Source organism: Ipomoea nil, unplaced genomic scaffold (genome assembly GCF_001879475.1).
Source record: "Ipomoea nil cultivar Tokyo-kokei standard unplaced genomic scaffold, Asagao_1.1 scaffold2701, whole genome shotgun sequence".
Lineage (NCBI taxonomy): Eukaryota > Viridiplantae > Streptophyta > Magnoliopsida > Solanales > Convolvulaceae > Ipomoea > Ipomoea nil.
Genome location: NW_017619129.1, coordinates 1,434,565 through 1,497,779, shown reverse-complemented (window position 1 = coordinate 1,497,779; position 63,215 = coordinate 1,434,565). Strand labels below are relative to the sequence as shown.

The 63,215-nt window shown below is 32.7% G+C and overlaps 3 protein-coding genes across 6 annotated transcripts; 1 reads left to right on the top strand and 2 right to left on the bottom strand.

Annotated features, from left to right (window-relative positions):
• Positions 1-13,906: 13,906 nt before the first annotated feature.
• Positions 13,907-18,083, top strand: LOC109155388 (probable protein phosphatase 2C 5). Of its 2 annotated transcripts, XM_019303082.1 has the most exons (8): positions 13,907-14,136; positions 14,431-14,700; positions 14,807-14,978; positions 15,075-15,292; positions 15,389-15,496; positions 15,594-15,719; positions 15,800-16,023; positions 17,545-18,083. In XM_019303082.1, the coding sequence occupies exons 2-8, from the start codon at positions 14,476-14,478 to the stop codon at positions 17,762-17,764; spliced, it is 1,293 nt and encodes a 430-aa protein (XP_019158627.1). In that variant the 5' UTR covers positions 13,907-14,136; positions 14,431-14,475; the 3' UTR covers positions 17,765-18,083. The 2 variants fall into 2 exon arrangements, with proteins under 2 accessions (XP_019158627.1, XP_019158628.1); XM_019303083.1 differs by lacking the exon at positions 13,907-14,136 and having other exon boundaries at positions 14,147-14,700.
• A 9,173-nt stretch (positions 18,084-27,256) lies between these two features.
• On the bottom strand, positions 27,257-28,071 carry LOC109155390 (wall-associated receptor kinase-like 20). The gene has a single exon (XM_019303087.1). It carries the CDS (start codon positions 28,015-28,017, stop codon positions 27,400-27,402), a length of 618 nt encoding a protein of 205 aa, XP_019158632.1. The 5' UTR covers positions 28,018-28,071; the 3' UTR covers positions 27,257-27,399.
• Positions 28,072-28,576: 505 nt separating this feature from the next.
• Positions 28,577-34,619, bottom strand: LOC109155389 (single-stranded DNA-binding protein, mitochondrial). 3 transcript variants are annotated; one of them, XM_019303086.1, is made up of 7 exons: positions 34,437-34,619; positions 33,929-34,113; positions 33,132-33,340; positions 32,945-33,045; positions 30,990-31,049; positions 30,761-30,813; positions 28,577-28,897 (listed from the first exon to the last, which is right to left on the bottom strand). In XM_019303086.1, the coding sequence occupies exons 1-6, from the start codon at positions 34,507-34,509 to the stop codon at positions 30,797-30,799; spliced, it is 645 nt and encodes a 214-aa protein (XP_019158631.1). In that variant the 5' UTR covers positions 34,510-34,619; the 3' UTR covers positions 28,577-28,897; positions 30,761-30,796. The 3 variants fall into 3 exon arrangements, with proteins under 3 accessions (XP_019158631.1, XP_019158630.1, XP_019158629.1); XM_019303085.1 differs by lacking the exon at positions 28,577-28,897 and adding an exon at positions 30,233-30,605; XM_019303084.1 differs by lacking the exon at positions 28,577-28,897 and having other exon boundaries at positions 30,315-30,813.
• Positions 34,620-63,215: the final 28,596 nt, after the last annotated feature.

Genomic DNA, 63,215 nt, shown 5'->3' with positions numbered 1-63,215 from the left:
CTTTGGTTGAAACAAAATTAACCACAAAATCCCCTGTTGCCACTTTGTCGCGGACGAAGTGATAGTCGATCTCAACATGCTTCGTCCTAGCGTGGAAAACCGGATTAGCACAAAGGTATGTTGCTCCTAAATTATCACACCACAGATTGGACGGCTGACTCGTATGTAGGCCCAGTTCACGGAGAAGAGAGGCAACCCACGTAACCTCAGCTGCCACATCAGCTAAGGCTTTGTATTCTGCTTCAGTCGATGAGCGAGCCACAGTCCGTTGCTTCCGGGAAAGCCAGGAGATGAGATTGGACCCTAGAAAGACCGCGTACCCACTGGTGCTCTTCCTATCAACTGGACAGCCAGCCCAATCGGAGTCAGAATAGGCATGAATAGAAGTAGAGGAGGAAGCGGTCAGACGAAGTCCATATTCCATAGTACCCTTGATATACCGTAACACGCGTTTGACCATGCCCCAATGATCAGTGGTCGGTGAGTGCATGAATTGACATAAGCAGTTAACAGCATAAGATAAGTCCGGTCGAGTGATAGTGAATACTGTAGTGCACCAACTATGCGACTATACTCAGTGGGATTGTCGAAAGGCTCATCCGACGGGGTTACCGCTTGCGTGGTCGATGCTGGAGTTGCTAGAGGTTTGCAATCTACCATTCCAGTCCTGTTCAACAAGCCATTCATATAGCGCCGCTGGGACAGAACCATACCAGCACTTGTGTGCACCGTCTCAATGCCTAAAAAGAAGCTCGATTTGCCGAGGTCCCTGATTTTGAAAGCTGAAGCTAGACGTCCAAGTAATGTGTCAACCAAAGTAGCATTACTGCCCATCATGATGATGTCATCTACATAGACCAGGAGGTAGACCTGAGACCCATCCGCGATGTAGTAAAAAAGCGAGACATCTGTTTTTGATGCACAAAACCCTGTAGTGAGTAAAAAAGCGTGCAGTCATTTAAACCAAGCCCGCGGTGCCTGTTTCAAACCATACAAGGACCGTTGTAACAAGCAGACATGATCTGGGTGAGCTGGGTCTTCATACCCTGGTGGTTGCTTCATGTAGACTGTTTCAGCTAAGTGTCCATTTAGGAAGGCATTATGAACGTCCAGTTGCCGTAGAGTCCATTTATGGGTGATAGCCAACGAAAACAACATGCATACTGTGGTTGGCTTGACCACTGGGCTAAAAGTGTCGAAGAAGTCTTCGCCCGCTACCTGGTTGAAACCTTTCGCAACAAGGTGTGCCTTGTGTCGTTCTATTGTGCCATCGGCCGTGCGTTTAGTGCGAAACACCTACTTGCACCCGATTATATTCATGACTGGTTCAGGTGGAACAAGCCGCCATGTGTTGTTATGGAGTAGAGCGTTGAACTCCTGGTCCATAGCATCCCTCTAGTGCGGGTGGCCAACAGCCTGAGAGTAACACGTTGGGTCAGCAGTTACTGCTATTAAGGCTTGGAAGTCTTCATTAGTACCATGAGTCATGTGACGTAGCCGCATGCAGTGGTCCCTTTCTTGAGGTTGAATTCGACCTCGGCCACGACCTCGACCCCGACCCCGACCTCGCCCTCGAGTCGCTAGTGTAGCAGGCTCAATGGCTAATAAAGGGGTCTCCTGAGCTAACGGCATAAGGTCAGAGTTATGTGGTACAACAGTAGGAGTATGCACAGGTGAGATGGCGGGCACTGGTATTATAGGTCCAGAAGCCCATGGTACGGGTTGTGGCTCACGAACCCGGGGTGATGTACCTGCGACAAAAGGGAAAATTGACTCGTCAAATCGCACATGGCGACAGATATAAGTTTTCCCACTAGTTAGGTCCATGCACTTGTACCCTCGAAAGGACGGTGGGTAACCAAGGAAGACGCATGGAGTGGAACGAAACTCTATCTTATGCCGATTGTACGGCCTTAGATAGGGGTAACATAAGCACCCGAAGACGCGTAAAAATTGATAGGGTGGTAGCGTTTTGTGGAGGCGGAAGTACGGACTTTCAAATTTTAAAGCCGATGAGGGGAGATAATTGATTAAACATGTGGCTGTTTCGAATGCATGGTCCCAGTATTGTTGAGGGACCGACCCTTGGGCCAGAAGAGCCAGGCCCGTTTCGACAATATGCCTGTTACGGCGCTCGACTCTTCCGTTTTATTCGTGCGTGTAAGCACAGGATTGACGATGATTAATTCCAAGGGACTGGAAGGTGATATGGAGTTTTCGGTATTCACCCCCTAAGTATGATTGGATAGATTTGATAGAGCGCGAAAATTGCCGCTCTACCAACACACGAAACATATCAAATATTTTATAGATGTCTGATTTTACCCTTAATGGATAAAACCAGCAAAAACGCAAATAGTCATCAACAAATAAAAGAAAATAACGAAACCCACTAGACGAGATTACTGGAGCAGGTCCCCAGATATCTGTATACAATAAGTCTAGAACGTTTTGACTAGAATTGTGTACTCTATCTAATTTAAAACGAGAAGACTTTCCAAGGTGGCAAGCCGTACATGACCCGAAACTAGTGTTATTTTTGTTGATCGAACAATGTTGAAGGATTTTATTCTGGACCAAACTGTGAGGATGCCCGAGCCTACGATGCCAGGTTGACGGCGTAGCACGGGAACTGACGAACGCGAAATGACTTCGGGATACGGGAAGCTTGTACAATCCTCCGGAGGTGGGACCTTTAAGAAGTACCGCCTGAGTTTTGGAATCCTTCTCAAGAAAACGATTATCATGAAATTAAAAAAAAACACCATTTTCATTAGCGAATTTTTGAACAGAGAATAACGGAACGGTTAATTTAGGGACATGTAAGATATTAGTTAGAAACAACTGTTTAGATTTTGACGGGATCGATGCATGGCCAACTCGCGAGATAACTAAACCTATACCATTTCCAACCCTGAGTGTGTCCGGGCCAGTGTAATCTTCAGAGGAGGCCATCATGCCGGCATTAGCAGTGGCATGCACCGTAGCACCTGTGTCGGGGTATCACGCGTTAGTCGGCGGTACAGATGTTGTCGAGGACTCACCGGAAACCGCAACATGTGCCTGAGCAGGGCGTTGCGTGGTGTACCGTTTATAACAGTAAACCGCCGTGTGGCCTTGGGACCTGCAAATTTGACAATGTGGTGCACTACGATTACGACCGCCACGTTGATTTTGGCCACCACGGCCCCCACGCCGTCCGCCATCTCCGCCGGTGTGATTGCCGGAATTCCGGCCAGAATTGCCGCGACCTGCGTACAGTGCCGTGAGCGAATTGCTGCTGCCACCGTCACCCGGATAGTCGTCTGCCAATATGAAATCAGCAGCCTGGAGATGATCCGCCAGATGAGGAAGAGAGACAGGAGCATGCGCGGTCAGAGAAGCGACATACGCTCGATATTCTGGCCGAAGGTCTCTCAGGACATAAAGATTTTGCTCGGCCATCGACAGTGGCTGAACTGCCTGTGCCAGAGCTTCAACCAGCAATTCCGCATGGCCTAGGTAGTCTGATGGAGTCGCGCTGCGTTGCCAGAGGGCCTGAAACTGGCCTAGCAAGCTCAAACACCGCGCCTGAGTGTTGGAGCCCAAAGCGGTGGTGATCGACTGCCAGACGGCGACGGCGGTAGTCCGGCCGACCACGAGATGTAGGACCTCGTCCGACATCGAGGAAATCAGCAGCGACAGTATCGATTGGTCTTGAAGCACCCATGCCTTGTACGCCGGATTTGGGGTAGTCGTCGATGTCATGCCGCCAAAACCGGAGTCGCCGGAACCAGTGCTCAACGTTGCCGGCGGACAGGGGGTGGTGCCTTCGACGAAGCCAATCAAGTCTTGGCCTGTGAGAAAGGGAATCAGCTGGGTCTTCCAAAATAGAAAATTGCGAGATGTTAATTTCATAGAGATGAAGTGGTGGGCACCGGCTAACTGATTCGGAGTTGCCGGAGATGAGCCGCCGGTGGCGGAAGGTGTTCTCTCCGACGATCCGGCCGACATGGTTGGATAGGAAAATAAAATTTGAGGTGGGGAAGGTGAGAGAAATGATCGTTTAGGCTGATACCAGATGAGAGTTCAAAGTTTCAATTCAGTTACAACTGTAAAAGATTACACGAGTGTATATCTCAGTATACCTCTAAACTCTCCTAACTAATAGGATACTAACCAAAGACTTATTCTAATACCACACATTACAAACTATAGGTTACAGAATAATAATAATAATAATAATACTATCACTCACAATGTCGAGGTGTGTTGTATTGGTTTCTCTCCTTGTAGAATGACATGCTTTTATGGCTATTCAGAACGCAGCAAACGCAGGGAGTCATGTGAGCTTCTGAGGTCCTTGCATGGTCGATCCACATTGCCTTGGGTTACTATTGGTGATTTTAATGATTTGGTCTATCAGCATGAGAAACGTGGACGAAACCCTCATCCTGAGGGCTTGTTACGTGGTTTTGGGAAAGCTTTGGAGGGCTGTGGGTTGCATGTTCTACCCATGGTGGGGTACCCTTTTCACGTGGGAGCATGGAAGAGGCATGGAGGCCTAGGTAGAGGAAAGGTTGGTAGAGTGATGACTACCAATGGTTGGTGCCATAACATGAAGGCAGCTAGAGTGGAAAACATCCTTTCCCGTTCATCTGACCATTCTGCTCTCTTTCTTGATGTCAGGGGTGTGAGGAGTCAGCATGGTAGGGGAAGAATGTCCTTTTAGTTTGAGATGGCATGGTTGCTAGATGAGGGGTGTAGAGGGGTGGTGGAGGATGCTTGGCAGGAAGGGAGATGGTGTGGTTTGCAGGAATGTTTGCAGTTGTGTGATAGGAAATTGAGGGAGTGGGTGGGGACCATTTTCTTAAGTTTGGCAAACGAATTGCAGAGCTTCGTAAGGAATTACAGTGGTTGAGGGGCATTCTGACACAAGATCACTTGAGGAGTTTAGGCGGTTAGATGAAGAGTAGAGTTTGTTTGAGGCTCATGAGGATGTCTTTTGGAGGTAGCGTGCAAAGCAACATTGGTTGCGTGGTGCTGATGTAAACACCAAATTCTATAATAGGTATGCTTCTGCTCATAAGAAGAAGAATTCAATATCTAAGTTACGGGATGACATGGGTAACTGGTTGGAGGGAGATGCATTTTGCCCCATTGTTATTTCTTATTTTGATAGGGATTATCCCCTACTTAAACACGTGCAACAAACTAAAAGGGGGTAAGATATTATTTTCCACTGCGTACTCAAATCCATTCTAAGTTCAAGTTTACTTGAGATGAAGAATCTTTGAAAATGTTTTTAAAATTTATACAAGTATATTCACCCCCCCCCCCCCCCCCCCTTTCTAGAGTTGTACCCCTTATCCATCGGGACCAACACACCCTTGACATGGTCGTGTCAAGACCATGTCACTACCTGTGTCAAGTCTGGGAAAGTATAATTTAAGTTTGATTTGAGATCAGGACTTTTCGACTCAAGACTTGAAGAAACGTTCCAAGATACTTTTGAGGGTTTCAATCACTCGTGGGAATGCATCTTTATATCTTGGGGAAGCTTGGAATCAAGATTTCTTCATGGATTAAAGGGGTTTTCATATGTTCTTCATTTCTTTTATTATTTCTTTAATTTATTTCGTGTTTGCATCCATGATTAATAATTAAACATTGTAGTACTTGGATTTATTGTGAACCCTAGATTGAAACCATATTCTTAATTGTTTCTTGCTAATTTATAATTTTTTTTGAAAATAAAGAAGCTCATTCATTTAATCATAAGATGAAACGATTACAAATATGATCAGTGGAACGGTATACCATTCTTTACGGTCAGATATAGAAACAACTTCCCTAGCAATGATTCAAAGAACTTGAATTGCAAAGTGTTTCACAAATTTAAAGCTGAATTCATTAGATGAATTTACTGCTTCTGTAATATCATTGAAGAATTGGTCAAACGTAGTCAAGACTAACTTTGGTTAAAAAGTCTTGCACACCACCTGAGTATATGTTTTCCATATGTCGTTCATTGACAATATATCCATTGAGCTGAGATGCAGATGGTCTTTTACATTGTTATCTTTGTTTCACCCAGGATGAAGTCACATACGCCATGACCAACTTATATATTTCACACTTATGAAGAAAAGAACTCGCCAAAAGGAACGAGAGGAAAACAAACTCGCCAAAAGAAACAAGAGGAAAGCAAACTCGTCACACAACCGAGAGAAAAACATAGAAAAAAAAAAAAAAAAAAAAAAAGCAGAACACAAAAAAAAAAAAAAAAAAAAAAAGAGAGAGAAGCAGCAGTACACCTCTTGAACTTTATTTTACGGATCCACAAGAATCAAACCACTTCTTTATTCGATCCAGATCTGGCGGACTCCTTAAGCTTTAGATCTTTGGAACTACCGCAACTTCCTTGAAGGGTTGGTGGCTGAATCGGCACTGGACTTTATTGTGAAACTAAAAAGAAAAAAAAAACAAAAAACAAAAGAAAATAGGAGAGCGCCGTCCAAGAAACGAAGCTCCGTCAAAGGCTCAAAGCTTCGGCCAGAGGCTGGCGGCCACCCGATGAAAAAACACCCAAAAAAGAAGTAAGATTTCGTGAGACAGAAAGAGAGGTTTCGAGATAATTAGTGTTTCAAGAGAATTCTTGCTAATTTATAATTGTTTGTCCTTAGATTTAATTGTGTTTCTTTTTCTTTATTATTATTTTTTTTTTTTGAAAACAATTGTGTTTCTTTATTGTTCTTAAATCAATAATTGCATGCTTATTAGATTCTTGGTTGATGCATAAACTTTGTGTTAGAGATATCCTTAGTTATTGTAGATCTCGCACAATTTGAAGAAATGGAATGCAACCCTAGAGATAGGATGACATCAGTCCTCCATGTTGAGTCAAATCGTTCAATAGAAGTCACAAACCGTTAATGCAATCTTTAGGAAGGTTTTGATTTAAAAAGGATTCTAATTAATCAACCTAGGGTTAATTGTCAATATTCTTGAAAAAGATACTAGCAAGAAATAGGACTTCTCGCGATTTTTAGACATAGACAATTGTTATTAGCATTAATATTTTATGGTCAATGTGATATCTTAGGAGATCTATAAATCCAAATACTCTTTTTCTCATTGATTAATTTCATCATTTTGTTGTCTTTATTTATTTCTTTATTCGTTTATTTTCTTTTTCTCTCAACTCTCTTACACATTTTACTTAGACGTACTACATAATAAAACAACAAACAATACTAGTACTTGTAGTCCTTGTGAGATATGACACTCATTACTCACACCTCTATACTCATAAACGATAGGTGCACTTGCCTATTCAGATTTCTATAGTTGCAAATTGAGTATCAGATTCATACTAAAATATGGAGAAAAACCTGGGCAGAAATCAACACATCTAGAGACACGGTTGTGTCGCCTGGCGCGGCAGATTTTGACACCCTGGGTTGAGGGCATGTCAATGGTTGAGAACCTCTATTTAAGTGTCATTTTAATTTTTTTTTTAGGAGACTTTTGAATCCATGACTTCAAGGAAATGATCCAAGACACTTTTGGGGCTTCAATCACTCTTTAGAAAGAAACTTTACACTTTGAGAAAGTTTGGAATCAAGATTTCTTCACGGATTAATGGGGTTTTTCTATGTCCTTCAATTTCTTTGTCATTTATTTGATATCTTTTGTTTTAGCCTAAATTAAATGTTTATAAGCTAAACTTGTAGTACTTGAATTAATGATAAACCCTAGGATGAAAGCTTGTTTTTAATTGTTTTCTCGCCTTGCTACAATTGTTTATTCTTTGATTCAATGGTGTTATTTATCATTCTTGGATTAATAATTGCTAGCTTATTGAATTCATGTTTGATGCATATACTTGCAATAGAGATATCCTTTGTATCTGTAGATCCACATGATTGAAGGGGGTGAAATGCAACCCTAGAGATAAGATGACATCAATCATCTGTGTTCAAGTCAAATCGTTTAGTATAACTCATAAATTTGTAATACAATCTTTCAGGATTTTAATTATTTAAAAGAGATTTTAATTAATCAATCTAGTGATCAATTTTAATTTCAGATTTTAAACCTGCTTACTTGCATCCAAAAGTAAATAAAAAGTGAATATATGATTATATGACATATTATAATTAATACATAGATTTTTTTTTTTTTTTTTGAAAACCAACCTTAAAGACTTTTTTATTAAATCATAGAAACAATACGAACAGGTACGGAAGAAATCCAACTAATGAGATCAGTAAACGAACGAGACGCTCTAGCCAACGCATGAGCTGCCCTATTCACTGACCTGCTAACATACCAAATGGACACTACTTCAAAGTGTCGTTATTGGTTCTTTGTGTTTCAGTAGATTGAGAAAATATATGAACAGATACTACAATGTAATAGAGCCAGTAGCATTCCAAAAAAAAAAAAAAAAAACCCTATAAAATTAAATGCATTAAAGAAAGAACAATAATAAGAAAATCATACGGAGTAATATTTAAAATAAATAAATGAATTTGATAATCACCCATGTCAAGTTTATACATTACTCTAATATCATGCTCAATTAAATCAATCATTAAAATGATATTTTCTTTTTGTAACCGATGCAAACAAGAGCTTGTACAATTTTAGAAATTAATGAACTCGTATAAGTATCAAACACACCTCTACCAATGCTAAATGCATATTCAGATGCGACAATAGATATGGAAATGATGACTAATATATCATGAGTCATGCATGAAAAAATGAAAAATATATGAGCATTTTCTTTCCACCACCGTATTAAAGAAATACTATCAGAATACTCAAGGTAATCTAAAATTTTTGTTAAAGAAAAATGTAATCTAACATTTTATGAACTAAACGTTCCCTAAAATTAATACGAAGTATTATTTGATATGCGTTTATCTAATTAACACATTGATAAATGAACCAATTATTTTGGTATTAAATTTCGTACTATTTAATATTGTATCATCCCATTAACTTATGATGAATTGATCAATTCACAAGTAACTAATAAATACGAAATATTACTTTCTTTTCAAAAAAAAAAAATACGAAATATTATAACACTTACCATACATTATATAAATTACAGAGAGAAAAAAAAAAGTTAATTCAAATATCAATTTTTTTTAATAATATGTGTAATAATTCACAAATAAATAAGACAAAATTATTTTAAAAATAACATTGTCTCAAATTTTGTAAATTACTTCCCACACTTGTTGCATTAGATTAGCCCAAATAATAATTTGCTCATTGGATAAATATTTAATTTCTTTAAGGCATGACTCACACACAACTTGCACAAGAAACATTTCCTAAAAAAAAATTGATGGGAATTAAAGTCAGAAACTCAGAACAACCTTTGGACCAAGACAACATAGAAGTAATTAATAATGATAATAATAATATAATTAAATTAAAAGGCAAGCTTTCATTAAATTTTTAAAAAATAAAAATAAAAATAAAAAATTGGAATGTGCATTACAGTACATAATGTGTTGTTACAAATGATAACCCCTTCAAGCAATCCTTAGTGAGCTGTCCTTTCCGGCAAATTATGCTGTGCATCCGTATGCACCATGCATGGTGCATACGGATGCAAAAACGACGTCGTTTTAATAAAACGCACGTCTCCCCTTAAAAAAAAAAAATCAGGTTCGATTCCCAGCAACAACAGATGAACTATATTTCCATAATCGATAAACTATATTTCCATAATCGATGAACTATATTTCCATAATCGATGAACTATATTTCCATAATCTAATCTATGAACTAAAAATTTCAGAATGAATGAACTAAAATTCCATAATCTATAAACTAAAATTTCAGAATCGATGAACTACAATTCCATAATCGATGAACTATAATTCCATAATCAATGAACTATAATTCCATAATCTATGAACTAAAATTCCAGAATGAATGCACAATATAATGTTGTTGCTGGGAATCGAACCTGAATTTTTTTTAAAGGGGAGACGCGCGTTTTTTAATAAAACGACGTCGTTTTGGCATCCGTATGCACCATGCATGGTGCATACGGATGCACAGCATAACGATTGGTCCTTTCCTAATCCTTTTCTTTGGGTCCCCGTTACCAACACAATTTTATTAAATTTTCTCCGATAAAATTAATTCAATTTCTTATTCTTTTTTTATACGTATTTTTTTATTTGACTTTTTGGGGACCTAATGAGTTAAAATTTTTATTTTATTTTTGTGAAAAAGTGCACATCACGACAAGCAAGTAAGCTACTCCAGAATATATTAATTTACGCTATAGCCCACACATCTTCTGTAGGAAAATTATTGACAGTATTGTGTGAATCATAACAAAAGAAATACATTTTTAATATATTAAAAATATATTATTTATGTATTGAATGTATATTATAAAAATAAAATATTTTAAGTATTTAAATAATATATATTTTTTGAATACAATATACATTTTTAATATATTAAAATTACATTATTTGATAGTATAATCCACACCGCTGTGTGGAGCAATGATTGTCTTCTGTATAAAGTACTTCATCCCAAATTTGCTGATTTACTAATTACTACTTCAAAACTGCTAATTATTATTAAGCTACTCTAATCAAAGATATGCTATATTTTCAAAAAAAAAATCAAAGTTATGCCATTTTTTTCTTTTTATATTTTTTATTATATAAATAGTATTTTCTAATCGCGGTGTGCAAAAATAGATGCTCAATATTAGTAGCTGGTTAAAATTTGATAGTTGAAGGACTATGGGTGGTTAAATTGGATCACGGATGTTAACAATTTGAAAGTCGAAGGACCATGAATGATGAATGTGAAAGTGTAAGACTAAACGTGGCAAAACCACTATACTTGGAGGACCCTAGATGGTATTAACTCCTCATTTTAATTACTAAGCATTTAACTACAACTAGCATTTTACCCCTGCGATGCACGAAAAAGACTTATATAGTGGTAAGTAATTTTAACATTAACATGAATAATATTTTGTAAAAATATTGATTGTGGAAGTTTACATGTAAAGATAAAAGAATTTGTGATACTAAAAGAAAAAGTTGTTAGTTAGAAATCAATGTATCCTTATCTCCCAAAAAAATCAATGTATCTAAAAATAGTATCAAAAGTAAGGCATGTCAAAACTTAATTAAGATTGAATTGAAATTACAAATTATGGAAGACTTCATGGTAAATAACATTTGTACCCTTGAAGTACAACTCGTTTCACCTTCATTGCAAATAAAAAATTTTAAATTGTTAGGGTTGCTAACTCTAGACGCAGCAACGTACAATATAATTGACCATGTACAAACACCGGTAAGTACAACTCATTTCACCTTCATTGCAAATCAAAAATTTTAAACTGTTAGGGTTGCTAACTCTAAACGCAGCAACGTACAATTGACCATGTACAAATACGGGTAAGTACAACTTGTTCACCTTCATTGCAAATCAAAAATTTTAAACTGTTAGGGTTGCTAACTCTAGACGCAACAACGTACAATTGACCATGTACAAACACGGGTTTCTTCAAGAGCAGTCCTACATGAGATAGTGTTTGTCCTTGACTTTTTTATAGTGTTTGTCATTAACTTTTTTTTTTTGAATGCTACTGACTTTATTACATTGTAGTATTTGTTCAAACATACTTTCTCAACCTAATGAAGCACAAAGAGTCAACAACGCGTCTCATTACCTCTCATAAGGGAGAGGTCACTACATGCCATCTGAGCACAAGGTGCTTGACTCCTTGACTTTTGTTAATGGTCAAACACAAGTAATTCCATTACTTTATAAAGTAAAAAAATATAAGATCGAAATTTAATAACAATTATAATATTAAAATATGATAATATATCAATGTCAAATATTTACAAATTTTGAAAAACTTCCTTGTATAAAATGTTTGTTGTTGAAGTTGTTTTGTTGCTTTCACTGTCACAAATTAATATTTTCAACTTATTTGGAGTAGTGTAAACTTGTATGATTTTTCAAAATTAGAATGTAAGTAAAACACTATTGCTAGGGATGGGTCTCCTACGTGACAAGCAAAGATACTCACCACTATACTACAACAACTTACACAACACACTAAGGCAGTAACATATTGCTATGTCTAGTAGACCCAATCCAATGTGTGCGTGTAGCCGTCGATTTCAACTCAAACACGAGTAATTCCATTACTACTCTTGTAAATTTGTGTTATAAGGTAAAAATGATAAGAAATTCAATAACAATTATACTATTAAAAAAAACAATTATAATATCAAACACGAGTAATTCCATTACTACTCAAACATGCACGAGTACTTCTGTTTGTCCTTGACTTTTGTAAGCTTTTTTTTATTATATCGTGGATTACCTTTCAAACTGGTGAGTGATGATACATATGCCATGGAAACTGTTCGTCCTTATATTATTTCGCTACTATATCATGGTTGAATTTTAACATATTACAGTGCATGCTAGTTTTGTAGGTATAAAAGTTTGTAATGATAAAGAAATTCTTGACACAATAAACCTTTTGTTCTTTAAATCTGGTCATAAATTTGTTCTAAATATGATTTTGGTATAAGAGCATGGATAAGAGTGCCCTATAATGAAAATATAAGTATGCTTGTTAATTTCATATATGCAAAATGAAAAATGATGTTGTTGATGAACTTAAACGTATTAAATGCATATACCTCTATGTCATGGAAGACAACTTATATATTTTTGATTGCGCTTTTTGTTTTGAAGGTTGACAAATCACGTCCCAGAATGAATAGATCCATGATGGAATAGAAGATTGAATAGATCCATGATGGAATAGAAGACTGAATCTCACAATAAGCTACTGGGAGTGCGATTGTTTGTATTAAAATTTTATTATGTAATATATAGACTTTACTTGGTATCCACCGAAGAGTTGCTTCTGGATACGCTTCCCAAAAGCTTTGAATCGTTTCATTGTCTCGATAACTAAACGGAATAATTGCATCGCTTAATGTAAATATTAATCAAAATTGTAACCTTTCACATTTACACTGGCGTAAATAAACTTACACCTTCCGGATTCTCTTATTAATTTAGACGGTGAAATTAATATTTTTATAAACCCAATGTTTTAAAAACCTAGATTATAACATTTCGCATACCATGATCTAAACGGCGCCGTTTTATATAGGACAAAATTTTTAGCCAATTGAGCATTTACTGCTGCTTCCCTATTTTATATTAGAGGATTCAAATTATAATTTAATTTGAACCAAGCGTATCTATATTTGTGGCCAACTAAAATACAAACCAACAAGGTCGGGTCAAATTTGAGTTTTTTTTTTTTTTTTTTTTTTTTTTTTTTTTTTACTTGAATAATAAAAATACATCATATTTAAAATTTAATATATAATTATCAAATTTAGATATAAACCATGTTTGGTAACATAGTTAGCTTATCAATTAAATTTGATTTGTTTGAGCACTATTAGCTGTTTGACTTGGTTAAATGACTAATATGAGTGTTTGATTAATTAGCTTTTTGTAATAGCTTATTGCTCCAAAATGTTAGAATTCAAAAAGCTGCTCAAAACAGTTTTTTTATCAACTTTTTGAGAAAATTATTTTGCATGTAATCAATTATCGGCTAACTGTTAATTTATCAAACATCTTCCTACAATCAACTAATGTTGTCAACCATTCAAACTACTAACCCAATCAGCTAACAGTTATCAGTTAACAACTATTTATCAAACACCATAATGATTACAGGTTTAAAGAATTTATTTATTTTTTGAGTAATAAACATAGTTATTATTATTATCATTGCCAAATATAGAAGTGTGAATATATAATTGTGAGAATAGGGAAAAGCCGCATTTGTCTCCCCGCGTTGCACCCCACCCTTGTTTTTCTCTCTCTAGAAATTTCATTTCTTTTATTTTCATCCAATCAAACGACAGATATCTCTCTCCCAGTCTTTATCTCTCTAGGGTTTCACTGTCAACATTCCGATCCATTCCAGCTCACACCTGAACCAAATCCCCCCACTCTCCTATACATACACTCCTATATCTATATGCTTCCCTTCTGTACAATGCTTAGCTCCTCTTGATTCCTTTCCTTGTCTTCATTGTAAGTTTCTCTCTCTTCTCCTCTCTCTACTTGCACTTGCTCTTATACATGTATGCATATAGATGCACTGAATATCCATGTTGTGTTTGCTTGTCAATTTTGATTTGAGTGAAAATGGAGCCTTCAGAGCTTGTTTTTGGGAATTCTTGTGTACATTGTGGTTATAATTCTTGATAGTTCTGTATTGTGCGGGGAATTCTTGAAAATGTTTGTAGATCAGTGACTAGAGTAGTGTGGTAAGAGTGGTGGATCTTGAAATTTTGCGTTTGTTGTGTTTGGGATTTTCGGAATTAGGGTTGAAGTGAAGATTTGGAAAATGTTGGAACATAGAGTGAAGAAATGAGCGAGGCGGAGGTTACGATGACAAAGCAAAAGCCAACGCCTGTTGCTGTGCCGCTGGGGACTCTGATTGGCCGCGAGCTGCGGAATGAGAGTAAGGTGGAGAAACCTACTGTGAAGTATGGACAAGCCGCTCTGGCTAAGAAAGGGGAGGACTATTTTCTGATTAAGCCTGATTGTCAGAGGATTTCAGGCAGTTCGACGACCTCATTTTCAGTTTTTGCGGTAGTTGAATTAATTACTTGTCAATTTTTGGAATTTTTTATTAATCTATGATAATAATTAGGCAGTGCCTGTTTCTGGGTTTGCTGAATTTGTGTTCTTCTGGTAGATCTTTGATGGGCATAATGGTATATCAGCTGCTATATTTGCAAAAGAGAATCTGCTGAACAATGTTTTGAGTGCAATTCCCCAAGGACTTGGTAGGGAAGAGTGGCTTCAAGCTCTTCCTAGAGCATTAGTTGCTGGGTTTGTGAAAACAGATATAGAGTTTCAGCAGAAAGGTAATTGCTGAATTACCTTTGTAGATAAAACCTTCTTTTTTACTGGATCCATTTCCTTTTCACCTGTTCTTACTCAGGTTTCTATTTTAACAACAGGTGAAACATCAGGTACAACTGTAACATTTGTTGTAATTGATGAATGGACTGTGACTGTTGCATCTGTTGGGGATTCTCGATGCATACTGGACACACAAGGAGGGGTTGTTTCCCTGTTGACAGTCGACCATAGGTTGGAAGAGAATGAGGAAGAACGAGAGCGTGTCACTGCCAGTGGTGGTGAAGTTGGAAGGCTTAATGTCTTTGGTGGTAATGAGGTAAAAATTGAGACAGATTATGCTTGTTGACAGGGTTTTCATGGGTTTGGAAATCTATACTGATTTGTTTATGGATGAAATTCACTTGGTTTGCAGGTTGGTCCACTGCGTTGCTGGCCTGGTGGGTTGTGCCTTTCAAGGTCAATAGGTGATACAGATGTTGGAGAGTTTATTGTCCCTATACCTCATGTTAAGCAAGTGAAGGTTTGTTACTTCTGCATGAATTTTAATCTTCTCTAATGTTGATTTAATATGTAAGTACTATGTTTTTAACTTATTCTGTTTCTCTATTTATCATTAGCTTTCAAATGCTGGTGGAAGGCTTATAATTGCCTCTGATGGTATATGGGATGCTTTATCATCTGATTTGGCTGCCCAGTCTTGCCGAGGCTTACCTGCAGAACTTGCTGCGAGGCTGGTTGTTAAGGTGTAGACTTTGATGAGTTTTCTCAAGTACTAAACTTAAGTTTTTGAGTGTTTCACTAATTCTTCTATGTTTGATCTCAGGAGGCTCTTAGGTCACGGGGTTTGAAGGATGATACAACCTGCTTGGTTGTTGATATTATTCCTTATGACCGACCTGCCTTACCGCCAACGCCTATAAAGAAACAAAGTTTGTTTAGTTCACTCATATTTGGGAGGAAATCACATAACTCTAGGTCCAATAAGCTCTCTGCAGTTGGTGTTGTGGAAGAATTGTTTGAAGAGGGATCCGCAATGCTTGCAGAGCGGTATGTCATATGCCCTATCATATCAACACTGATCGAATATTTGTCAGTTCGATTGTTTCACTTATTCCTCTGTTTGTGAGTGAAATGTTAGAGTTTTTTATTTGCCTAGGTATGGCTTATATGCATCTTTTCACCTTTTGGATTTAATGTGGGGTAAAATGATCTGTGCAGGGATTTTAGGGAATGTTTGACATGCATTTATTTAGAAACTTGGACATATTCCTTTTTTGCTCCCTGCATTTTATTCATTTCAACACAGTAACCCCTCAACAATAAAAGTGGTCATTTGTGGTTGGGACTAACTGTTAGTTTTCCATTATTGAAGAACTACTTAAGTCTAACTATATATTCTACTTTTAGTCTCTCAAATGTATACTTCTAAGTTACAAGTGTATATGGTTTGTTTATTTTGTTCTAATCCATGAAGGGCATAACATGTTCTAATGCCTTGGTGTGGGTAGCATTAGTTGAACTAATATTTTATTGCCTTCATCAGTTCCTCATCCTAACAAAATTTGTTATTATACCTACTTGTAACAACTACCATCTCTGTGCAAGTTGCTATTTGGTAGAATTGTAGCTGAATTTTTTATCTGGTTTAAAGAACAGTGTCTTGTTCTTTGTAGAAATGTGGCCTACTTAAGTTTTGAACTGGTTATATGAGACGCTTTAGCAATCTTTTGGACTTTATTTGACTTCTCTGTGAAATTAAGTTACACCTTTATGATGGTGCATTAAATAAGTTTGACATGTTAAGTTAATTAGTAATATATAGTACAATTTTTTGAAAATTTAAGATTTAGAGATGTCTAAACTTTTTGTCGTTCTATATATAAATGTGCATGCACAATTTTTTTATATATGCATATAGCTGTGTATATGTATACATGTCCATGTAAATCAATTTTATACTGGAATTATGTTAACATATTAAATAATCTCTTGTGCACATCCATGTATAATCTTCTTGTTCTACTCAATATTCAGTGTGTGTATTTAGTAGTAATACAATAAATGTTAGCGTGGGAGAACAAGAAAAATGACTATCAATGTTTTGGTTCCAGTATATTTCAAGTCAGGCAAGGGTAGTAACGTCAACCTTCCTGGTAAATTGGGTTTGGGTAGATATCTCTTCCACTAATTCCTTTGAATTGAGAAATCTGATTTAATATTTCCTGACCAGAAAAGTAATTTTACATTTTTAGTTGTTGGCTTTGTGTCCCTTTTTTTGGTTAAACCACGAGATGTCCTGAATAGGCCCTAACAATATGAGGCATCTTTAAGCTCGTACCATACTCGGATTAATTCCCGTTCGCACCGGGCTGGCCCAATTAAGGACCAAAGTGCTGGCCATATTGGTTTTTCCATACGAGAGGGGGTTACTTTGTGTGTCCCTTTAATCCCACAAAAATGTTATATGTGTTCACGACGTTCATTAAAGGGCATTGGACTATTTACTCTTTGCACCATGGCATGTAATGTTTGGTGTATTCATAAATTTATGTATGTGTATCTGTGCAGACTGGGGAAGGATTTTCCTCTCGACTCAAGCTCTGGTATCTTCAGATGTGCTGTATGCCAAGCAGATCAGCCGCCAAACGAGGGCTTGTCTGTTAATTCGGGTCCCTTCTTTTCGCCTGCATCAAAGCCGTGGGAAGGTCCATTCCTATGCGCAACTTGTCGTAGGAAGAAAGATGCAATGGAAGGAAAAAGGCTGAGTAGACCAGCGGTTATTGCATAAGTTCATTAACTTAGTGATGCTGATATATATATATTTTTTTGCCTGGCGTGTAAACCATGCTCGGTTCTCAGCTGTGTTAGTTACATGCAATAGATTGTGTGTAAGAAATGTAGTGAGTTTTTAGGCGTTTGGTGAGCCGTCAAAGCCTTTTTTTTTTTCCCTTCTTTTGTTGATTTATTTGTGTTCGACTGACCAAGAGCGGAAGCTGATCTCTATATATATGATTGCTAACAGCTTGAATATGTAAGTAATGAATGAAAAAGGTGGGTGTGCAAATATTATTAGTTACTATAATTTGCCTCGTTCATTTTTGAACTAATGTTTCCTTTGTGGCTGTTCTTTTATTTGATTAATAAATATAGTTAGTTCAAGATTTTTAGATATTATTTCTAAAATAATATTTAATTTAGTATATTAATGCATAAAATTCAAACTCACACAAGAATTAGAATTAGAGAAAATTTCACTTTTGGTTTTATAATTATTAGGGTCTTGTTAATTGTAGTATATGAGTTTCAAGATTGTAAATTTGTTTTAAGTATTTAATTTTTTTTCAATTTCAGTCATTCTCATCAAATTGCTAGCTAAAATTCATTGAAAAATTTTAATATGTAAAATTCAACCCCTGCTATAAAGGAGAAATTATTTTTCCGGTGAAAATTTGATGGAGATTTCACCGGAAGGACTATTTGCGTTAAGAAATTGATACTCGTGGACCAATTATGCAATTTTTAAAAGTTGTAGATCAACATTGTTAGTGTCGTAATATTCGTGGGACAAAAAATGCGAAAAACTCTTATTTGTATTAAACAATGTGCTTGTTCACTATTATAAATTACAAGGAGTGAACTAAAATACAATTTGGTAGAACCGTAGAACAATGGGAGTTAATAGGCAATTTATATCCTACACCACGGTGCGCGTTGCATTGTGCGTCCAGATGCAAAACGACGTCGTTTTTTTTTTTTTTTTGGAATTTCCCGCCCCAGTGTTTGGCAGTTAATTTTTTTTTTTAAAAAAAAAACCATGTTCAAAAATGTACATAATGTTATACATGAATGTACATAATTGTATAACAAAATATACATACTGTTTTTAAAAGATAATACACATAATCTAACATAATACATAATAAACATAAACTTTTAACCTAATACACATCAACTCTTAACATAATACACAAAAATTTCCTGATTCGGATGTACATAATTGTATAAAAAAAAGTGTACATAATTGTATAAAAATATATATAATTGTATGAACAAATATACATAATTGTATGAACAAATATACATAACCACAGTAACTTCTTACCGCGCCTCCCAAAAAGACGTCGTTTTGGGAGGCGCGCGGCGCACAGTGCTACGCACGCCGTGGTGTAGGCTATAACGATTGGAGTTAATACCTAATTTAGTCTCTCGATTATTAAGATTTCACCACTTTGGTTATCGATTTTTAAATTTGTTCAATTTCATCCCCAATTATGCAATTGTTAATCAAAATGGTTCTAATCAGGACTATTTTGGTTTGGACCAAAGACTATTTTAGATAAATATTGCATAGTTAGAGATAAAATTAAACAAGTTTGAAAATCAAGATTCAAAGTGATGAAATCTTAATAGTCGATGAACCAAATCCGGTAAGTTGTCTATATTGTCAATTGGAAAAGTAGGCTGCCAATAGAATTCTTTGAATTTAGCTAAAGGGAAATATATGCCTTCAAAAGTGAAAATAACAAGTTTTGTCTTTTAAGGAGAAATTGTTAAAAGCAAAAACATCTTTAATTTTAGTAGACTTAGATGAGTAGCATGATTTGAAGAAGTTGAATTTGGCTCAAATCCAATCCCATTTACTTTAGTGACAACTTTGGAAATATGGTGGTATCTGAGGAAGAATGAACAAATATATTATCAGCTAGCAACTCTTCTTGATCTTGTGAGTTAATATTCGATTTAGTCCCTCCACTATTAAGATTTCACTACTTTAATTTGGTACTTGACTTCTAAATTTGTTCAATTTTATCCCAACTATGTAATTTTTACCTAAAATAATTTTTGGTCCAAACAAAAATAGTCTTGATTGAACATCATTTTTGGTTAATAGTTGCATAGTTGGAGATAAAATTGAGCAAGTTTGAAAGTCGACGACCAAATTAAAATAGTGAAATTCTAATAGTCAAAGGACCAAATTGAGTATTGACTCTTATGGGGATTATTCCATATCGGTCGTACATATATAATAGTCGGTAACGAACCCACTATATGAATAAGCTCAGTCTGATCCGCACCGACCTGATACGCATACCTTCCCGACCATCTTTCTCTTCGAGCTCAGGTATAGGCAGCCATACGCATGCGCTATAGTAATCCGTGTCCCGACCTAGTCAGGTTAGGACCGACCTACCGACCTGATGCTACCGGTAGAACGCAATGGTGGTACACCCAGTGAACTCAGGAATATTAGGACATGTGGTCAAGCCACCTTGGGCCCCGGTATGAGCCTGTGCATGGGTTCCACGTGCCGTACATGCCGTGAGACCAGAGCATGTTCCTTCTTCCCTATAAGTACCGCATTAATTGTTATAGGGGGACTTTTGGCTAGCTCGACAGGCTAACTGTTGACTCGGGAACCTGTGACCCACTGTCAAGTATTCCGAGCTTCATAATTCAAACCACCAAGTAGACTATGCGAAGGGACTGTGGCCGAAACCGACCCTAGCACCGCATGCATTATACGTAGTATACGTCTGTATTTACAACATCAAACTCGAAGAATATAACAGGGCAAATTGTACGATGGTTCATGATCCATAGTTCAATGTGGACTACTAGATCATTGATAAAAGTTCATTTTAATATATTTAAAGTTTATTTTAAATATATTGAAAGATTATTTTTAAATAGTATATAAAACAAAAATTCAGCACATTAAAAATAACTTTCAAAATATGAACTTGTATACTAAAAATAAATATTTAATATGCTAAAAATGAATTTTATGCAATTGGTCCACCTTATGGTCCATGCTATAATGATTGAATATAAGATATTATAGGCTTATTTGGGTGCTGAAACTCTTTATTTATACATGTAAAATAAAATATTTGTTTCCTTTTTTTTTTTTTTTTCCGAGGGATAAAATATTTGTTTCCTAGTAAAGGCCAATGAGGAGAGAGTTGATGTTTAAGTACGGAATGCATTGCCCGACTTGGCACTGTGATATGCATAAAAGGGAATAACCAATTAGTGACTTAATTACGGGAGAGTTTGAAAGAATTAAGAAGTAAGAAAATAATAAGTGGCTTGTGGTCCACTAATATCTGATTGCTCTCTTAAGTGGAAGGTGAAAGGTTTGAACTTCACTTGAGGCAAGTAGTGTGTATATAGGCTATCACTTCCCTTATAATTAAAAAAAAAGTATAGAAATATATTGTTGTTGTTATTATTATTATTATTATTATTATTATTATATATATATATATATATATATATATATATATATATATATATATATATATATATATTTAGTTATTCTTCTTGAAGTTTTCACACGCTTGAAGTGTAAAATTGAAGTTTGTCGTGACTCGAATATGAAATGGAGCCAGAAGTCTTTTCGAAATTTTCTTCTGTTACGTACTAAATTTAAGTACGTAACATAGGTGCTTTAGTTGAGACGCATAAAAAGAAAGAATCAATTGGTGACTTAATTAGAGGAGAGATTGAAAGGAAAGAGAAGATAATTGATTGTAGATTAGTAGAAGAAAATTATGTATAATTATTACCTTGTATAGTTAGTATAACTTTAGTAGTTGTGAATAATTATATGTGGACATTACTAAATGTATTATACTATAAAAATACAACTTCACCCTTTGTAGTATTGTAGTTATACTAGAACTTTTGTATATCTTGTATATATTATCAACAACCCAGATTGAACACGGATTAAAAAAAAATACGGTGGCAATTTGGTCTTTTTGCGTCTAGGTCAAAATTAAGGAGTGTGGTTTTCCTTCTTAAGGTGCGTGATTTTTGTGCTTAAGGTGCGTCAGCTCTTCAGTTAAGAACTTAAGGTGTGTTTTCTGTTCAAACTTAAGGTACGTTGTTCTAAAGCTTTAGGTGTGTGGTTTTTGTGCTTAAGGTGCGCCAATTCTTTAGTGGAAAACTTAATGTGTGTTTTTTGTTGAAATTTAAGGTGCGTCATTCTAAACCTTTAGGTGCGTCTTTCTATAGCTTAAGGTGCGCCCTTGTAACACTTAAGGTGCACGATGTTAAGACTTAAAGGTGCGTCATTTTAACACTTCAGATGTGTTGTTCTAACATTTAAGGTGCGCCATTTTTAGCTTTTACTTCTTACTTCCAGAGGTGCATTTTTTTTAATTCATCGATTTGAGCCGTTGATTTAGATTTGATCAACGACTCAAATGTAACCGCATCTTCGCACCTGGGACATCTTTCACACCTGATCTCGACCCAGTATTCATTTATATAAATACATATATTTATTTATTAATAACAAAATTTATAATTAAAAAAAAAACAGACACAATATATAAATTAAAAATAAACTTCGTATATTAAATACATTTATTATATATATATATATATATATATATATATATATATATATATATATATATATATATATATATATATGGACGCACTCAGGTGCGAATAAGTGCCCAGGAAGGAAATGCGAACGAATCAGCGCGTGACACGTGTCCAGATCTAATAACTTAAAAAAAAAAACGCGGTGGCATTTTCGTAAATAATTGAACATCGAAGTGCAAGTAAAATCTCTTATATGTGCACCTATTTTCACCTATAAGTGCATGTAATTTTGCCTTGTTAGCATTCACTTTCCGCAATCATTCATGCACCTGGGTGTGCTTATAACTATATGTGCAACTATTTATAACTATAGGTGCAACTACTTATAACTATCTGTGCACCTACTTTCACCTATAAGTGCATGTAATTTTGTCTTGTTAACATTCATTGATCTGAGTTCAGCGGGTAGTAATACTCCTGAAAACCACTCGCAAACATTCATACACCTAGATGCAACTACTTATACCTATGTGTGCAACTACTTAGAACTATAGGTGCAACTACTTAGAACTATAAGTGCAACTAAGTATTGATGATCAGTGTAAATTTTTACTTGCACCTATAATACATTTTACATGCACTTGTAATACATTTTACTTGCACTTCGATGTTCAATTATTTACGAAAATGCCACCGCGTTTTTTTAAAAAATCAGTGTTTCTCATCCATTAGATCTGGACACGTGGACGAACAGAATCCATTTCTATTTCGCGCCTGGGCGAGCCGTTCGCACCCGAGTGCAACTCTCTCTCTCTCTCTCTCTCTCTCTCTCTATATATATATATATATATATATATATATATATATATATATATATATATATATATAATTCAAACGTTTAATATAAAGGATTATTTTTTCTTTTAAATATTTGTGCTATTTCAATTTCTTAAACCAACCATTGGAATGTAATTCATGAAGTTCATTCCTCTAGTGAACCAAACAATGTAATAAAATTCATATTCTACTTCATCTAGTCAATTCCTTATGGAATAGCATTTATATTCCCCAAAATCCATTATGTGAACCAAACATGTTAATTTTAAAATTTTAATAACAAACTTTACAGTATGTGACCATTATATCTAATTATATTATGGCCCTGTTTGGTAAAATGGCTGTTAGCTGTTAGCTGTTAGTTGTTAGCTGATTTTGTTAATTAGAGGGTATAAATAGTTGATAACATTAGCTGATTGTAGAAAAGTGTTTGGTAAATTAGCTGTTAGCTGATAGCCGTTTGGTATAATTTCTTTTCTCAAAAAGCTAATTGAAAAAGTTGCTTGGAGTAGCCTTTTGAATTTTAGCCTTTTGAAGTTGCAAAAAGTTAATTAACCAAACATTTATATTGATATTTTAACTAAATCAAACAATTAATAGTTGTCAAATAAGCTAAAATTGGGGCACTTTATATCCTACACCACGGCGCGCGTTGCACTATGCGCCCAGATGCAAAACGATATCATTTTAGTTTTTTTTTTTTTTTTGAAATTTCCCGCCTCAGTGAATGGCAGTAGTTTTTTCTTTAAAAAAACCCGCTGTTCAAGAATGTACATAATGTTATACTATAATACACATAATTGTATACATGAATGTACATAATTATATAACAAAATATACACTCTTTTTAAAAGATAATACACATAATCTAACATAATACATAATAAACATAAACTTTTAACATAATACACATCAACTATTAACATAATACACACAAATTTTCTGATTCGGATGTACATAATTGTATAAAAAGAATGTACATAATTGTATAAAAAATGTACATAACTGTATGAACCAATACACATAACTGTATGAACAAATACACATAACTGTGTGAACAAATACACATAATCCCAGCAACTTCTTACCGCGCCTCCCAAAACGACCCCAAAACGATGTCATTTTGGGAGGCGCGCGGCGCACAGTGCTATGTGCGCCGTGGTGTAGGGTATAACGATTGTAAAATTGGCCTATAGGCTAATTTTTTACCAAACAGGCCTATATGACTCTAAAGTACTCATCAATTCTTGTGATAGTCATAATGTTTTGAGTATAATTTTATATATATGTGAAATATTTTTAAAGAGTTTAATTTAATTATTTTTTTATTTGTGTTAAGTAAAATTTTTAAAAGATATTGAACTGTAATATTTTAAATAAATTGTGTGCCAACTTAAGAAGGTCAAGCCAGTTTGGAATATTTTAATCTGAAATTATAATAAATTTATAATTACGATATAATTATCACAAAAGATAAAAGTTTAATATTAAATTTTTAAAATTAAAAATTTTGATAATAATTAAATATAATTATCGCTGATGTATTAAATATGAGGATTTCTACAAATCCGTAAGGTATGGAGGTCGGATCGTACAGGGATCCTACTATGGCCTGCTTGTTGGTTTAAGTCTTTAGCTCGGGTCATGTGACAGTGGGTCAGAGGTTCCCGAGCTAAAAGTGAGTGTATAGAAGGTGCCAAAAGTCCCTCCTCATAGCATTTAATGCGGTATTTATAGGAGGTACGAGGGAGCACATGTTGATCCCTCGAAATGGGTGGCACGTGGATTGCATGCATAGGGTAAGGTCGGGGCCCTGATGGGTCTCTCCACGTGTCTAGGAATTCCTGATTCTATCGGATTCACAGTCATTGAGTTGGGCTGCGAGGATTATGCTAAACACGGCTCTAGGTATAGTAGGTCTGACCCTCGGCCCGACTTGATCTGGTCGAGGCAAAGTGATAAGCACTGTTCTTCGCTGGCCAGCGAGACTACACTCGCTCGGAGATCTAGGTTGGGCAAGTGCGGGAATAGGTCGGTCATGCTCGGGCACGATTTTACTAGGTGAGTAGGCTCGATACCGATCATGTAAGCGTTATGGTACGGTTAGAAATAATCTCTATCAAACGCAAAATACAAAAAGATATATTAAATTATAAAAATTAAAATATAATTATCATATGGTATTAAAAATTTGAGCTATTTCCGATCACCCTCTTCCAAATTTGAAGAGACATGTATATTCTAAGACTTAGTTGTGGTGCAACCTGAATCTCCACTTATATATAGGAAATAGTTGGAAGTCCAACCACCTTCTTCTAATATTTTAGTTTTATCCTACGCATGCACTGACGTTAGTTCGTCCCTCTTCCAACCATAACATGCATGCTATTATACATATTTGATTTACGAGGGAAATCGCAATTACTATATATCTTAGAGTTTATATGTGCATTAAGTAAATGTTATATTGTGACCTTAGTCGGTAAATGAAGTTAATAATCTAATTAATTTTATTGGAATTGCATGCTAGTATACATATTTGAGTGACATGGGAAATCGCAACCACTATATATCTTAGGGTTTACATGTACATTAAGTAAATCTCACATTATGACCCTAGTCGACAAAAGAAGTCAATAGTCTGACCAACGCGATTGGGGTTGCATGTTATTATACATATTTCTTCATATATCATTATTGTATTGGTTTTTTTTTTTTTTTTGTTAGCTTTGATATTTTTTTTTTTTTGAATGCTTGTTAGCTTTGATATAATTATTAATTTATAGATTTTTTTTAAGTACTATTGACTCTATTACAAGGTAGTATCTATTCTATACTCCCCAACTCCCTACTTTATGCTAATTTTGTGTGGTTAATTTTTTATTTTAAATTTTAATTCACCACAAAATGTCACATCAAGGAACGAATGTGTATGAATAATGAATGCTGGAGAGTGTAGCAAAGTCCGTCCCCAACTCCCTACCTATTAAACATCATACAGTGCAAAGTGAACCCTAATTCATAAATTTTACCAACTTACTTTTTTTTTTCTCTCTCTCTTTTTCTCCTTTTCCTTTTTGTACGAATAAAATTGATATATAAAAAATACTCCATATATCATTAACAAAATTTAATTGAGATATTTTAAATGACACTCATATTATTATTATATTTTTTTCGTTTACATAAATCTATAACTATAAAGTCATTACTACTTTAGATATATAAATTAATTACTTTAAGTACATAAATTTAATATTATAAGCACAAAAATTCACTATTATAAACATATAAATTCACTATTATAGATTTATAGGTACATAAATTCAATAATGTAAATACATAGATTCATTAATGTAAGTACATAAATTCACTATTATTGGTGTTATTTTTTTTGTACATGTAATATTATTTGTATGTACCTTATGTACTTTTTATCATATTTATATACCTAGGTGGACCATATAAATATAATTTGCCATTAAACATGTGCAAAATATTGTTGTTTGGTCTTTGACAGATCTATACCAAATTTTCCACATACATCGTTTGGTTTACATGGGAATTGAGAATAAATAATATAAAAACTAAAATATCTAATAAATTATTATTATTATTATTATTATTATTATTATTATTATTATTATTATTATTATTATTATAACTTAAAATGAATCACATTCCATAGATTATAATATATATTATAATAAATCGGTAATAATGATGATGTTATTATTGTTGTTGTTACTTTTTATAAATAATAGATTAAAATGAATTAGAGTTAGGAAGTAAGAAGGATAACTTGATTAAGAATTGTAATTCCCCCAACCAAATGTGATGCACTTGTCCAAAAGGAGTCCAAACGGAGTGACTAAGTTAAACATGATTTTGATACTTAAAAGTCACAAATTTGATTATTTATAACACCCTCTTGGGTTGAGCACATCGCACAAAATCTTCGTAGTGTGATTTATCTTTACGATATAATTTTTGCGAGCAATATATTATACAGAATATAGTTTACCTAATGCACACTCTCGAGTAGTAGCTATAGATTTCTCTCATCATCACCATTAAACAACAACAACAACAACAAAAAGGACCAAAAACAATCACCCAAGGTTATTTATTCAAACACAAAATATGTAGAACAACTATTTTAAAAAGAAAATGAAGCTCGCAACAAAACACATTCAGCTTAGCTAACAAGACACAACCACAGAGTTGAAGCTAAAAGCAGTGGCAATCTCAGGTAAGAGGTATCCATTGCAGCTCAATGCCATAGTGCCATGCATGAAAGTTAACATCTCCTGGATTCAAATCCACCACAGATGTATAAGCACTGCACCCTCCAACCCTGGCCCTAATTCTATGAGAAGTCATAGATGAATCTTTCAAGTAAGAGCAACAAAGGGTATCCCCACACCCTCTCCCCTCTCCCACCCCCCTCTCAAACACTCTGCAAGGGCTGCTCAAAGAACAGTTCAGAGGGGAAAGAAGAATACCCTCCGAGCAATTCAATAACATTACTGTGTTGCGAGAAGATATGTTGAATGGGGAGTTTTGGTCGATCGTCAAGCCCCCTAAACTTAGATCAGAAGACATGCAAGTGTTTGTTAGTATCACGGGAGGGCTGATAATGAGTCTCGAGGCACTCGGGTCTATACTTTGGATTTTGTAGTAAAATCCCGTTGCTGATAAGAAGTTCAAAACACCATTGTTGCAGTAAACCCTATAGCTGGGGTTTCCACAACTATCACCGGTGCTAAGAGGGTAAGGCACATCCATAGTGCCACATTTAGGGCAATTATCATATGCTATCACAGAGGTTAATGAAAGAAACACTAGAAAAAGAACTTCTTGCATGGTAATAAATAATTAGTGTTTAGAGAATGACAACAAAAACCACAATGAGGCAAGAGTAGCTTGGATTTGAGTACCTATTTATAGAGAGGCATGCCAAGTTCAGTAAGCATAAAATAAACAAGGGTAGTTAATAGTTTAGTGTTGAATGAAATGGTTTCCAAGTGTCACTTCGAAATTTTAAGCTGTATAAAAATAGTAATCATGATGCAAATGGACATTTATCACCTAATTTCTAGAAACATGAACCATTAGCTTACTAGTTGTCCCAGAATCAAATTACTCAAACCTAAATTCAAGTACTACACACATAGAGTCTCCTCTTTACTTTTTACCATTCAATCAATCAGCAAAAGTGATAATGCACAAAAAAAAAAAAAAAAATACCTAGGAATATTCCAAAATAGATGGTAACTAATTTTACTGGACCTTTAAGAAACTGTAAAGTAGCAGGTAAGAACTCGAGTTAATTCTGCCAAACCTTAATAGCTGTATAACACAGTTGAAATGAAAGCTGGAGAAGCAAAAACAGATGTGTATATATTGTTAAATAAGTACAATGAAGAACCAACATATTTAGTTTTGGGTCTTACAACAAAAGCATTACAAGCCCGAAACACCTATTGTTAAATTTCATATTAAATTGCCATCAGAAGTTTAACATAGAAGAAGGTTAATACAAAAGCCAGATTGAATGAAAGTGCTTGAGAAGATAACGTACATCCTAGTGCTTTCTGAAGTGCACTTGGGGAGCATTTAGCCAATCAGGGCAGCCCTTTACCAATGTGGCTTATACTGACTCAATTAAAATAAAATTTCTTAAACCCAATCAGGGCAGCCCTTTCCCCATGAAATGTGGGGATTTTTTTTCGTTTTTAATGCACTGTCATGGAAAAGATAGTTGTAAGATTTTAGCAAATGGTATTTCGACAGCATTTGGGACATCAACAGGTTAAATAAAAAATGAAATCATTCATTGGAACAGATGTTATGACAACCTTATAAGTGGTAGCAGGATATTTTACTTAAATAGTTACAGCAAATAGCATTCCTCCAGGACTAAATATTTACTATACACATGGTCCAATGATTTGGTACAGTTATCATCATTACATATTAAAGCAAAAGATCAGCTCCAAAGGCCTACGATGCAACAAAATTCTTATGGAGGAGCGTTATCACATGGAAACTCATCAGAAACTTTCCCAAAACGTTTTGAGGCTGTTTCCATAATTTTTTTTTTTTAAAAAAAAATTAAGACACATTTTCTAAAAGAAAATGAGATTCAGGAGTCTAATTGAAATAATAATAATAATTTTTATTGTTATTATTATTATTATCATCATCATCATCAAAGGTCTTACTTGCTCCAACCCCTATATTTTTATAGTATATATAGCCCTATATACCCTTAATTTTATATTACTTTAATTATAAACTAGTAAATAATTAATATTTATCCATGTTTAAAGAAAAAAAATATTTTAAAATGTACCCAGTACCCCTGCTTTTTTTATATTTCCATGTTTCCCCTGCATTTTAGGTCCTACATTTTTTAAAATTACCATTTCCCAGGGTCTTGTGACCTGTTTACATGCTATTTAGCCAAAGGCCTAATAATCTACTTTGTACAAAATATTTTCATAAACCGCCATGACAGCAACAGTATATCCTATTGACCAAATTTGGAAGATATCTTTAAATTAACTGATTTCTTAACAAAAATATGGACATTTGTAATAATACAACACCAACTCATACTCCAAATCAACTACTACTGTGTAGTAGAGAAAGGCTGTAACTACTAAGTCATAACTTACCTTATTTTTTGATCAGGTGAAAATATGATATACAATAGAACTACAAATACTAGGACCATGGAAGGACAATTAAATGAACAACATAGGAAGCAAACTAAGAATCAATTCCGTTCATAAGCAACCAATGGGTTTCAATCAAATCTAGCATTCTAACAGTGTTTGCAAACATTAAAATCTATTAAGTCCTTGCCATGTAGTAATAAACACAGCTATTTGAAACTTAAATGAGATCCAAGATTCATCCAAGAAAGGTTTTCTTATTCTTTTAAGGATTTTTCTAAACAGTGGACCAACATAATGCTAGAAGAGAAGTAGGGCAATAGCATAGCAAAACTGAAAACTAAGAGGATTTTCATCCTGACCAATCTAATGCAAAATTGAAAAGTTGGAGACATTTCTGATGAAAAGCAAAGTGTGCTAAATTTCAAGTTAGAAAACAAAGCTTCTGTTGGGGAGGAAGAATCAATCATAAGACTAATATGAAGCCACTACCATTTTTTCTCATTCCAAAAGGAATCCTGCATACTAATATGAGGCCACTATCATTTTCTCATTCCAAAAGCTAACCTATTTACTCGCAAATTAAAACATGAAAGAACTTTGGCATCATTATTGCAACTTTGACACAGATAACATGAGATCGCCTTAATGTGAATGAGGAAATGCATAGACACATCCACTGGACCAAAAGAAGAAAGGCTGTTCTTTTCAACTGCTTCCCCTCTTTCCATTGTTCAACAAAAACAAAAAGGAGGAAAAGTGCATGGTTTTCTTTGAACACAATAAGATAAAATAGTTATTAGCTGTTGGGCAAGGTAATATTCAAGTTGTAAATGGAAACAGAAAATTAAAATTCTGACGAACTACAAGAATATACTTCATTACTTCCCAACAATAGTATCATTTGATCATTATGAGTAGCTCACCGTTAAAACCTTAAACAATTCTTGAAGGGGGCTCCACTAAAGCAATCCTACACCTGCCACCAAAAGATGGGAAAATAAGTTATAAAAAATGCAAGCAGTGCAGCAGTAGATCAGGAACATGTATATGCTTTCATTTAGTACAAAACCTATCTCAATATAACATGGCAGAAATATTCATCATGCAACCAACAAAAAAAAAAAAAAAAAAAAAAAAAAAAAAAAGACTTACGCAGCTCATCAAAAGATATATTACTGACATTTTCTCCTGCTTTTATAAGCCGAACCCTTCCTGCAAAAGGAACACATGAACTAGTATTATGAGTTGTAACAATGTCTTTCAAATGAGACAACACATTTTATTTTAAGGTGTAAAAACAAATTCTGTACCAAGGACAATAGCTATGTTCTCAGAGGTTGATGTCAGTATATAGTTAATGGTTATGAGGTGATACACATTTCATATGGTTTCAGTGGAAGTTGACAAGTGCCAAAATAATGTTTTGAGACGCAGCATGAACAATCTTGACATGACTTGGTATATTTTCTTCAGTTTTCCATATTCTGCACTTCATTGTGGTTGCTATAAAAGTGGACGCTATGCTCACTCTTATGGAGAATATCAGTGCAGTCAACTATCTCAAAAGGCAAATTTGGGTGACATTAATAACTGAAAATTTGGGACATATTTGGACAAATTGTTAATGTGTTAGGAATGGAGAGAGAGAGAGAAGATTGCCACCATTCCTTCCGCTTGTGTTTGCAGACATGAATGCAATTTGTAATGGATTATTTTTTATGAAAATAGCATTATTCAAAAAGATAGAGTTAAAGAGTTACAAAGACCCAACAAATAAGGAGGCGATTCTCAACATATTAGTTCTGTTTATTTTTATGGTTTTGAAATTTGTTTTTTCAAAAAGAAAGTAAAAACATAAGCATGTTGGCTTTTATATTTTATCCATAAAGTAATGGTGAGCTGATCAAGCTGAGATTAGATGGAGCGAGGGTGAGCAGGGGTCAAAGAAAGGGGTTGGTGGGGAATGCCAAGAGAAGTTTAAGTGTAGTACACTGACGTAGTTAGGGCAGAAGGGGGTGATAAGTAGATACTTGTTAAGGATAAAAGTGAAGTATGCATAGGATAAGGTCAAAGGAGATGGGAATCAAAGGAGAGTGTGGTGGGTGTGTAAATGTGTAATAGATCGGGAAAGTGTAAATGTCAAACTAAGGTGAATTTAAGATTGGTAAAGAGAAGTGTGATGGTGTAGGTGGGGGTGGGCTATTGTCAAATACCATGGGTACATGGTGAGAGGAGTCAAAGAGGTGGTTGGTCAATAGCATTAGACTCAAAAATAAAATAGAAAAATTATGTGGAAAAACAAGCCACTGCTTTGTAAATGTTAGAAAATAAATAAATAAAAATAAAAACAAGAACAAACCAAAACAAAACATTACCAAACATTATTTTTCATTTTTCTTTCACAGAACCTCAAAATAAAATATTACCAAATGGCCCCTAAGTTTTGAAACATCCCTAGGTAAATCTGTGAACAGACAACATAGATTTTGCAAACTAAGCACATCTAGAAAGAAAAGCACAGATGGAAACAACTAAAGCTCCATATGGTTTAATTTTATAAGGGACTTAGAGGAAGTTCTTAAAGCAATGTGCCATACCAATTAAGACCTAAGGATCAATCAAATAAACATATCCCTCCAGTTTGTACTTGGTCAAGTAGCATATTAAAAACCTAATGAAGACCTACAGATCAATCAAATAAACACATGTCCCGTTAGTCTACATGAACCAATAAAATATGAAAATGACTTTACAAGTTTACTCACACCAATTGCAAAAAAAAGTGGGAAAAAAAAAACTCATGTGTACATCAATATGCATTTTGGTCAATTGGTTCACTCTAGGAATATTGAATGCTGCATTTCATCATTCTCTTGAGGGGAATTGGAGTATCTCAGCATTTCATACTATTGAGCCGATTTTCCTCTTTTATTTTAGTAACATATACCCTAGTAGCAGCAGGCCATGTACTATTATTGCCCATTACAAACATTTTGGAAGCCTCAATGAAAAAGAAGAGTATGTATTCCTCTTCTGCAAGATATTAACATATAACCCCTTTGTAATGATCAAACTCCTAAGGTATCAAATATAAGCTGTTGACTTACCATCCCGGCGCACACAAATTTCTGGTATGCTTTTAACTTCACCATTGATGCTATCATTGTAGACTCTGGTTTCAATGTCACCCTCAACATAAACAGAGGAGCTGAAATGACTTCACAATTTAGAAGAAGAACAGAGAGGTAAACTGAGATTCATTTTATAGAATATACTAAAAATAATAAACCCTACTTTTTAGTAAGTTGTTGAACTGCATAAGCCCCAAGCATATCATTGTGTACTGCAATACGATGCCACTGAGCTGGTTTAGGCAAGTTTTTCTCTGCTATTACTCTCTGATCAAAAAGGCCTCCTGTTCCAACTGTAAAGATAGTTACAGTTCGTCCATTTCTCAATATCTTCTGCACAGGAGCTTGTCCAACTTTGCCACATATAATTGCCTGTGAATTGGGGCGGGGTGCGGGAGTGGTTCTTTAAATGTAATTCATCACTCGAATCAGATATTCATATAAGAACTTTAAAACTGCCATGCTTCACTGCTATACCGCCACACTTCACGTTTAGATGAGCAAATTCAGAAGAAATGCAAACACACGGTTTGAATGCCACGGACTTTATCACCTGATGGCCTTAGATACTACTCCATAAAATATGAAATATGAAAATAAACTCCAAACCTAGAAAAATTAAGATCAATTTGGAATGGATTTACAGTGCCTCACGTCCATCATTAAGATAATTTAGATCTTTGAGTATTCAATATTCAATAAAATCCCACATATCATTCAAAACCTGCCATGAAGGAGTAGAGCCAAAAAATGCATATAATTTTGCTACTTGATAGTTGGGTTGTATCACATCCTTAGAGATGGAATACTCCAATGCATAAAACTGTTGTGATAAATCAATAGCATAGCATTTAAGTCACCCTTTACTATCAATATTGAGCAAACAAAATCATGCAATGCAAACTCCAAAACCATAAGAAACCAAAGTTCATTTTTACCCCTCCAATTTGATACACATACCTTGTGGACACCGCGGGAGTTCCATCCTTTTCTGGGATCCACACCATGGAGCTTTATCTCCCGCTTCTCAGGTACAAAATCATTGTCATCAATTTCTACACTATCAATGTCATCAGCATTGTCAGTGTCACTATGAAATGGACTGGTTGAGTAGAACAATCTCGAACTTCCATGTACACCCATCACTACAATTCAGCAAGAAACGGTCATTCCCCAGAATATAATCACCCTTTGCTCCTAAAGTGGAGAAAGGGAAAAAAAATAAGTAAAATGCGCACCAAATATTCACTAAATGTCCTCTTAGAGCAAACTTTAAAAGAAAAAATGATTGTACATATCGCTATGAGCGCCACATTAGGGCGTAAAGTCTTTCCAAACTCAAACGGGAGAAATTCATTAAATTATACTTCTTGAAATCAAAATGACCAAAACTACAAAATTTGTCGCTCACATATTTATATGCATTGATCGTGTGTGTGTGTGTGTATACATAGAGAGAGAATTGTACCAAGTGAAGAAGTAGGTTTCGTGGCAGGAGAGATTCGTAGGAGCTTGACGAGTTTTGATGCGGCAGAATTCATTTTCAGATGTTAGAAGTGAAAAAAATTCAAAATCGTAAGCGAGAGAAGACAAGGGTATAAGAAGGGTTTTGGCGTTCCGGTCTTTAACGGGTTTGGATGGATCATGTATGGTGACATCAGGCATCATCTGAATAATCTATACAATATATAAAAACAAAATCCTGAAATTTTAACTTCCATATAATTCTGCTATTTGAATGCTACTAGCTCTATTACATTGTAGTATCTGTACATATACTTTCTCAACCTACTGAAACACAAAGATGAGGCTCGAACTTACAACCTTCCAAATGGAAGTCCAACCCGGGTACCATTGGACCACATAGTCCTGGTAAAATGGTGTAATACAATCTATACTTCTATACTATATATAAAAACAAAATCCTGAAATTTTAACTTTCCGCCTAATTCCTAAAAAATATCTCTTCCTAATAAAATATATTGATTTCTACTTTCCCATTCGTACAATAATTCTGCGTTAAAATTCTATTCTAATATTATAAAATAGTGTAATACAATCTATACTATATATAAAAACAAAATCCTGAAATTTTAACTTCCCGCTCAATTCCTAAAAAATCTCTCTTCCTAATAAAATATATTGATTTCTACTTTCCCATTCGTACAATAATTCTAGGTAAAAATTCTATTCTAAAATTTTAAAATAGTGTAATACAATTCCCTTTGTACATCTATACTATATATAATAAAAAAATCCTGAAATTTTAACTTCCCGCCAAATTCCTAAAAAATCTCCCTTCCCAATAAAATATATTGTTTTCTACTTTCCCATTCGCACAATGATTCTGGGTAAAAATTCTATTCTAAAATTTTAAGATAGTGTAATACAATTCACTTTGTACATCAATAATATCTATAATCTATAATCTATAATCTATAATCTATAATATCTATAATTCTATATTCTATAATATATATATAATAACAAAATCCTGGAATTTTAACTTCCCGCCCAATTCCTAAAAAATCTCTCTTCCCAATAAAATATATTGATTTCTACTTTCCTATTCGTACAATAATTCTTGGTAAAAATTCTATTCTAAAATTTTAAAATAGTGTAATACAATTCTCTTCTATACTATATATATATATATATATATATATATATATATATATATAATAACAAAATCCTAGAATTTTAACTTCACGCCCAATTCCTAAAAAATCTCTCTTCCCAATAAAATATTCTCTTCTATACTATACTATATATATATATATATATATATATATATATATATATATATATATATATATATATATATATATATAATAACAAAATCCTAGAATTTTAACTTCACGCCCAATTCCTAAAAAATCTCTCTTCCCAATAAAATATATTGATTTCTACTTTCCCTTTCGTACAATAATTCTGGGAAAAAATTCTATTCTAAAATTTTAAAATAGTGTAATACAATTCTCTTTGTACATCTATATTATATATAATAACAAAATACAGGAATTGTAACTTCCTCCCAATTCCTAAAAAATCTCTCTTCCCAATAAAATATATTGATTTCTACTTTCTCATTCGTACAATAATTCTGGGTAAAAATTCTATTCTAAAATTTTAAAAGAGTGTAATACAATTTCCTTTGTACATCTATACTCTATACTATATATAATAACAAAATCCTGGAATTTTAACTATCCGTCCAATTCCTAAAAAATCTCCCTTCCCAATAAAATATATTGATTTCTACTTTCCCATTCGTACAATAATCTATACTATATATAAAAACAAAATCCTGCAATTTTAACTTCCCGCCCAATTCCTAAAAAATCTCTCTTCCTAATAAAATATGTTAATTTCTACTTTCCTATTCGTACAATAATTATGGGTTAAAATTCTATTCTAATATTATAAAATAATGTAATACAATTCCTATTGTAATCTATCTATTTATACTATATATAAAAACAAAATCCTGCAATTTTAACTTTCCGCCCAATTCCTAATAAATCTCTCTTCCTAATAAAATATGTTGATTTCTACTTTCCTATTCATACAATAATTCTAGGTTAAAATTCTATACTAATATTATAAAATACTATAATACAATTCCTATTGTAATCTATCTATCTATACATCTATACTATATATAAAAACAAAATCCTGCAATTTTAACTTCCCGCCCAATACCTAAAAAATCTCTCTTCCTACTAAAATATGTTGATTTCTACTTTCCTATTCGTACAATAATTTTGGGTTAAAATTCTATTCTAAGAATTATAACCTAGAATAAATCGTAATAATTAATAACTATAATCTAAGATTAAATTTGGAATTGTCAGGAAAGATAAGCGACCTCTGGTGAAATTAACTCTTTATCGATTTAAATATTTTTAATATATTATCACATTTCCATTCCGTGCATCGCACGGGTAAAAATACTAGTAAAAGATGAAAAGAAAAAATAAAGGGAAAATGACACTTTTTCCCCCTAAGTTATATACTTATAGCACTTTTTCCCCCTCAATTATTTATGTAAGCACATTAGTCCCCTTAATTATTTTAAAAGTGGTGGTTTTTCCCCCTAATATATTAAATTGACATTTCTACCCTTAAAGTAAACATTTTATTTATTTTACTTCTCCAACAAATTATTACGTATATGTAGCGATTACTACGGTTCGGTTCAAACTGAACCAGACACTATAGCAATCGAATTAAAAGTTTTCAGTTATAATTCAGATCTAGAACCCAATATTTAGATTTCAATTTATTAAATTTAAGAATAAAAAAAAAAAAACTGGATTATGAACTGTGAACCGGCGATTCCGGATCCAGTTCGCGATTTTGAACCGTCTTTATTTTAAAATTTTATTTTTTATTTTAAAATAGTCTAAATTCAACAATAAATGTATTTTATTTTTTTAGTTCGGAACATGAACCGGCCATTCTGGTCCGCGATTTTAATAAACTCTAAATATCGCGTTTTGATTATAAATTGTAATTGAAATATTTTGGTTTGGTTGCTATAGTATCTGTTTGGTTTGAACGAAATTATAGTAATAATTTATTGGAGAATAAAAATAAATAAAATATTTACTTTAAATATTTATTTTAAGGGTAAATATGTCCATTCAACATTTCAGGGGAAAAAAGAGCCACTTAAATAATTTAGGGGGAAAAAGTGCTATAAGTATATAACTTAGGGGGAAAAAGTACCATTTTCCCAAAAATAAATAAGTTGGAGGTGCGTTATAGGGCAAATACATTTTTGATATACTAAGGGGGGTGTATTCAATCATGACTTTCATAGAGTTTTAAAGACTTTTATGAACTTTAAAAGTTTGGAGGTATTCAATTCAAACTTTTAGAGAGTATTTAAAAGTTAGGCGGTATCAATCAAGATTTTTAAAGAGTCTTTAAAAGTCGTGTGGTATTCGATTAAGACTTTTAAAGAGTCTTTAAAAGTCACGTGGTATTCAAAAAGTTATGAACTTTTGTAGACTTTTTAATTTTAAGACTTTTGTAGACTTTTCATTCTCAAATATAAATAGTTGAAATCCAACCCTCAACCCCAAGATTTCAAATTTTCTTTCTAACAACTTTGAATGTTTTCTCTCTCTATTTAAACTCTATTTTCCCCCTCTATTTAAACTCTATAAATCTATCTAAATTCAATAAAATTATTTTTTCTTCATTATCCTATATTTTTGTCATACCTAAACTCTACCAATTTTTTTCTCTCTCCTAAACTTTAAAATCTTCATCTAAAAATTCGAAATAATATTATTTTTGCTTCATTATTGCTTGTTTATATTGGTTTTTATTTTTTTTTTTCTATGAATTTTTTATCCCTAACTATCTCTAATTCTCCCTAAATACATGAACAACGCAAAATTTTCATCGTCAAATTTTAATATATGTTTCATAATATTCATATAAATACTTATATAAATATGTAATAGAGTCAATAGCATTCAAAAAATATAAATACTTATATATTTTTTGATTTTTATTATTTTTATGTTTATATTCGTAATATATATTTTTCTTTTTTCTTTTTAACAACAGGTTACTACGTATAGCAAATTAATATTTTGTAAGAAAATTGTAAATGATAAGAATAAAAATCATTGAAAATTTGTAAGGATGTATTCAATTTAGAATTTCAATGACTTTTGTAGACTTTTTAAAATAAAAAGTTGATAAAAGTCTATAAATATTTTTTGTATAGACTTTTAGAGAGTCTTATAAAGTTTTAAAAAGTTTTGAACGACTCTATAAAAGTCAATCAAAGTTTATTAAAATCTATCATTTTAAAAGTCTTTAAAACTCTACAAAAGTCATGATTGAATACACCCCCCTAAGTTTTTTTTTTTTAAGGGTTTTAATATACTAAGTTAATTATTTGTATATTGAATATACATTATATAAAATAATGTACTTTTCATGAATACAATATATATTTTTAATATATTAAAATTAAATTATTTATGTATTGAATGTATATTAGTTGGTAGTATACATAATAATGTAATTTTAGTACTTAAATAATGTATTTTATGTATATAAATAATGTATTTCTTATTTATGGTCCATACAGCTGTGTTGACGATATAATAATGATTCCCAACAAATTTTAACGAAATCATATATGATAATTTATCTACTCCCTCCGTTCTATTTTATGTGTCTGGTTTGGTTAATGTGACTTGACTAAAATTATTTTCAATTCAATTTCTCATAATATTAAGTTTAGTATTATTATACAAAATTTATATATTTAAAAACTCTACTAAAAGTATCATTAAACACACAAAAAAATTCAAATTTAAAAATAAGTTAAAAAAATACTAAAGAAAATAAACAAAGAAAATAAATCGGTTTGACCAATGAATAGTAAGCAAGACAAATAAAATGGGACATAAGGAGTATTGTGTGTGTGAAGAAGGCGGTAAAGCATGTAGATAAATCTCAACCTTAGATCAACTCCTCTTTAAAAAAAAAATAAAAAAAATCGTAACCTCCGATCTTCAACAATGTGCTTTGAAAGACACAACAATGTGCTCTGAAAGGCACAATAATGTGCATTGGAAGACAAAAATGTGCACTGGAAGACACAAAGATGTGAAGCAATTATTGAAAAGACTAAATTTAATATATGATCTTCAACACAAATCATAAATGACCATAAATAATAAACAAGCAAACAAGATTCAACTCAAAATAGTAATTAGTGATCAAGATTAATTGGTCATTAAAAAAAATCGACACCTACGATCTTCAACAATGTGCTTTGGAAGGCTCAACAATGTGCTGTGAAGACTTAATAATTAATGTGTAGTCCAAGCTAGCCAAAACAATACGCACCTCGAAGGCACAATAATGTGCTCTAGAAGGCTCAACAATGTTTACTCTGATCTAAGACAAAATAATATTTTGATATGCACTTCGAAGGCACAACAATATCTCTGAAAGGCTCAACAATGTGCACTAGAAGACACATCAGTGTGCTTTGAAAGGAACATCATTATGCTCTAAAGGGTACAACATTGTGTTCTACAAGAAGAAGAAAAATGCTTTCAAAGATAATTAAAAAAAAAAAAATTACACAAAATTACTATAATGCCACCAATTTTATTATTATTATTATTATTTAAATAGCTTCGTTCTAAATTTCTAACCCTTGATTTGGACTGAATCAATGAATGAGATTAAACCCTATTTTTCACCTAAGGATGACTTTTCACCTGATTCGTTATATATATATATATATATATATATATATATATATATATATATATATATATATATATATATATATATATACACACACACACTATACTATATATATATTAATAAGAGCCCAAGAGAGTTAGGCTTATAATGGGTAGAAAAAATGGCGGTCAAGTTTTTTAATTAAATGAATGGCTCAGATTGATCAGATTTTAATTTTTCCTTAAGATTTCCTAATTTATCCTTAATGAATATGATTATCCGTTAACTTTTCCGTTAAATATTATATTTTCCGTTAATTTCTGTTAGTTCACCGTTAACTTACTCATTGACTTCAAATAGAAAGGTCTTAGGTTCGAACCTCATCCCAATCAAAGTTGGCATAATTAGTACCTTATTTTACTCTTAAGGATAAATTAAATAATAATTTAGTAGCTACAACAAAAAAATAATACATATGCATTTCTTCTTCCAAAGGCTGAACCCCAACCCTAAGGGCCCCCCACACCCCGGCCCGACAGAGCGGTGGGAGGTTGTAAATCATGGTGACTCAACTGAACATTAATCACAGAGGCTAGACCGGTGCTCACTGCGCACAAGGAGCCCCCCTCACTTTGAGAGGTTGCTCCCACACTGCCGCTGGTGAGACTCGATCCCTGGTCATTCTTTAATTTAGAATTATGTGTCTACAATGTCTTTATTCAAAAAAAAATGTTCATTAAATAAGAGAAATAATTTTATTAGTTATATTGTATTTATTTTTAATATAAAAATTCTTTACATTCAAATTCATCAATTGATTATATTCGCTACATTGTCCCTACAATGTCTTTATTTAAAAAAATTATTCATTATCAATAAATTAATTAAGAGAAATAATTTTATTAGTTATATTGTCTTTATATTTCTACAACGTAAACATTCTTTACATTCAAATTCATCAATTAATTATATTCACTACATTGTCTATTATCTTTTTTGTTCACTATTTTTTTTAATTAAATATCAAAGTTATAATACAAAATAATGTTATATATTTATTTACCAAGTATTTTATTAATACCATGAAAAAATTAAAAAAAAATATAATTAGTAAATCCAATCATATTAACTATTTGAGGGATTTGTTGACAAAGAGAGTATTCAAATCACACAACAAATTGAAGTGAGAACTACATCGCAATGTCCTTGTTTGACAATCAGCAGTTAGCGGTTAGCGTTAGCGGATTATATTAGCGAATTTGACCAGCGAATTATATCAACGGTTGGTAAAAAGATATTTGAAAAAAGCTGTTTAGATTAACATGTAAAATGACCTAAGGGTATACGTATATTTAATAATAATAATAATAATAATAATAATTGTTTTAAAAAAATATAATTAAGTCAATCATATTAACTACTTTGGGATTTATTGACAAAAAGAGTATTCAAATCACACAACAAATTAAAGTGGAAAACTATCTCGCAATGTCCTTGTTTGACAATCAGCAGTTAGTTCTTCAATATTAGTATATATTTAATATTTTATGCCCTAATTTTTATTTGCTCTCCCTTATGTCTCATATTTGGTTTCAACCATACGGTCCATACCTATACAATTATTTTATTGACAATTATAATCAATCTTGACTATATTATCTTGCGTTTGTAAACTTAGAATTGCCTATTTAAATACATAAATTTAACATTAAGTTATTTATGCATAAACAATTCCAATATAATCTTACCTTGATATACTTTAAAGTACTTATTTAAAAAAAAAAAAAATATTGAACATTTATCTCAATCGCGCAATGCGCATAAAAAACTAGTATATATATATATATATATATATATATATATATATATATATATATATATATATATATAGGAAATAAAACACACAATTCAATTCATCAAACAAAAAAAAAAAAAATATTTAATTAACAACATTCAATTAAGTGTCTGTAAATAATTAATTGAAGACACATAATTTGTTACTTGCCTCCAATAAAGTTAGACCCCTAAAGGAAACTAAAAAAAAAAAATGTTGGTTTGATTATTGGTTGAAATTAATGGTTCATATCATTTTGATTTTATTATTTTTTTAATTTTATCCTCTATTATATAATTTACTTTCACTAAATACCCTTGTATTGTATTTCTTTAGTAACGGAATATTCCGTTAATTATTTATTATTTTTAACTTACTCATTAGTTTTATATTTAGAGTATATTAAAAAAAAATACAATATATAACAAATACATACTAACCAGTATTTTCGTATTCGGTTTTATGTGATGTTAATTAACAATAAGTATATGTAATTGTCAGGTCTATATACATGCATCTCCTTAGCCAATTTAATCCAAAATATTTCAAAAATCCTTCAAATCATCTCAATTATCAATAATTCACCTAATTAAGCAAATGAAGCAAAAGAATAACATTTTGGGACGGGAATGGCGTATAAAGAGGCTCTTTCATGGTATGCCCTTTGTAATAGGAAAACCAATAGGTCTTATCTTAATAGCATTATATTTGAGTGTTTGTTTCTTAGTACTTCATTTTTATCTATTACTTTTGAGTTCCATGATTCATGAATCAGTTTACTCATGCTTTGACTAGAGTGTTCCCCATAATCTAAAAACATAATAAGCTTCAATCAAAGTTATACCCCTGATTTATGTCCATGTTTTCTATTAATTTTTTTTTGTACCTTGTGCTATAAAAGCTGCACTACATAATTTTTTAGACAAAAATATCTCTGCCGTTATAACTTCTGTTATCTTTCCACATTATTATTACCATGTACATGCATACACAATATTTTTCTTACATCCTTCAATGATAAGTTTGAATTCATTTAGGTTTTAATTAAAATGTTACCATAGTTATATTTAGTAAATTATCATTTCTATAATTCTTACCTCAATAATATTAATATGAATTCTACAATTATATATATATATATATATATATATATATATATATATATATATATATATATATATATATATACACACACACACACACACACACACACATTATTATTTTTAAAAAATTAATATAACTAAGATTTTAATATTTAATTTTAATATTGGGCATATATTTTTTTGCGCATCGCGCATATAAAATACTAGTTTCTTTGATAAGGCTTAATATATATATATATATATATATATATATATATATATATATATATATATATATTGATTCGTTTGATTTTCAAAAAAAAAAAATACTAATAATAATAAGTAAAATAAGATTAAATGTAAGGTAAAATTTTCCCCAAAAAAAAATGTAGGGTAAAAATATGAATAATTAGACACTTATAATAGTGCGACGTGTAGTTCAATAAACATAGAAATATGACACAACTCGAATTAATTCTTATATATATTTAGATTTAGATTGGATTAGAAGTTTAGATTTAGATTGGATTAGAAGAGATGAGTTTAGTTTAGAATGAAATAGTAGTGTAGCATTCCCGGGAAACCCAGCGGTCATACCCAATGCCACAAGAATAGGACGTTTACGATACCTACTTATCCCTTAGACAAGGATAATTAAATACACAATCACTTTATTCAAATTCTTCTCTCATCTCCCAAATTTTAATTTCTGAGATTCACATAATCACGAATCATCCCACCAACATTTCAGTGCTTCAATCCCACCCAGTTCCTGTCACTTCAATACAGACTATCATCATCGCAATGCGTAGGAAGAAGAGTAAACGAAGATGGACTATAAACCTTCTTCTACCTCGGAAATTCTGCTCCGTTTTCTCTCACGCCTTTGGCTTCAGACCTTCATCGCGCCACCAACAGGGTTTTTCTTCGAGTGAAAGCACGGAGACGAGCAGAGATCACGACGGAGGCGATTCGTCGGGGCGCGCATCTAAGATCGCGCGGATCAGATGCAAATGGAGAAAACGCGAGGAGAATAATGCGGAGAGATCGAAGCAGTTGAGTTCGAGATTTTCGGCGCTGTTCGGGTTGGGGAAGGAGGACAGCGAATTTGGGTTCAAAACGTGGAAGATCTCGCCGGTGAATAAAGTGGGAACAAGCGAGGATAGCTTCGCCGCCGGAGAGATTCAGAGCCCGGAATTTAACCGGAAAACAGGCCGGGGAATGGATGAAGGAGAAGAAGAAGAAGGATTAGAGCTGTGTAAGAAGAGAATACTAATGGGAGAGAGATGCAGAGCACTGAGCTCTTCCGGTAGCCTTCACTACGACCGTAACGGCGTTTTGTTGCCGGAATTTCTCCCCTAGACAGACGACAAATATGCTTAAATTCCATCAATTTCATATCATTATATTCCAATTCAACATGGGAAATAAAACCATGATAATTTCATGTTGTTTCTGCATATTATATTACCCTTTATGCACAACCATGTTATTCCTATCTCTACTCCCCCTTCATAATGAGTTTGCTTCACAACTCTTATAAAAATTACTGGATAAATTATAAAAATTATATTAATAGAAAATATGTCCATGCATGTCATGCCACACATCTGATAAGGAGCAACACACCGTGGATAAAAACAAAATTAAAAAAAAAAAAAAAGGAAGAAAATCTTTGTTCACTCGACCTGCAAATTAAAAATGTTGTTCTTGGGGACAATCTAAGCTAGCTAGGGCATGTAGCTGACAAGAATGCTTCCTACATACACAGTGATTTTACCACGAATCATAAGAAAAAGACAGATGCCAAAAAAAAAAAACAAAACAAAACAAAAAAAAAAACAAAAAAAAAAAACAATCAAAAAACAAAAGGCTTGACGGGCTAGTGGGTGCGTGCAGTATGTGTCCACGTAAGCCACTGCACCTTTTTCCAATCATTATGCTATGGACTCGTGTCCAGCATGTATTGACATGGTAACGGTGTTGTTAGTCGTTAACGGTGTTGTTAGTGGCACCGTTATCTTTCAAATTTTTTTTTTTAAAATTTCAGACCGCTTTATTATAGGAGCATATGTTCATAATTTTATCATTATATGTTCATAATTGTAAGTTCATAATGTCAGAGTTCTGTGTTCATAATTCCATAATTCCATAATTCCATAACTGTACATTCATAATTCCACAAACAAATAACGCCGTTAACAGCGAGACAAAATTAATTTTTTTTAAACTGGAATGCCGTCATTTTCCCTAAAAACGACGTCGTTTTGGACTCGAGTCCACAATGCATTGTAGATGCGAGTCCAGAGCATAATTTGCGCCTTTATCTCCCCCCTTCTCATTTCTCTTTCCTACAGCCACCGCGCCTTTTTCTTCCCCCTTCCCCTTTCTCTTTCTTACAGGTTAGCTCAAAAATTCTCTCTCTCATCCACATAAACATTGTTTGCATATCTCACAAATCTTTGATATAGACACTTTTGGTGGGATCCGCATAATAAAAATATCCTATCAAATTTACCACATCATGGAATAAAAGAGAGTAGAATTAGAGAGTACTTATAGTAAAATTCATGATTATCACACTTCAAAAACTTTCAAACTCTAGCATTATCCTCAAATAAAATATTAAATATTTAAGTTAATTATAAAATATTTCCAAAATGTAATGTGTCACCATTTAGGTTCATAATCTTATTGTACATTTGAATTTAATTGTTAATAATTCAAATTAAAATGTTTATCCTTCTCATGCCACAAATATTTTGATCAGGCCCAATAAATATTAGTCTAATTAATAATTAATTATCAAATGAGGCCCAATAGCATATCCATGGATCCATTATCACCATCAAACATGAACATTAGAGGATCAATAGTTAGAATCATTATTGTGTAGACCATGGTCCACACAAGATATGTGGACCATATTTTGTATACTGTAGAATAATATACATTCAGTACAAAAATAATGTATATTCAGTACAAAAATAATATACATTATATTCAGGGGATGTACATTATTTTTGTATTGAGTGTACATTATAATATAATGTACACTCAATACAAAAATAATGTATATTTAGTATATTAAAAATGTACTTTCTGTTATGGTTCACACAATAATTTACCCAATAGTTATGTTGTGCAACCGTGTTTACCATGCATGGTGCACACGGTTGCAAAACGATGTCGTTTTGACTAAAAATGCGCGTCCCATTTAAAAAAAAAAAAAATCAGTTTCGATTCCCCTCAACAGCATTATTGTGGATATATAGTTATGAATTATTGTGGATATATAGTTATGAATTTGTGGATATATAGTTATGAATTTATGGATATTTAGTTCATTTATTGTGGATATTTAGTTCATTCATTCTTGATTTTGTGTTATTCATTCACTGTGGATATATAGTTATGAATTTGTGGATATATAGTTATGAACTTGTAGATATATAATTCAAATTATGCACACAAAAATGTTATTGCTGGGAATCAAACCTGTTTTTTTTTTTTTTTAATTTTTAGTGGGACGCGCGTTTTTAGTCAAAACGACGTCATTTTTGCAACCGTTGCACCAGCACAGCATAAATCCTCATAAATCCTCAGGCCTTCCAATATTTTCCCTCTTGAAATTTAAATGAAATTGTGGCAAACGTCCACCATAGTGTAAAGTAGTAGTAAATATGCACCATGTGCAATTAGGGGTGGAAATAGGCCGAGTCGATCTGTGCTTTAAAAAATTAGGCATGTGCCTCTTATTTAAAAGGTTACCATCCGTTGTTCTCTGTCAAAGGGGTGTTAAGTCAGAGGGCAAAGCTGTCCTTTCACCATTAATTCCTTCCTTCCTTCCACGTTGACCTGTATCTCCCCCCAAATTATAGAACTTCTTAAGCTCAATTTATAAGCATTAAAATAGTAGAGCTATTCGCAAGGTTGGTGGGCAGGGTTCCATTGTTCAGGTGTGTGCAACCCCACTCTCCATTCAGTGGAACCATTGCCGATTGGTCAAAGATCGTGACCATAATCATTGATGTCAAAGTATCTAGCACCACCTTCGCTCGCGCCATGTATAAAAACATGTGGAGTTCTAGGGTTGGCGGCATTCTATGAAGCCAAAGAAAAGCCATAAATTTTGTTAAAGCTAACGTCTCTGCATTACATTCTTTCGCTAGATTTTGCCGCAGCTATCTGGGAAAAGAATGCCTCGCCGAAGCTCAAGTGATAAGTTTATCCGATGCCTCCATTGTTGTTGCCAACGACCTTCACCACTGCATTAGGGCTCTCTAATTTTGGGGGGGGGGGGGGGGGGGGGGGGGGGGGAATTTGCGACCAAATATTGCTCTAAACGAAGGCTTTAAGGAAGAAATAATGGTGAAAGGACAGCTTTTCCCTCTGACTTAACATCCCTTTGACAGAAAACGTAACGTAGGACCACGGGTGGTAACTTTTTAAAACTTGGAGGACGTCTACTGATTGTTTTAAAGTCATTGGACCACACCTAGTAATGCCCTAATACTCGGAGGACCATTGGAGGTATTAACTCCATAAAAATAATAATAATAAATGCTTAGTCTTTATTAAATTAACAAAACTAATTACAAATCACATAATAATAATAATAATAATAATAATAATAATAATAATAATAATAATAATAATAATAATAATAATAATAATAATATACAAAATTAATTAAATATTACAAATTAATTTTTATAAAAAAATCTGCCTAAATTAAACAAATATTATACTCATCAAATTTTCTCCACACTTATTCATTTGCTTGTCCTCAAGCAAAACCATTGTATTAAGAAAAATTAAAAAGAATAAATTGAATATAAACCAAAGCGTAAGTGTGAGCTCAACCCAAATAGATTTCAAACTTTTTGCCTCATAAATACAAAGTTAATATTAGCTCAAAGAATGCATATAACACTTGACTAGATATTTCATAACGATAACATGTTACTAAACAATTACGGAGTATAACATTTGTGTATGTATCCTAGATTGCTAGTATCCCTTATATGAGCTATACAAAAATCTTATAAAATCTATATGAAAATTTTGCATATACAATCTAAGCCATGTCTAGAAACATAACCATCATAATGTAAGTGCAAGCATGAAAAAGTCAGGGATCATCATTGGCAATTAAAATTGAATTCATAAATCTCGCCTCTTCGAAGGTTAACTGATTATTTTTCACTTTTATGACTTTTTTTTTTTCAGTGAGAACTTTTTCAAACTCCTTGTCTTTTTACATTAACGTCGACATTGGTGATGAAAAAACTTGGTTACTCAACTAGATATGTTCGTGTTTGAATTTTTTGTGTACTTATAAATTAGGCCACAACACTTATTTATTGTGCATGTGCAAGTGGTTAATTCAGCAGAGTAAAATCTCCACTTTATTTTAAAATAGTAGAAACTCTCATCTTTTTTCACCTCACTATGACAAAAAGTGGTCATTGAAATCAACATGTTTACACCACAATTTAATAGCACCCAAGTATGTTAGAGTCGTTATGTTGTTGACTCATGCCCAGCGTGCATCATGGGCACACTAACGGTGCCGTCAGGCACCGTTATTTTTTTATTTTTTATTTTTTAATTTCAGACTGCTTCGTTATGAGAGCATATATTCACAGCTCCGTGTTCATCATTTCATAACTGTACATTCATAATTCCGTAACTGTACATTCATAATTCAATAACTGTAAATTCATAATTTTCGAAGCTCTATGTTCATAATTGTAAGTTCATAATGTTAGAGTTCTGTGTTCATAATTTCATAACTGTACATTCATAATTTCATAACTGTACATTCATAATTCCATAATTGTACATTCATAATTTCATAACTGTACATTCATAATTCCATACTGTATATTCATAATTCCATACCGAACATTCATAATTTTCGAAGCTTTATGTTCATAATTGTAAGTTCATAATTCCATACTGTATATTCATAATTCCATACCGAACATTCATAATTTTCGAAGCTTTATGTTCATAATTGTAAGTTCATAATTCCATAACTGTACATTCATAATTCTATAACTGTACATTCATAATGTCATAACTGTATATTCATAATTTCATAACGAATATGCCGTTAACGCCGTTAACGGCCTTTCGAACAGATTTTTTTTATAGTTAAAACAACGTCGTTTTCACTGAAAACGACGCCGTTTTAGCGACGTGCGCATAGCATAATTTGCCAGTATGTTAAGCACTTGAAGAATGCAGGGCCGGATTTCTGGACTGTGCAAGCTGCCCAGCAGCACAAGCCCTCAAATTTTAGAGGGTCTAATATCTAATTTTTACATAGCTAGTTAAGCCATTAAAACCAAAAAAAAAAAAAAAAAAATTACAATTAGTCTTAAAAAGACTTTATGGTGAAATGGTAAAAACGAGTGCTTATAGTGTTTCATCCTGGATATCTACGATTTGAATCTTGAAGTTGCTCCAACTTCGTGCACATTTCCGAACTTTTTTTAATCTTTCGCTTTGCGCACATCCTTTTTTTTTTTTTTTTTTTTTTTTTTTTAATCCTTTTGGTATGGCTTTATTTATTTACAAGAACGGGGTCAAAAAAAAAAAAAAAAACTAAAAATCGGCCCTAAATAATGTATATATAGTGAAATATGCATAGACTATCAAAAAAGTTGTATAGAACATATAAGTGTATTTGTGAATTTTTAAAAATAAAACATCTTCAAAGGTGAATAACAATTAATTATTGCTAATCATAACTAGCTACATGTAAAATATGAACTAAGTACTAAAAGAAATTTGTATTATTTTCGTTACTGATTATTTAAAAGGTCCACAAGACAAGAGTAAAAGCATAAGCTCATACTAAAATTATAAATAATGATTTTTTTTTTAATATAATGCACAATAAATAAAAACCCGCACCAACCATTTGCTTTTTCTCCAAAGTCCAAACTAGTATTTTCACTCATACGATGCACGGAATCGAATTATTGTAATATATTAAGAATATTTAAATCAATATATAATTATTTAAGAGTTAATATCACCAGAGGTCGTTTATATTTCCTTACCATTCTAAATTTAATCCTAGAATATAGTTATTAATTATTACAATTTATTCTTTGTTATAATTCTTAAGTTAATATTCTTACTATTATTATTAACACTTAATTACTTTTAGATATTATTATTACCACTTATATTATTATTATTATTATATTATTATTATTATTTGTTTCTTTTCAAGTTCTGTTAGTATATAATGGCCGTGAGGCACAATAATAATATAACCATAATTAAATATTCTTGTATTGTATTCCGTGAGTCAAAATAATAATATAACAATAATTACATATTCTTCAATTCCATATTCTTCTAGGATTTCTATTACCATCATTAATTATTTCCTAATTTACCATAATTAAATAATTTGACCAATTATAAAGAAAGATTATTAAATAATGTACGGGACAATTTTTTAATAAAACTTTTAAAAATTCATTAATTAAATATAATGTTCTCATAATTTTTTCTTAGAAACTATTTAATAAAGCATTTTTTTAAAAATTGGTGGGCACCGCCTACGACAGTTTGCGGTGAATAGATCTCGAAAAAATACGCGATTTCAAAAAAACATTTGTCCAAAATGGACAACCGAGTCAAAGTTATGCCGTGCTTAAGTTTTGACACATTACAACTTAAAATAATAATAATAATAATAATTGCCGGTTCACTCGGCGAGGTGGCCGCGGAAGAGGCCGATTCCGGCCTTCATCGCCGCGATTTTTGCAACATTCATATATAGTATAGATATAGATTAGAATAGGAATAGTATTACACAATTTTATAAGAATTGGGCGGGAAGTTAAAATTTCAGGATTTTGTTATTATATATAGTATAGATTGATTGATTAAAATAGGAATTGTATTACACTATTTTATAATATTAGAATAGAATTTTAACGCAGAATTATTGTACGAATGGGAAAGTAGAAATCAATATATTTTATTAGGAAGAGAGATTTTATAGGAATTGAGCGGGAAGTTAAAATTTCAGGATTTTGTTATTATATATAGTATAGATAGATAGATTAAGTGCAATCGTTATACCGTGCACCAGGATACATAATGCATTGTGTGCCTTGACCAAAACGACGTCGTTTGAATGCATTGTGCGCCCTGGTGCACGGTATAATTTGCCAATTAAGTGCTCCCCCACAATGATCATCTCGTATTTTTCTCTAGCCCACTGCCATGGCGATTAAAGCCCCATAGAAACCTGCAATTTTGACTTCTTTCGTTCATTGTTGTTGACTTGACAAAAGAGCAATCGTTATGCTATGGACCCGTGTCTAGCATATATTGTGGACACGATAACGGTGCCGTTAGTGGCACCGTTATCTTCCGCCATTGTTTTTTAAAATTTCAAACCGTTTCGTTATAAGAGCATATGTTCATAATTTTATTACTATATGTTCATAATTGTAAATTCATAATGTCAGAGCTCTGTGTTCATAATTCCGTAACTGTACATTCATACTTCGATAACTGTTCATTCATAATTCTGTAACTGTACATTCACAATTCAATAACTGTAAATTCATAACTTTCGAAACTCTATGTTCACAATTTTAGAGCTCTATGTTCATAATTTTATCACTATATGTTCATAATTGTAAGTTTATAATGTCAGAGCTCTGTGTTCATAATTCCATAACTGTACATTCATAATTTCATAACTGTACATTCATAATTCCATAACCGTACATTCATAATTTCACAAACGAATAACGCCATTAATAGCGAGACAAAATCAATTTTTTTTATAACTTAAATGCCGTTGTTTTCCTTAAAAACAACATCGTTTTGGACTTGTGTCCACAATGCATTGTGGACACGAGTCCACAGCATAATTTGCGACAAAAGAGACAATGGAAATTATCTAAACGGACTCTACTTAAAATAATGGGCCTTTAGAAGGTAGATCACTTAACAAATTATTATGAGTGGGCTTATTAAGTGATCTGGGCCAACTAATAACTCGAAAATAATACTAAGATTGGATCACTTAAAATAATAATAATAAAATAGATAAAGAATTAATTAAATATTAGAGTTAATACCCAAAATAGTCCCTCGACTATGTCGTAATTACCAATTTGGTCCTCGACTATCATTCTTACCCAATTAAGTCCTTAACTATACAATTTTTACCTAATTTAGTCCTTTGTCAATTTGACTGTTTGTTGATAAAAGTGGAAATAAAGTTGTAATTTTACAAGTTTTCTCCTTCCTCCGCATTTAGCAGCGCTAAACCATGTAGCAATAAGCTCCGGTTGGGTTCTAAACCTGTCAGTATCGAAGTAGTGGTTGTGCATCGGATAGCCCATGAATTTGATTTTCAACGATTTTTTGACGATCGAAATCTGATCGGAGTGTATTGCTGCATGGTTCGGCGCTGCTAAATGGAGAGGAAGGAGAAATCTTGTAAAATTATAATTTTATCCCGACTTTTGACAGTCAAGAAACAGTCAAATTAATACAGAGGACTAAATTGGGTAAGAATTGTATAGTTGAGGACTAAATTGGGTAAGAATTGTATAGTTGAGGACTTAATTGAGTAAAAATTACATAGTTGAGGACTTAATTGGGTAAGAATGGTAGTTGAGGACCAAATTGGTAATTATGGCATAGTCGAGGGACCATTTTAGGTATTAACTCTTAAATATTATAAAAAGTCAATCAATCGTTATATCCTACACCACGGCGCACATAGCACTGTGCGCCGCGCGCCTCCCAAAACGACGTCGTTTTGGGGTAGTGTTGGGAGGCGCGGTAGGAAGTTGCTGAGATTATGTGTATTTGTTCACAACGTTATGTGTATTTGTTCACAACGTTATGTGTATTGGTTCATACAGTTATGTGTATTTTTTATACAATTATGTACATTCTTTTTATACAATTATGTACATCCGAATCAGAAAATTTGTGTGTATTATGTTAAGAGTTGATGTGTATTATGTTAAAAGTTTATGTTTATTATGTATTATGTTAGATTATGTGTATTATCTTTTAAAAAGAGTATGTATATTTTGTTATATAATTATGTACATTCATGTATAACATTATGTGTATTCTAGTATAACATTATGTACATTCTTGAACAGCGGGGTTTTTTTTAAAGAAAAAACTACTGCCATTCACTGGGGCAGGAAATTTCAAAAAAAAAAAAAAAATTAAAACGACGTCGTTTTGCATCTGGGCGCATAGTGCAACGCGCGCCGTGGTGTAGGATATAAATTGCCAAAGTCAATCTAAATTAAACACACATATTAATTTTCAATTTACAAGTAATATGTATTATTTTCTGAATACTATTAACTCTATTACAAAGTAGTATCTATTCCCTACCAACGGGGTTCGATCTTGTGAAATTCTTTCAAGAGAAGTTACAGATGTGCTATCTGAGCACAATGTGCTTGGTAAGTGATATGTATTATTGTTTCAAAATTGTATCAATTTCCTTTTTTTTTTTTTTTTTTTTATTTTTTTAATTTTTTTTATTTATAGTTGTGTGTGTTTTTGTTTATTTGTTTTTTGTTTTTTGTTTTGTTTTTTTTGTTTTTGTTTTTGTTTTGTTTTGTTTTTTTTTTTTTTGGGTTTTACTTGTTGTAATTGTGTGTGTACTTTTTTATTTTTTATTTTTTGCTGAGAGTAATATGTTGTGTGAGATTCAGATGTATTCATAAATCACTTCACTTTTGGTCCTTTGACTATTATACCGATCGTTATATTGTGGATCACTGTGGATCCTGGTCCAATACACAGAATTCATGTTTATAATGCACAAACACATAAACACGATATAATGAACATGAATTCTGTGTATTATATAGCTGGTGACACATAAACACTTAACATAATGCACAGAATTCATGTTCATAATGCACAAAATTCATGTTCATCATATCGTGTTTATGTGTATGTGTATTATGAACATGATTTCTGTGCATTATGAAGTCAAATTCTGTGTATTGGACCAGGGTCCACGATATAATTTTGACAATTTGCCCTATTATACATGAATCACATTTGATCATTGAATATTAAAATTTTCTAATTAGGTGCATGACTATGTAATTTGTATCACATTTGGTCATGACATTCAATTTTTCGACCAACTATTGTCGGAAGTGCTCATTCGGAAATAAGTAAATGCATGTAGTGCTCCTTCTAAAAGTGCTCCTTTCGGGAGGAGCACTGCCAGCAATAGTTGGGCCAGTTGGCTAGAAAATTGGATGACAGGACCAGATGAAATACAAATTATATAATCATGAACCTAATTTAAAAATTGTAATAGTCAAAGATCAAATGTGATTTATGTATAATAGTCATGCACCAAAATGAAATTTTATCATTATTTTTTAATATTGGATCCAAATCCATCTCTAATCCATGAAGCGATCTCATGACACAAGAATAACTACTGTATATTTAATTTGATATAATTAAGTATAAAGTGACGATGATACATTATATTATCTCTTGAATTATCCCATGCTAAGCTACTTCCTCTGATGTCTTGTCTTCTGATCTACAAAATCTCATAACATAAGCAAGCCATAATTATTTTGAATTATATTCCAATTTCCAACCATCCAAACAACGTGATCAAACTTATATTGGCTTAAGTTGACTATAATTAATGCGCAGATACCCATCCAATATTCCCAATAATATCAAATATTTTCTATAACTATTCTAATATCTTAATTATTGCTTGCATCCTAAGTATGCGGCAAATTTTACTGTACAACATAGTTCATGTAGTAGTGTGGTCCATGGAATGTTCTATTTTTCAGTTTTATTTCCCACACACTAGTTTCATTATAGCAATACCAAAGTATTATTTTAGTTCTACCACACACTAATTTAATTATACTCCACGTTCATTTTGACAATATATGTTATTGTAAAATTATGGATTTTAGTTTCATTTTGGCCTCCACTGAAACTCAATCTCATGACCTCCCATATGAGAAAATCACTACATGTCATCTGAGCACAAGGTGTTTGGCAGCTTACCCATAATTAATCGTCTTTAATTTAAAAGTTTGTGATTAATAAATTAATTTCCTGATTCACATATTATTCCATAATCGTTGTTCCATTTCACTACAACAAGGGAACTCACTGCACATGAAATGAAAATGTAACTTCTTTTAATCAAACTATATATACTTCATTCCTTCCAAAGTGTATTATATTATACTCCGTAATATTACTTGGGAGTGTTTGGTTCATGGGTTTACACACTAGAATAGAAATCAAAATTATAACTAGTGTTTGGTTGACAACTTTTTAGAACACAACTATGAGATTTGATTTCCCCTTCAATTAAAATCTCATTCCCTAATTAAAAATGGATATCATTCAATCTTATTGATAATATGATCTTTAAGTTTAGATTAGTGCTTTTAGATTGTTGTTTTGATTTTTTTTTTTTTTTGTTCATATTGGTACTTTAGATGTCATTATATTAGGGAACAATTATCTTGATTGTCTGTTTTTGTATTTTTAAAACATTTATTCTCATTATAAGATTATACATAACCAAATTAAACATCAATATTGATAATCATTTCAATGTCACCATACTACCAAATATGTAAAATACTTTCACCAAAACCTATTACCATTATCAAATATTTAATTTTCATTCCAATTCCAATTCTTATATGTGAACCAAATACAGTCTAACTCTCTTCCTCTCTAAACACGAACTCCTTGTATTATAGTGTAATGACTATTTACTTTTTTTGAGTTGCATGCCACACAGGTTTTGGTGCATAGAAAAAAATAATATATAGCTTCTAGCTAGCTAGCTTCCCGTGAAAATATCAAAATATATGTTAGTGTACTATGATCCACCTCCTAATCCACTTTAGAGCCAATCATTATTAGTCAATTAATTAGTAGTGGCACTATTTATTTATTATTTATTTATTTATCTAATGATAACAGTTGTTTTATTATGACTTAATTTATCTTCTTCCAAAAGGTTAAATCCCTAATCCCAAGGACCTACATCCTAACTCGACAGAGTATTTGTGAAGATGTAAATGACATAGGTCGCTCAACAGACAGGGCCAAATGTCTGTGCGTACAAGAGATTTGTCCACTTTAAACATAACCTTCACATTACCGTTGTCGAGGTTCAAACCTTGGTCTTTTCTTTCAAATACTGTTTACTGAATCAATGAGCTAAGCCCGTGCAATTGTGCAGATAATTATGATTTAAATATTTATTTTATCGTGCAAGCAGATAGGAATTAACAACCCTAAACAACTTAATTAATTGGTTTATATTTTCTACTTTTCTTCTATTTTCCACCGCCTTTGTCTAACCCACTACTCAAAAAGCTAAGAAACAAAGAAACCAGCAAGATTGTCTTAATGGAGATTTCCGATCCTTTCAAATCTCACTTTATATATGTCTTATTGTAGGAATATGTAAATTATTGTTATATTTCTTTAGACATGATTTGAATTCTCTACTCAACTTTTTAAAGTTGAAAATTCTAAATAAAAATGTATCGTTGAAATAGATTGAACTAAACTTAATTTATTTTGGTGGAAGATACATGTGAAAAAACGATAAAATTGAAGTAATTAAAACTATAGTAATGAAATTGGAATAGCGATTCTTACCCTTTTCAATTAAAATTTATGCAACTAGAGCGGTCCAACAACTCATTAATAAATTTTTAGGTCCTGTTTGGTAGCATAGTTAGCTTATCAGTTAATTTTAACTTATTTGACTACTATTAATTGTTTAACTTAGTTAAATATTCAATAAAAGTATTAGATTACTTAACTTTTTGTAACAACTTATTTCTCCAAAACTGCTCAAAGCAGCTTTTTCGATCAACTTTTTGAGAAAGTCATTTTACATGTAATTAGCTATCAGCTAACAACTAATTTATCAAACATCTTTCTACAGTCAGCTAATGTTATCAAAAAATACTCAGCTAATGCTATCAAATACTCAAACCCAGGGCCGTATTTTAAATTTGTGTGGCCCTGTTCTGGTAAATAAATGTGGCCCTACCAAAATCACAATATTTAAGTTTCGAACCTTTGACCTCCAAGTTAAAATACAATAAATACACATTTTTACCATCTCTTCATAGAATCTTTTAAATTTAATTGAAAACTTTTAATTTTTATTTCTAAACTAGCTAAGTAAAAATTAAATATTGGGACTCTAAAATTTGGGGCCCCTCTAAAATTGGGGGCCCTGTGCGATAGCCCAGCTTGCACAGCCTAAAATCCGCCCCTGCTCAAACCCACTAATCCAATCAACTAATAGCTAACAGCTATATATTTACCAAACAGTCCCTAATCTTTTTGTTAAAATTTCTACAATTAAAACACGAGATCATTTCAATTCAACTCTCAACATAATCACACTTGTAGGTGGAAGAAGTCAACTAAAAATTGCTTGATTCATTGACTTAAAGAAGACATTGGTCCACAATGGCTGCACATTCTAATTGTGCCACACAAGAGAATATGGTTGAGACTCAAAGTCCTCCACTTCTTCAACTTCCATTATCCAACACGCCTTTGCTCCCTTTTTGCATGTGGTAATGGTTATACTCATTCAACAAATATGATTATTATGTTGTGCATCAAAGGATAACATGCTAGCTCTTTCTACTGTTTGATCCCTCAAATGTCAAATTCCCATCATTGTCCTTTGTAAATTTTCTGCCTTTTACAACTATTTTCTACTCAAGTAAATGATAACTAATTATTGTAGAATCTTATTAGGGAAATTCAGTGGAGTGTAGTGGGAATTGCATTCATACTTAACTTCACATAATTAGATTCAATGGAATGTAGTATAGCTGCAGGGTGTGTGGTTTGAATCCTATTAAGGACTAAAAAAATGGAGGTATGAATTTGGTTTTATTGTAATGATAAGAGCGGTGAGAAATATCCGTATGAATAGCTCAGTTAGTTTTTGAATGGTATATTGTGGACAACGATACATGACTGAATTATGGAGTTTCATCCAATGTGGTGGGCACCAGACATTGATCCTCTCACTTAATAGGTCATTAAGTAACCGTGATTTATTCATCCACTATCCTATAGAATGTGAAAGTTTTGGGGGTGAAAATATTTGTTCTTTGTAAGCAAGAGTAGTGAGAAATCCTTTAAGCTTGATATTCAAACTCATAAATGGATTAGTCACTTAAAGAGGCGAATTCAAGGCAAATGAGACAAAATAGGAATGGCTGCAATAAAGTCTAGATTTCAAAATAGGTTTATAATTTTATTTAATTACAGAAATGGCAAATAACTTTTTGAAAACTTCTATGAATTATATTTCTTGGAGAGAAACATATCTAAGCAATGATTTTTTTTTTTTTTTGGGAGTTTCAGTGCCTCATATTAGTAAAGTATTACACTCTCTCTACCTTAGCTTTTTCTCCATGGCCATATTAAATGTATAGTTAGCGAGCTCCAATTATTTCTTTACATTTACTTAACACTTTGTTATGAAAATATAATACCAGCCCGCCTAGGCCGTTTAGACACAGTAGAAAAATTTGAAAACAATAATCTGAGATCGAATTTCACCAATGACAGTGTAAGAGTAACTTTTCAAAGTGAAGAGATTCTTTGTGCGCAGTAAACAAAATTCTAGTTTTTATATTCAGTTGAGTTATCATAATTTACATCTTATGCTGTCCTGATTATCATGGAATATTATCACACGTTACATTCATCGTGACACAAACGAAAATGACAAATTATATATTGATAGAGGAAATAATTGAATTAAAGTGGTTCAAGTTATAAAAGTATTCTTAGCGGAAATAGACGAAGGAGAAGATTCAGGAATACAAGAGAAATCGAAACGTCATTTTCAAGTATGCCGCCCCATATGTAAGCGGCAATGCAACCTATCCTCCATGTCGGCCTGCTTTAATTTCTACTCGTTCCGATCCCATCCCTCCTCAAACACCTATGCCCACCAACCAATTTTCATTAATTGCCAATTAAATCAACTTATCCAATGAGCTTGTGATCTAGGCACTAAGTGATTCTCTTAAATGAAAAAATTATGTGTTGGATTTTACGATATTGACTCTTTATGTTTCACTAGTAGGTTGAGAAAGTAGTATTACTGACTCTATTACAATGTAGTATCTGTGCATACATATTCGGGGACAGTATTAACTCTTTGCGACAGTATTGACTATTTGTGCTTCAGTAGTCGGTTGAGAAAGTAGTACTACTGACTCTATTACAATGTAGTATTTGTGCATGCATACATATTTGGGGATTGTATTGAACTATTGACTCTTTGTGCTTCAGTAGTAGGTTGAGAAAGTAGTACTACTGACTCTACTACAATGTAGTATTTGTGCATGCATACATATTTCGGGATGGTATTGACTCTGTGTGCTTCAGTATGAGGTTGAGAAAGTAATACTATTGACTCTATTACAATATAGTATTTGTGCATGCATACATATTTGGAGATAGTATTGACTCTTTGTGCTTCAGTAGTAGGTTGAGAAAGTAGTACCCACTGACTCTAATACAATGTAATATTTGTGCATACAACTACTATAGATAATGTGATATATGGTACCTCTGTTACAATTCAAAATGAGGGACAAATTAAAGGCTGAGAAAGTATATAACAGATACTATCTTATAAAGGTTTTTTTTTAAACAATATAAAAATATAATACCAAATATTTTCTAACATTGTGTAAATTATATCCAACTCACAAAAATTTTCAATATAGCATGACTGAGTTAAGTACGCACACAAATTATTTAGAAAATCAAACCAAATATCCTTTTTTTTTTTTTTTTTTTTTAAAGAAACATAACGTATCAAAATCTCTACTTCATACAATTAAAAAAATCTAAATTAAACTCCAAAAAAAAAAAGAAAAAAAAGAAAAAAAAGAGCATCATTTTAGTGAAAAATAGTATCACGTTGCGGTAAAAACAACACCGTTATGAAAAATTAGCAAAAGTTTAAATAAAAAAGGCTTTATTAGCCAACTACCCTGTAGTGTGATGACATCCTGGTTATTTATCCAAATAGATGGTTGTAAGTTCGAACTCCAGTGGTGGGGGTTAGATTCTTTGGGCGAAGAATCACTGCTGGAAATTATGGAATTTCCGACCACCTGAAAGTGATCTTATATCAAGTCGGAAATAGCAACAAAGGTTTTTCCGGATACCAAAAGTGGTCTGAACAAGGCTTTTAACTTGATTTAAGATCATTTTCAGGTGGTCGGAAATTCCATAATTTCCAGCAGTGAATTGTGAGTATATATATATATATTTTTAAAAGGGTTTATCATTTACAAAGAAAAAAAAAAACATAATTTTGAAGAGAAACAATATTGTTTTTGTGAGAAATAACATCATTTTGGTGTAAAACAACTTCATTTTAAAAAATGTGTAAACGTTTAAATAAAAAAGAGTTGCATCATGCCATCATTTATGAAAAATATATAGCATAATTTTGAAAACAAACAACATCACTTTGATGAAAAATAACATTACTTTGGGTAAAATAGCATTATATTATTTCTTAAAATCCATAGTGATTTAAATTGTAAATATGTATTAATTTTTCATGCATCAATTTAGAATAAACTTGCATTGTTTTGGCCTAAATATATATGCATAGATCGATAGCTTAAGAATGCTACATATAATCTTCTTCTTTAATCAGGAAGCCTACACATTGTTCTGGATAAATATGTTTGATTTATTCATTCAAACATATATTTATTTACATAAATACCACCACCTTAAAAAAAAAAAAAAATTAAATCTCTATCCTTTTCATTTTTTTAGATGGACGTACGATATCTATTCTGATTTCTTTTATGAGAAACTATTCTCACATGATCTTTTTCATAAGAATATAAGAAGCATGTATAGATTTTGCCTTACTAGGACTATGTGGTCTAATGGTATCCGGATTGGACTTCCATTTGGAAGGTTGTAAGTTCGAGCCTCAGTGGAGGCGTTATTAGCTCTCTGTGTTTCAGTAGGTTGAGAAAGTATACGAACAGATACTACAATGTAATAGAGCTAGTAGCATTCAAAAAAAAAAAAATGTATAGATTTTGCCTTATTATGAAATGAGTCGTTAACGAAACGATACAATAATGATGCATATATATAATTTAATGTTCTTAATAGTCAGTTAACTCTGTTGGGAAAATGCAAGTGTCTGGCCAATATTTACTGATAACTTAGTCTTGGTCCACTTGGCCAAGATTTGTTAAGCAGTCTATGGTCTTAATTATTTGGCCTTTTACTATTTAAGGTGGGGGTGTTATTGAGTTAAACGATACAGACAAACATCGTATTATTAACTTTATTATCCCTTTTTCACTCTGAGAAGGTTGTGCATGTTCCAATCCCTGCTCCGGGTGCACAGAGACGGGAATTGCTGTGTTAACCTTCGGGGGCGACGCCGCTGTTGTGAGCCTGCACCGGTAGCGGCGAATTCGCTTCTAAGGCAATGGTTATACCACGACACAGCATTTATTTATTTTTCACTTTATCAGTATATTTTTCCAACAATATAGAAGCGAATTCTTGCTGATGAAGAGTGAAAATCATGTATCAATGGCACTTTGCAACCATTAACTGGTTTGCATTGTAGAGAATTGAAGATGAATTGAAGATCGGAGATTACAACAACATCAAAAATTAACTTGGAGACTTCATTGTTGTTGGATGAGATTCGACACTCTGAACAGTGTAGATTACATGAGCTCGACCATTCTCTCCTCAATTGTGTTGCTAAAGCCTTCCTCAAAATTGTTGGGCTTGGTGAGATTCAAGCGGTGGCAGGTGAAGCAAGTTGTGTAGCTGTTCAAGGTGGAGGGTAGAAGATGAATTCCAAATGTCTTGATCAAGAACACTTGTTGAGGAAATTATGATCGATTCTTGTGTTGGCAAAGCGAAAGAATTAATTTCCTGTAAAAGTGGGTGTTTGAGAAGCTGTTTCGTTGCCCATTGTTCTCTGGGGTCTCGTCTTCAGCATTTTCTAAGAAATCCTTGGCTTTGTCATCTCAGAACAATGGTTGGCTGTCTAATATCTCCTACTTGAGCTAAGTATTATACATTATTAATGTTTAAATGTGCATGTGTGATTAATCATTTTATCATTCAATAGGTGTCAATAATACATGCATGAATCCTCAATCTCTAAGTTTCATGTTCTGGTCCCTTTAATTTGGATGTGCATGCATGCTATACATGTATATATGCAATCCTATGGACTAAGATTGCAAGAGATTTGCATAACTAGGGATTTAGCTTCTTTAATGTAGTAAAGGTGCTAATTTTTCATAATGTATCATGACTTAGTCTATATTACAATTAAGGTGATGCTTTATCTACCACATATATCCTTCTGAATTTATATGGTGTTATGCTCTTGAATTTTTAAATACAAGAAGTTATAATTATGGTGATATATGTAGTTGTGTATCATAAATTTTCCTTTGCACGAAATTAAAGTATTATTGTGAACCTTCAAATGAAAAGTCACATGTAATTTAGATTAACATGCATAGGAAAAAAAAAATTGAGGACATGCAGGGGCGGAGCCAGAATTTTTGTTCAGTGGGGGCGGAACATTACAACAAAAAGATAGTTTGAAAAATAAAATAAAACACTTAAGAAGTTATCCATAAATATTGTTGGATATAGACAAAAAATAAAACACATCAAAACATTATAAAAATATTTATAATAAAATATGAAATATAATTAATTTGATATAATAATTTGTAGGTGTGTAAAAATCTAAAGTAATTTTAAAAACTGTAGAACAAGCAACTATTAATAAAAATAGTGAAAGTCTACGCTATAGCCATAGGAGGGATTTGAACCCGAGCACTCTCATTGTAAAACACACATTACTTGCCACCTGATCTACCTCAACTCTTGTTAACATTTTATGTTTTCTTCTATTTATATTATAACTTGTACTATATATACATATATAGATACAATGTTATATATG

What these genes read in the sequence shown, in the direction of transcription:
- LOC109155388 (XM_019303082.1), top strand. Translation starts at nt 14,476, where the DNA reads ATGAGCGAGGCGGAGGTTACGATGACAAAGCAAAAGCCAACGCCTGTT. An exon ending in ATGTCTTTGGTGGTAATGAG is followed by an intron (nt 15,293 to 15,388) that starts GTAAAAATTGAG and finishes CTTGGTTTGCAG; the next exon opens with GTTGGTCCACTGCGTTGCTG. An exon ending in CTCATGTTAAGCAAGTGAAG is followed by an intron (nt 15,497 to 15,593) that starts GTTTGTTACTTC and finishes ATTTATCATTAG; the next exon opens with CTTTCAAATGCTGGTGGAAG.
- LOC109155390 (XM_019303087.1), bottom strand. Translation starts at nt 28,017, where the DNA reads ATGCAAGAAGTTCTTTTTCTAGTGTTTCTTTCATTAACCTCTGTGATA.
- LOC109155389 (XM_019303086.1), bottom strand. Translation starts at nt 34,509, where the DNA reads ATGAATTCTGCCGCATCAAAACTCGTCAAGCTCCTACGAATCTCTCCT. An exon ending in GTTCAACAACTTACTAAAAA is followed by an intron (nt 33,046 to 33,131) that starts GTAGGGTTTATT and finishes AAGTCATTTCAG; the next exon opens with CTCCTCTGTTTATGTTGAGG. An exon ending in AATTTGTGTGCGCCGGGATG is followed by an intron (nt 31,050 to 32,944) that starts GTAAGTCAACAG and finishes TTCCTTTTGCAG; the next exon opens with GAAGGGTTCGGCTTATAAAA.